At 40.1% G+C, this 60948-nt stretch overlaps 5 protein-coding genes across 5 annotated transcripts; 1 reads left to right on the forward strand and 4 right to left on the reverse strand.

Annotated features, from left to right (window-relative positions):
* Positions 1-960: 960 nt before the first annotated feature.
* Positions 961-14586, reverse strand: rragca (Ras-related GTP binding Ca). Its single transcript, XM_080425674.1, has 7 exons — positions 14206-14586; positions 12499-12702; positions 10939-11138; positions 7078-7192; positions 6127-6269; positions 5018-5166; positions 961-3536 (listed from the first exon to the last, which is right to left on the reverse strand). The coding sequence occupies exons 1-7, from the start codon at positions 14389-14391 to the stop codon at positions 3382-3384; spliced, it is 1152 nt and encodes a 383-aa protein (XP_080281800.1). The 5' UTR covers positions 14392-14586; the 3' UTR covers positions 961-3381.
* Positions 14587-16065: 1479 nt separating this feature from the next.
* On the forward strand, positions 16066-19125 carry LOC308084014 (c-Myc-binding protein-like). The gene is made up of 5 exons (XM_080426478.1): positions 16066-16238; positions 17285-17357; positions 18100-18148; positions 18373-18502; positions 18934-19125. The coding sequence occupies exons 1-5, from the start codon at positions 16224-16226 to the stop codon at positions 18976-18978; spliced, it is 312 nt and encodes a 103-aa protein (XP_080282604.1). The 5' UTR covers positions 16066-16223; the 3' UTR covers positions 18979-19125.
* A 1112-nt stretch (positions 19126-20237) lies between these two features.
* Positions 20238-22446, reverse strand: gja9a (gap junction protein alpha 9a; the record flags this gene model as incomplete). The annotated part of the gene is made up of 2 exons (XM_080426746.1): positions 20238-21868; positions 22400-22446. 2 exons carry the CDS (start codon positions 22444-22446, stop codon positions 20338-20340), a joined length of 1578 nt encoding a protein of 525 aa, XP_080282872.1. The 3' UTR covers positions 20238-20337.
* Positions 22447-30975: 8529 nt separating this feature from the next.
* rhbdl2 (rhomboid, veinlet-like 2) lies at positions 30976-41238 on the reverse strand. The gene is made up of 8 exons (XM_080426084.1): positions 40855-41238; positions 39495-39771; positions 37088-37236; positions 36842-36954; positions 35611-35711; positions 35231-35291; positions 35059-35120; positions 30976-33429 (listed from the first exon to the last, which is right to left on the reverse strand). Exons 2-8 carry the CDS (start codon positions 39756-39758, stop codon positions 33250-33252), a joined length of 930 nt encoding a protein of 309 aa, XP_080282210.1. The 5' UTR covers positions 39759-39771; positions 40855-41238; the 3' UTR covers positions 30976-33249.
* A 2654-nt stretch (positions 41239-43892) lies between these two features.
* Positions 43893-58836, reverse strand: akirin1 (akirin 1). The gene is made up of 5 exons (XM_080426458.1): positions 58429-58836; positions 48532-48678; positions 46084-46212; positions 45553-45624; positions 43893-44426 (listed from the first exon to the last, which is right to left on the reverse strand). Exons 1-5 carry the CDS (start codon positions 58646-58648, stop codon positions 44416-44418), a joined length of 579 nt encoding a protein of 192 aa, XP_080282584.1. The 5' UTR covers positions 58649-58836; the 3' UTR covers positions 43893-44415.
* Positions 58837-60948: the final 2112 nt, after the last annotated feature.

Genomic DNA, 60948 nt, shown 5'->3' on the forward strand with positions numbered 1-60948 from the left:
GCTGTGAGGCTTATTTAACTTAACTGGTGAATAACTTGCATGCCGAAGCTATTCAGTAGGGTTTTTTTTTTCTGTGCACTAAACCGGTGAGGGTTTTTTTTTTCTCGCTCTCTCCTGAATGTTTCCCCTCCCTGCTCGCTCATTATAATGACACATGAGCCACAACAAACTCTAGACAATTGGCAATTAAGAGTGCGTGTGGTTTCATATTGTAGCATTGTTGAAAATAGTGTTTTATGGCAAATTAGTAACGGCTAAACATGAAACCAAGACGGTGTTCCATATATTAAGTCATAGAAAACAACAGGGAGCTGTTATCATTGACTTCTTTGCAGATGAGCCAAACCCTCTGTTTTGTCACTACTGAGCAATCCATTGTTATCCTGAGTTTGTGGGTCTAATACATCAAAGATCACATCTACTCCTGTGTATGGCAGCTAGCTGTTGGCATTTATAGGCCAACATTAACAGGCTGTAACAAGCTCTATAAAAGGTTCATCAAATATCACATGCTTACCGTGAATTTAACAAGTATTAAAACAGTAATGGAGGTTAGAGAGGTAAAGATGTACGCCACATTATGAAGAAAACATTGTTATAGTCCTATGGCACCATCTAGTGTTTATTCTAAGGCTTGCAACAGATAAGTGAAAGAATCTTCTAAAGTGCCGCCAATTATTTTTAAAACCCTTCTCATTGCTCATTAACTTAACATGCAGGTAATTTTACTCTTAATCATATGCAACAAATTAAAGTTACGGCATGCATGTACATTTATAAACAAGCACTTTGCACTCTCAATGAGCTTTAGCCCTTAAATTCTGAAGTAAATTATTTGAAAACAAAACAGTTTGGGAAGTTTCAAATACTGTAGCTAATTTTTGGTCTCTTAAATCTTGTGCCAATCAATTGATGAAAGGCAGACAGGTCTGGCATGCTGTCACTACAATCATTAACCAGTCAAAATTAAAATGTTCCTTTATTTCACACAGTATAGCGTCATAATACATCAATCAACCAATCAATCAACCAACCAACCAACCACCCACCATGGTTTTGATGTGCAAGTGTTACATTGTCCCATGTTACTGACAGTAAGTCTCAGATTAAACCAGCCTGAGTCCCCGGATATGCATCATGATCCAAATCAAACCAGACCAGAACTACAGGCATGGGAATATGACATTATTGTAATGGCAATCGTAATTAAATTTGGTCTCTCGCCTCTCTTTTCTCCTGCTTTCTTCAAAGTACAATCCAAAGTGTAGAATTAACTCAGGAGCCTTTACGGGTCCATTTGTACACTCTCAAGAGTCAACCCCTTACCAGCACCACTTTTTTAAATTGAAAATAGCTGATCTACAATAGACCTCTGAGTCTTGGACTGGTGTTGGGGGGCCAATCAGATGTTGGCAAGTTACATGGTTTACAAGTATATATATTGTATTAATGTCTTTTGTTGCTGCATGCATTTGAATTTAATTCAGTTTGGGACCATGCAAGCATCTGTATTTGTACTATTTTTAGGGGACATTTTATTTGGTTTCTTTCCCTTAGTTTTGTCCTTAAATCAACAAGGTTGTAGAGCTGTAGATCTTTTGCTGTGCCGTCTTTTAATACATTGAACAAAGTGTGTTGTGTTTGAGAGCGATAGAGCTGGATGACGTGTGCATGCTTGGAATGGGTACTGGACACTGCTGTGCGCTGTCAATTCTTGTGAATCCCTGTGATTAGAGCAACGCAAGTTAAGAATTAAATGAATGCCTCTGGGCACAACTGAGATAGTGCGCTGAAGATGTGTGCTTCATTCATATCATCATCATCATCATCCCTCTTCAATGGCGCTTAACCAAGTAGGAATGTAGGCCCTTGTAGTATCCCAAATTCTAATGCATCATTTATACTGTCATACAACAGTGTCACGCTCCCAACACAACGTGTCACATTGTGGCGCGCTGTGAACTTGTAGATCGGCTATTTTCGGCATGTGGCACCGTCACAGACGACCGTCATCGGTCTTCAGTCCAACAAATGGAGTGAACCCATTTCCCTCATGACTAGGAAACTATTGTAAGCTGGCAGGAAATAAGCCTTCACTCATCAGATGACAATTATTCTTTTTCTTACCCACTTGCTGCATTTTAACTTACAAATGTCTCCCTTTAAGATTCTAAATGTTGTAGTTTTTCTTTGTTCATTACCTAAAAAAACGTTTTTAATATTTATTTGCTATGCTTCAGCATCATACAAAGTTTCAACACACATCCTTTGCCGGTGGATACAGATGAATTCATAGTTTTTTTTACTGTCCACTCAACTATTGCCAACACTTTTGCTCTCTTTTCTGCCACTGGAAAGTAAAAAGAATGGTTTGACATTAGTTTGTTTAATTGATTTGAGTGTATAACATTGAGGAAAGAATCACTGCAGTACTAATGTAGCATAAATGCATGAAGTGAGACCTCTGTAATGGTTACCACTTTTCTATGGAGCTCATTATGAAAACCTTTCCTTCCCTTAACAGATGTGCACACGCACACACACACACACACGCACGCACGCACGCACGCGCACGCACGCACGCACGCACGCACACACGTACGTACGCGCGCACACACACACACACATCAAGAAGAACCGGTGGACACTGTAATTCCCTCTTCACTCCATTTTAGGAACCGGTGTTTCCCTTTAGAGGTGAGTTTTGGGCAGCATTCAGGTGAGGTGAGTAGTAGTGAGAAAAAGCTTGCGCATCAATCAAGCTTTATCTACATAAGGCCATCTCTGAACTGTGGGGGCTTGGACTAGCATTTCTCATCCACCATCTTTGCACAGAGTGGGGGTGGTTACATGACTATACTGAGCCCCCAAACAGGCAGCTTGTCCAAAGTACAGGGTTTACAATAAAAAGTTCTCTTTTTTTCCCCATTTTCATAATTCACAAATTAGGACCAGCAGTTAAAGGACATAGCCATCGTCACACTTCCTCTGGACGCTAATAGGAAAGCCAGGAAAAGGTCCTGAACACCTTATACCGTCTTTGTGGTGTATCTGGGTCAAGGTGCACTTTCACTTTGTCTTTGCAGCGAACGGTGTGCCTCAATGCCTTGCATTCGCCCAAAACAAGCGTTTTGAGTTTCCCTTCCATCCTAGCTCGAGAGGACTGCCGCCTCATGTGCTCCAGTACTGCTCCTACTCTCAGCTCTAGTCATCTTTCAGTGATTTTTAAGGTGCTGGGAGCAAGGGAATGTGATTGGCGCGCTGCTGAGCCCCAATCCATTAGTCTCTCAACCGCAGGCTCCCTAGCCCCTGTCTTCCATCTATCTTTTCCACAAACCACTCTCAGTCTCTCTCTCTCTCCCTTTATTCTCCCCAGTGTGTCTAGACAGTGTTGCGCGGCGTGCCGTTCAGTGCCACAGCCTTGGTGCAGGGCGTGCCAGGTGGCTGTGGGCCCGCCAGGCGCTGCGTGGAGACGCCCACTTCGAACACTTCGTGTATGGCCTTCCGGAAACAGTGGAAGTTGTAGTCTATCAAGCCTGAGGCAGGGTGGGGTCACGGATGCAGGCAAGGAAGACAAATAGGTTAGTTTTCAGATCCACTAAATATTTTGTCTGACGTAAGTTTTGTTTTGTTTCCAAATAGGCAACCCATGTCCATGAAAACATTTATACTACACTAATCATGAAGAGGCAATAGAATAGAATAATATACAAATATTTAATGCGTATATGACTGAGTACAGTGGTTCTCAAACCTTTGCCACCAGCCTCTGACTTTGATGAAGTCAAAACATGGTCAATTTGAATGAAATTCTCACTTGAATTGCTATTGTTTGAAGCCAAGTTATTACACAAATACCTAATATACAATTTTATTAAAAAATAAATATGATTGTTAATTTCAGTAACTGAATTATTTTCTTTTGCTTTTAAATCATTAAAGTCTACCATACCAGCCTTGACAAAAAAGGATAGTCATTTTGTATTTTAAAACAAAATGTGGACACCAAAGAGTTAATACAAAATATGGCTGCTGCAGTCAACCAATTAATTGTCAATTCATTATCATGAATAAACTCTACATTGAGTTTGATTGCAACAAACATGGATGAACAATTCTGGGCCATTGTAGAAAATGGTCATGCACCCCTGCCTAAAACATAAAATTCCCCTGTCATTGTCATGAGATTTGAGTGAACACATTGAAAAAAAAAAATAATAATAGAATTTGTAGTGCCCCTAATCTCAAAGTGATTTGGCACAAAGTCCCAAACATTGTTTTCACACGTAAAGTATTTCAAGACAACTGTACAAACCAAAGTGGAATTGGTTAACTTTGTGAATGGCCAGACTCAGAGACAATGGGTAAGTCATGTTGTTCAGAATTTCAGATCATGGCCATTTACATTATTATGTTTGGTAATAAGAGGAGCTTCAATGGGAACCAGGCACACATGACCAACAACCCAGGCACTTTTCTAAAAAATATAGTTTGTTTATAAAATAACAACATACAGAATAAATATGTTATTAACAGTTTGACTTTTTTCCATCACTAGTTAACTCTTTAAAATGTGTATACAGTACTTATTTGATAGGCAGTATTCAGCCTGACCTACTACTTAAAACACAGGCCTACCTGCACTCTACAAGGAGCATCTCTCTCAGCTTGCTCTTCTCATTATAGAAAGATAACGGAAAATATTGATTTTGTTGCGGACTGTGTCTTCTGCATTGCCTCCCAAGTGGTTTTTAATTGTGTGAACCAGCAATTACAGTATATCATGGTTGGGTATATGATTTCAGTTTAACTTGCACCCATATGCTGAAAAGGAAAGTTCCTGTTCTAGCCCTACAGGTAAAAGTAATGTATAATAATAGGGTTATAAATGTATAATAATATAATAATAATAATAATAATAATAATAATAATAATAATAATAATAATAATAATAATAATAATAATAATAATAATAATAATAATAAAAGAGAAGAAAAATAAATAATATACAACTCACCTTTGCGCTCAAAGCTTTCTTCTCGGAGGATGCAAACGAGGGCCAAGAACTTGGTGACCTCTTTCAGGTACAGCACAGTGGTGTTGTTGAGCTTGATGATGGCCATGGACTCCTTGTCATAGGCACTGCCACTGCCATCCTCCTTCAGACTGAGATGGCATGACACAAACATACAACAGACACCACATAATGTTCATTTGTTAAGGTTCGGCATGCGCTTTCTGATGTATTCCAGGGCAATCGATTTGCTTTCAAACTGATTCTGGGATTAACATGAATTATTAATATTATAAAGGATGGGCAGACAAGTCAACTACCATTACATCCAGGTGCAAATTTATAAAGCTCTATAGAATGTAAAGGTCGCATGCACAGCCAAGTCATACGACCGAATACCTTCAGTGATTTTGCTAGCTTCCTACGTCAGACATGTATTTTATTCCAAAAGGACATATTAAACACACTATCGTCAGAAATAAACTCAATACTCTATCGGGGAAGAATCAACATTTGTTTTACTGTCTGTGCATCGACAAGGTTTGAGTCTGAACTGATTAACAAGTAATTTGCTATGCATCTACATTTCCAACCTCTAACCTCCACTTGACCCGTCCCGACCTCTGACCTGCTGTAGTCTGTACAGTGTGTAGTCTGTGCGTGTGTGTGTGTGTGTGTGTGTGTGTGTGTGTGTGTGTGTGTGTGTGTGTGTGTGTGTGTCTTTGTGTGTGTCTGTGAGCGCACACGCATGTGTGCTCAGCTGAGAGGTTGAACCGAGAGAACTCAGTAGTTTTACAACAGAGTATAAATTAAGCAAAAATAATTGCATTGATTGCATAGACACGGGAAGTCGTGACGTAAGAAAACACCTGTGGCAGCAACTTGACAATTTGTGCAGTAAGTATTAAAAATAACTCATAGTAGAGTGTGAAAATGTGTATGTCACATAATCAAAGACATCTGAATTGTGATATATTCATACTTTAGGTGTTTCAATAAAATTTGTTTTCTCATGAGGCAAATCCATCACTGGCTGCTTTGCTCATATTGGTCCCCATAAGAAAATGTAATATAATGAAATAAAAAGAAAGTAGACAGAGGAACAGACTCACCCATAGATACAGGACACGTCAATGACCACGTCGATCATGTCGCAGCAGAGTTCATAGGACTGCATGTCTACAGGAGAGCTGTCTGTTGCAATGTATATCTTACTGACTACATCAAACAGAAAAGCCTTCTCTATCCCCGAATTCTAGGATGGAGAGATTAAAAGAGGAGACCAGAGAGGACAGATATGATACAGAAAGAGGAGAGGTGAGACAAGGAAAGAGGGATTTGGTTTTAAAAGAGTATGTATGTATGATACAATCTGCATTTGGACACAATAAGCCTGATAAGCATCTGCAAATAATTTTCAGATTAGTTTTAACTTGCTTGGAGGAGTTACCTGATAGGTAGGGTTACACAATAATAGATGCCAGAAAATGAGGGCAAGGAAGTATTTCAAAGTCAGCTTAGCGTTACACGTCAGTGACTAGAATGTAGCTATGTCTATCTGTTCACCAAACTCCACGGTACACCAGGAAACATAAAGCCAAGACGGAGTGATTTGTAACTGTAAGTACTGTTTTGCCAAGATCTGCTTGAGAAAAACCTTTCCTATGTTTTGGGTCCTATTAACAGTGGCGGACGGTTTTAAAAATGAATTGTTTTGTCTGTGTGTGTATGTTAGAAATTCTGTACAGATTCATCCAAAACACCATGTTTTATTTACAAAAGCTCATGCATTATTAAATGATTGTTATACAACTACTATCACATTAAAATCCTTTGTGTTCATTTAACTCTGAAGAGAAACCACATACACCCTTAAGGGTACACTATTCAGTTAAATTAAGACAAAATTATCACATTACTGTGTGATGCCTATTCAAAAAACAGAAGGGAAGCTGTTCAAGGTTAATGATGAATGATAAGCTGTGTCGCAACAGAAGTAAAAGAAAGGAAAAGTTATTCAACTTAATGTCATTACAAAAATGAAGAAGGTGAATTTTACTCACAGAGATGAAGATGTTTAGGAGGTTCTCCAGTGTGGGAAGCTGAGGGATGAGTTTCTGGACCACTTTGCTGAAGGCCTCAAAAATGGAGTGGTCATAGATACTTGTTAAGTAGAAGCTGAATGGGAGCAGAGAGCAGAAGGAAGTAAACAGACATTGAATCATCTGATAGTGGAAATCCAGTCATAAGACCCTTTGCAGTTCCTCAAATATTCGTATCTAAAAGAAACTGATAAAACGGACGTCACATGACTGGCAGCAACTTCATTGTAGTCCAGAGGTTCTCCAGTCAGCATTTCAGCACATTTCTTTTTCACGTGGATAAGGCTTTAACCACGTAAGCCCTATGTACTTTGCCCTACAACGAATAGCGAAAATAGCCCATCTACAAGCTCATAAGCTTGTGAGCTTGTAGATCTGCTAGTCTATTTTCACAATTTCTGACAATATTTGGTCACTTTTGACAAGTTTGACATGCCCAAAATATGGACGTCCTGTTACGAGAAGTGTCAGTTTTTGTTTTGGGTTGTTGTTTTTGTCAAAAGCGTGAAGCAAAACTCCATATTGTACATGGTATGGCTATATTGCTTTTGTTCTTTGGACAGACACATTATATGAAAGAGATGAAACACAAGGGGAGACAGCAACTTTAGCAAAATGGACTTCCAGAGCACAGATGGCAGGGACACAACTTTGCAGCAAAGAAGGCCCATAAGAGCAATACATCAGAGGAACAAGTCTCTCTCTCCAAGCGCCACTATAAATCTGGGATTGATCTGGCTGTCTGGCCAGAAAAAACTGCAATCCCACCTCGCATAAAACATAATGCTGGGAGATGTCAGCACAGCTCTCTAATCCTCTACAGTAAGCCACCAGCAGAGGACAACAACTGTGTACAGTTTAGGAATAGGTAGTCTACCCCAATGTCTTTTACTCGTTCTACAACTGGGCCAACCGAATAACAGTCAGTCTATCGCAGGGTTGATTTGTTTATTATTGGAACACGGTTCTTATTAGGGCTGTCACGATTACAAATTTAAGTTGACGATTAATTATCACTCAAATAATTGCGATTAACGATTTAATTGTGTTTCTGTCGTTGAAAATTAATGGAACATTATGAATAAAAAATACATTTCTGTTTGGCTTTTAGCTTTCGTAAACAAGTTGCACAGGGCAGATATGACAAATAACACATATTTAATTACTTTATACTTCAAAATAAACATTAATAGTGGAAATAGCCGATCTATAAGCTTCGCAACACGACGCGTTTTGAGCTTATAGATCTGCTATTTCCACTATTTTTGGAAAATATATGACATTTTTGGGCGGTGAAACCGCCCCTATAAGTGAGATTTGGAAAAATGTACATTTTCCTGCGCTGTGATCTGGGCCCAGGAAATTAGTAGAATTATCCTGCGCTGTGATTGGCCAATCACAGCCTATTCAGGACTGTGATTGGCCAGTGTCACATGACACATGTGCATAGCCCTATATAAGCAACCATAACTTGAAAAAAACCAAAATTTGGTTTTTTTCAAGTTATGGTTTTGTCCATCATAAAGAGTGTTTCAATAAATGTATTTATCCTTTGTACATGATTGATCGACTCCATTCAGTATTGTGATTAGCTAGCAAGACACCGCCCACTTCACACAGGGTGTGATTTTTGGGCGGTGAAACCGCCCCTATAAGTGAGATTTGGAAAAATGTACAAATATCTTGGGCAGTGAAACCGCCCCTAAAAGTGAGGTTTGTAAATTTGTACAATTATCCTGCGCTGTGATTGGCCAATCACAATCTATTCAGGACTGTGATTGGCCAGTGTCACATGACACATGTGCATAGCCCTATATAAGCAACCATAACTTGAAATAAAACCATAAATTGGTTTTTTTCAAGTTATGGTTTTGTCCATCATAAAGAGTGTTTCAATAAATGTATTTATCTTTTGTACATGATTGATCGACTCCATTCAGTATTGTGATTAGCTAGCAAGACACCGCCCACTTCACACAGGGTGTGATTTTTTAACATGTAATTGATTATGACGATTATGTGAAAATAATTGTGATTATATAAAATAATTGTGATTAGACGATAATGTAATAATTGTGACAGGCCTATTTCTTATATGATGCAATCTACTGGATTTTCAATAGAAAAAATGACTGTGACCCAGGGGAATCGCGGCCTCTAGCTATCCCCAGTGATGTCAGACTTTGGTTCTCCATAACATGCCCACCCCGTTACGACACTAGAGTTTTTAGTTTTTTTGGGGAATATATTTTGCCTACAGCACAATAGACGATAGGTGGCAAAATTGATGAATGCCTGAACAACTAAGTCCTAATCACATTCACAACAAGCCTGGTTTCTGGAGCACATGGCATGGGGAATCTTCATTAGGAACGCAATGAGGAATCTCACAGCAAGTCCTTAAGAGTACTCCAACCATGTGGTGGACCCCAGTCACCCCACAGAGCAATGCAACATGTCTCACACACATTGACAGTGCAAGTTATTAAAGGACCATGCCAGCCTCAATGCATTCCATACTGTTTATTCACAGCTTTGGCCAAATACCATACATACACGAGACAATGTCTCCATGAATGGGAAATAGTGCCGATTGTGAACCTGAATCCCATTGTTCTGATGAGAAGTGATAAACAGGTAGTGTGACAAGAAAAAAAAACACCCTATGTCTACTGTGTATTTCTCCTGCAAAATGCTGCACACCCGTGATGTCAAACACGTTATCGGGCACATTGTCTCGCATCATCGGACACACATGATTTGTGAAACGACGCGTTTCACATCATGGATATACGTTAACGCATTTCGTTAATAATACACATAGGGTATTTTTACCACAGTATATAAAGTTATGTTTGAATTTTGTTTAATACCAACCCTTCTCAGTGGCTTCCTTCAAAAATAAAAAATGCTTTGGAAAATGGTTGCCAATAAAGTCAAATAGATTGTGCGTCATGGTCAACTGGCTAGACGTGCAATACCACAGGTATGGTTCTTTAATGGTATTATGGCTACACTCACAGGCATATGTTAGAGCAAAACAAATGTGTTGCGTATGAACCGCAAGCACTAATGAGTGGGTCTCATTTTAGTGGTTGCCTTTCTTACAGGAGAAGAGGAAGTCAACTTTGCGGTATCAATATCATTTCACATCTTTTACAGGAAATGTAAAAGAAACCTGCACTTGGTGTTACATTCAGCACAGTACTTGCGTAATAAAAGTGATATTTAGTATTTACAGTATTTCAAACAAAATAAGCAGAAGCCACTAAACCAAGTTAGAGGTTAGTAGAGGATGTTTACGTTTACTCATATTTTGGATATGTATGTAATGATCAGTGACTGGGAGAATACCGGTAGACCTAAACAAGCAAAACGATAAAGAACTCAAGCAGCTATGTCTAAAAGTGGTATGCATATCAGTCACCATATTCTACTATGTGCAGCATGACAATGACATTGTGCGTGTATGGAACTTTTTCTGGTGGGTGGAGTGGACATGACTAAATGATTTAAGTGTGTGTATTTGTGTAATAATCAGTGGAAATCAAGGTCAGTTGCAGCTGTCTGAGGGAAAATAAACCATCTGCAAACTTGCTGGTCATTATTTTTCCTTTGGATTAAGAGGGATTCAACATAAGTCAACTTAAATATACAAAGAAATGACTGACAAATTTTTAAAAAATAGTGGAAATAGCCAATCTACATCGTGACACGTTGTGAGCTTGTAGATCTGCTATTGCCGCAAAATAATTGCGATTATCTCGAATAATTGTGATTAGGCAATCATGTAATAATTGTGACAGGTCTACTTAGATGTACCTGAGGTGTAGCTTCTCTAAGGTAGCGTCTGCCAGATCGTCGTTGGCTCTCTGATGGATGTCTCTCTGTGTCTCTATCTTGTGGTCATCTGAGAGGCCATCCACTTTGTGAATGAATACCTCAAAGTTGATTTCTGGGTTCACCCTGTAGGCCCGGGACACAGTGAGGTGGAGCCTGCCCAACGCCTCCACGTAGTCATCCTGGGAGAGGAAATGGCATTTAGCCGATTAGCCATCATAAACACAAGTTTTCATCAGTGAAACAAGGATAACCTCTACTGAGATAATAATAACATTGGGTTGCAAATCAAAAGTCTTTCATATCTTTTTTTCTTTTTTTCTTTCTTGTTTGCCAATAAAATATATTGTAAGAACTACAAATATGTAGTATTATTAATAAGAACTTTTTGTTCTAACAAGTGATGTTTCATCCTGAAGCATTGAGCTATTGACACCTACTCTTATCTTATGTATGGTGGCGTTGTGGTGATGGTTTTCTAGACAAAAACTGCCAACCTAATTCAATTAATATTTGAAATTATGCAAAAGAAGAAAATGGGTTTCTAAAAGGTCACTTTCATATAATCATTCTACAACCTTGTGGTCATTTACACACTTTAGTTCTGCTGTAGTGTCCATAATGTTTACAATCAGGCAGTTTTATATATGAATAGCAATCAAACTGTTACAAACTGCTGCGGCCATCCACAATCTGTGACCTGGTGCTCAAGGAGATTGGAGAACTCCTCCTTAACACTTATTTGAAAACAGCCAACATTCTAGACAGAATTGCTCCACCACAGCACAAACCATGCCAAAGTGAGCAGAACAATCCAGACTATTTCTCATGAGGCTTGTGCACAATAACTGCAACAGGCTTAACATTCACATCCGTGGTTATGTCAAACCAGTTATGAGGAAATCCATTACTCCACTATCACCCACAATGTCACAGCAAGAAAAGAAAAGAAAAAAGAAATGCAGAGGCTGAAACAAAAACAGAATAACAGCCTGTGACCTATGACTGCAACACATTGACACGGTCAATCTCTGATCACTAATAAGCCTTCCAATCACATCAGCTCTTTATTATATTATGGCCACGGCCGCTACGGTTGCAGACGTTTACATTTCAAGTAATGCATGTGGTCTCTGTAGAATATCTGTGACACCTCATACTCGTGTGGTATAAGGTCAGTCCAGTTAACTTTAGCTCTTCATCAACACTAGTGGGTTAGTTGAGGCCAGGGTTATGAAAGGACCACTACAGAGCTTAGTGAATGCCGCCTAATGTAAGAGTGATTCTTAGCATTAATGATTTAGCCACTTTCACCATTTAGTGTGTTGACACTGACAACAAGTAAGACATATAAACATCAATATGGCTACATTATGACATGGAAATTGGCAAACATGACATACCACAAAGAAATACAAATTAGATAAACAAAATCTTAATATATGTGGTTTGAACAGAAATCTAGGTGATAGGGACAGGTAGTGCGCTAGCTTGTGAGCGAGTCTCTCTCCATAGGCTATAACAATTGGGTTCTTCCTTCACCTGAGCATCGATGACAAATATCAAGGCCCCCGTCCCTCTGAAGATCATCTCATAGTCGAATGTGGGATCAAAGAAGTCCACCTGGCCAGGGAAGTCCCAGATTTGGAAGTTGACGAAGGAGCTGCTGGAGATGTCGTCCTTGTAGATCTTGTTTGTGCTCTCCAGGAACAAGGTCTCGTTGGGAGACATTTTGTGGAACACCACCTACAATAAGAATAAGCAATTCTTACAGAGAATTTCAGTGATTTTCTTGGTCAAAATGTTGGCGTGGAAATAGCAACTGTATCGACAAAATGTTCAGTTTGAGTGGCAGTGCATACTGACACATGAATTAAGACCTCACATACAGAACTTAGGGAATGTACTGTATGTTGAAACGACTACGCATATCATTCTCTACAGTATACACGGTATATACAACTTCTATAACTATGTATTTTCAAGCAGTGTGGTGCACAGCATGATTGCATATTGTATATTTACTGACCAAAATGAAATTGAATTAATTTGGTGTTAAACAAAACCGGAGTGCTAGATTGTTGTTTGAAGCAGCAAGGCAGGCACTTCCATTTATAGTTGTCATTTGGCCCACTGGGATCACCATCGACTGAAACAGCAAAAAGCCAAGTCACATGTTTCGCAGTCCATTCTTGAAGCTTACAGGAGAACTGGACTAAAGGACCAATGGATTTACACATTTTGCTGTGTGTGTGTGTGAGCATCTACCAGCCTGTATTGCCTGTTCTATTACTAGACAATATTTGCAGGACAGGCCTTTGTTGTTGTCAGCCTATGTGCCACCTTACCATTTCCTTCTTGTATCTCAAGGTGAAACACTGTCCTCTGTTAAGTCTAACATGAATAATAAAATATCTCCCATAATAACACACGACTGCTGCTCATGATCAATTATTCAACTACAGTGCCAGTCTAAAAGTGGCCAACCTGAGGATATAAATACCAGTTTTGAGCAGACTAACCTTTTACGAGTAATAAAGGTAACCAAAAACAATGACATGGGGCTGTAAATAGCGTCCAAATAGCTGTAGTAGTAGTTTATAGTGACCATGGCATATATCCTAAATATTATTACTATATTATGACTTGCAGAATGAGAAGGCGTGGTGGGCTTGTGATGAGAGAGCAATAATTTTAGAGTTGTTGTATTATGTAAAATGCCTTCGTTGCTTTTAAGAAACAGCAGGCAAGTTATTCTCCACACAGCTAGGTGCCATAATATGCCCACCTAGGAAATCACTAAGATGCACTGGAGCATCTGTCACCTAGTTAATCATTGTTCGATGAATTGAATACACAGGACCCCAATGGAAACAAGCCATAGTGCTTTCTTGGGTTTAATCCTTTTAGCAATCCTTCTGTATTGAACTGTAGTTTCTGTGCTTTTTGGGGGCAAACTGTTAATAAAGTATTCAATCAATCAATCCAAATTCATGATTATCAAGAGCTTAAGTTGCGCCACGTTAACTACCCAACTACGAACGTACACAGTATATATTATAAGTTTGAAGCTACAGGCCAGGTTAACAACATACATATACCACGTTTTCTGTTCTAATATGACTAAACTTTGCTAGATAAAATGACAAAAGTAGCAGCTTTAGCCAGCTAGCTAACATCACTTGCATGAACCTGACCAGAGGAAGGCGCAGCTACTGTAAATGTACAGCTGGTCCCCCCCCCCACTACCTTCTGTATGGACGACTTGCCACTTCTCCGCAGACCCATCAGCAGGATCCTCGGCTTGCTGTCAGAGGGCGACGGGTTGTCTTCTATGTCGTCGGCCTCTTCTTCTCCGTAGCCGAAATCTTTGGGGAACGAGTCCGCCACCCCGTAGCTGTCAGCCAGCGGTTCCACCTCGTACTGAATCGACATTTTGACCTAAACTAAACGACACCCCCTGGTCGCTTCCTAACCCCTCTGTCCCCACCTACACTGGTCTTGTTGTTTCACACTGCTGTGCTTTTATGCCAAAACACAAGTTTGGCAACAGGAATTCAACGAATAATCCAGTTAATATCAGTAATATATCTGTCTTGTCTAAGCTAGTCGCAGAAACAGAGCGTAGTGGTCCCCGGTCACACGTTTCCTTTGGGCTTCGTGAAAAAAAAGAAAAAAAACCGTGTGAACCCACCCTCTGGCATTGACTGGACGTCCTGATTACACTGCGTGTAATGATTGGACGGTTTGGCTGTCAATCTACTCGGGCTTTTCGCTGTCACCAGCGTTGCCATGTCCGCTTATTATAAGCGACTTTGGGCTTGTTTTTCTGTAAAGTTGCTTGTAAATATTGGTAGTTGCGTTTTTTTGGGCTTGTTTCTAAAGTGTATTTGCTTATTTCCCGATGTTGTTTAAACCAGTGTTTCTCAAACATTTTCAAGTCAAGGACCAAATTAATATGTAATTGTCTGCGGACCCCCATCTGAGAATATTTTGTTCCAGGGACCCCCGTACCAGATTTGTGTTGTTAGAATATAAATTCTAACAACAATTCCACATTTTGCAATTTTTTTTCAAGATTCTGTTGAAAATAGCAGATCTACAAGCTTGTAGCTTGTAGATAGTCTATTTTCAAACAGCCATGTATCTATATATAGTTTTAAAGTGCTCGTGTGGCCCATACTTGCTTCTTTTGGGCTTGTTTTCATAGACCTGGTTGCTTATTTCTCTCACAAGATCTGGCAACATTGGTTGTCACCTGACTAGTACTCAGACTTGTTTTGCATGTTTTGATCGAAGGAGGGGGGGGGGAGTCACCTGAGTAACAAACACAGTGATAATAGTCAGATTAATGAACTTGTTCCAAGTTTTCCCAACTCATTTCATTTGTGACTAGAACTAAAAGTCAATAGAATAGAGTGACCTACGTTGCTCAAAGCCAGCTATGTGTTTCAAAATAAGATACAGTTCCACTGGAAATTGATTGATTTTGCTTTCAAAATAAAAGTTTCCCACTTCCTTACATAATGTAATACCGAAGCGACGGATTTCTACGGTGATTTTATTTTTGAAAACACAGACTGTCTATTTCCGGTGCGATGGTAGCTTATTATTCAAGACTTGATGCAGCTGGGAGGGCATCATGGTTGCCATATCAGCTTATTATAAGCGACATTGTGCTTGTTTTTCTGTAAAGTTGCTTGTGAATATTGGTAATTGCGACTTGCGTTTTTTGGGCTTGTTTCTAAAGTGTAGTTGCTTATTTGGGCTTGTTTCCTAATGTTGTTAAAACCAGTGGTTCTCAAACATTTTCATGTCAAGGACCCCCATATTAATATGTATTTGAGCCATAGACCCCCACCATTCAAGATTTGAGTTGTTAAAATGTTTCAAAAAATATTCCACATTTTTCAAAATGTCATATTTTGAAAAATAGCAGATCTACAAGCTCACAACTTGTCGCATCGTGAGGCGTTGTGAGCTTGTAGATCGGCTGTTTTCAATTAGCAAGGGCTCATGTAGCCTAACTGTGTTTCTCTTGGGCTTGTTTTCATAGACCTAGTTGCTTACTTCTCTCGCACAACCTGGCAACACTGCTGGAAGGGACGAAGGAGGAAGAGACAATAAATAAACTACAACTACATGCATCTGGCGACAGTTTGTCTCAATTTATACGTTTAGACGCAGCTGTTGAGCGTTGCTAGTAGTGAGTTAGTTTTGAACCGTAACTATTGCTGTGGCAACAAAGAAGTAAGCTCGACACCATCATGGCACATTACAGAGTAAGTACTTTTCTGTTTCGCCGATAACGTAACTATTTCCAACTAAACTCAAATCACATGTTAAAATCTCACATGTTAAGCTAAGCTAACGTTCCCTAATTGCAACCTGTCACCTGTATCACCTGCAGCCTCGTGGCTTAAATGCCTAGCAATGTGTTTTTCTTAATAACTCAGGTTGCTGGAAATGTTTTAGTTGGTTTTCAGTGCCAATTGGCACTGAAAACCAACAAACAATTCCAACAAACTATCAACTTTGTGCATCTGGCTTGTTTAGTTGTTTGCTTATGTTTTTAATAAATATTATCCAGCACAAGATTCAACACGTTGTAAAGTGGAGTTTTACTAGTTGTGTAAAGTCACTATAAGTACATTTACTGCTTGAGTACAATTGAGTATTTACAATTTTCAGTACTTTTACTTCTACTCCACTACATCTAAGAGGCAAATATTGTACTTTTACTCTACTATTATGTGAAAACTTTAGTTACTTTGTAGATTTTGATTATTATTACAAAACACACATTACCCACTTCAGCCCTATATATTTGGGCCATTTGAAAATAGCCGATCTACAAGCTCACAGACAGTGCGCATTGTGAGCTTGTAGATCAGCTATTTTCAAAACATCCTTCATTTTATACATTTGAAAACTTGCATAATGACTACTTTTACTTTTGTACTTAAGTACACTGCTCAAAATAATTAAGGGAACACTTTGATCCCTTAATTCTTTTGAGCAGTTTTTGTTAGCAGTATGCACACAGTTCATGAAAACTCAAAATAATTAAGGGATCAAAGTGTTCCCTACATTTCTTTGAGCAGTATATATTTTGATACCAATACTTTTGTACTGCTACTTACTCAAGGACATTTTGAATTCCGGACATTTACTTGTAACAAAGTATTTCTGCATTGCAGCATTGATACTTTTACAAAAGTAAAAACCACCACTTGAGTTTTACTGCACAGAGTATTTCTTTGAAGTAGTAAGTAAACTTTGTTACAGTTGGTGGTTGTATCACCGGTTTTGTTTTCTTCCCACACAGGCTTCAGACTCGAAAAGGGAACAGTTCCGGAGGTATTTGGAGAAAGCAGGCGTTATGGATACTCTTACTAGTGGTATGTATGGTCCATTTAGTTTGCAAAGTATCTACCATTTTGGCCATGCTCTATGAATTGCAATCTGCAGTAAAAGAAAAGGCTGAATGAGTAGTCTGAACTTGCATTGTAGTCTGCAGTTCAAGTTCAGGCTACTCATTCTGCTTTTTCTTGTAGACAACAATTACAATACCGGTAAAAAACAGAGGTGGAAAGTAACTAAGTACATGTACTCAAGTACTGTACTTTTCTATACTTTTACTTCTACTCCACTACATCTCAGAGACAAATATTGTACTTTCTCCACTACAATTATTTGAAAACTTCATTTACTAGTTCCTTTGAAGATTTTGATTACCATTACAAAACATACATTAACCACTTCAGCCCTATTTAAACTTTGGCTATTTGGCTATCAAATCTACAAGCTTGCAATGCGACAAATTGTGAGCTTGTAGATCTGCTATTTTCAAAAGATTTCAATACATTTTAGAGATATGATAACTTGTGAAAGGGGACATTCTGCACAATGAGTACTTTTACTTTTAGTACTTTCAGTTTATTTTGATGCCAATGCTTTTGTACTTTTACTCAAGTAAATTTTGATTACCAAACTTTTACTTGTAACAGAGTGTCTCTACATTGCAGTATTGATACTTTTACCTAAGTAAACAATGCGAGTACCTTTTCCACCACTGGGTGGACTAAATGTTTTTAAACTTTGTGTCTTGACTGTTGTTGTTTTCTTTTCCTGCTCCTTCAGTGATGGTGTCGCTGTATGAACAGAACGAGAAGCCAAGCAATGCAATGGAGTATCCTTTTCTAAAGCTAGGAAACAAACCTTGCCTCCCCCACCTCCCATCCAATGCCCGTTAGAGCAGAAAGTGTCTTGCCCGATACACCACAATAAGAGGGAGGTCTTGTAAAAATTTTGCATTCTAGCTAAGGCCTGTCATTGTACATTCATATTCAGTTTGTGGTAGGAATGGTTATTGCAAATTGCCTTTTGTAGATTCCTTAACCAACTCCCGCCCAGGTTTCTGAAGCAGCGCCTCGGTGTAGCCGGTCAGGATTGTGAAGACACCGAAGCTCTTCAGCAGGAAGTACATGAGTTGAGGCAGAGGTGTGCACTTCTGGTAGAGGAGAACAAAGACCTCAAGACAAGGGTACAACTTCTCCTTATTTCATAAAGATATCATTGCTGTCGGGTGGAAAGAAACCTCATATCTCCAAAAGCATTACTTTTCAGGAAATGGATAAAAAAAAGAACCTGTGTTCCAACTTAGTTATTTAGTCACAAGACTAAAACTCGGACAGATCCTCTAACTTTAAAAATGTTTCAAAAATAGCTGATCTACAAGCTCACAAGAACACGTCGCAACTCGTGAGCTTGTTTTTGCTAATTTTGTGACACTGGACTGTAGTATGATGAAGTAGGGCATTAATTTACGGAAAAACATATAAAGTTGAAATTCGGAGATACAAGGTTTCTACCTATCCGCAGCTATATGGTGCTGTATCTTTACAAGTTGTACATAATTTCAAGTGACATCTCAATACCTGGTCCTGACATTTGACTTTATTCCCATTTCCCTAGCTTCAGCGCTACGAACCAAAATCTGAGGATGGAGCCGCAGAATGAGCGCAGACAGTGGTCGCTTTATCGTAATATTTGGTCATGTTCCTCTGTTTAGTTTCATGCTGAATGCTATGGGTTTTTTATATACCTCTTCTTAGGATTTAACTTATTTTGTATATAATTTATATAAAAAATATATTGTTTTCCTTATGTTTGTGTTTTGAGGCTTTTCTTTGCATGACGAACCCTGTTTAAGACGGATACTATGGTTTAGACATAGTACATGGGGCTGAATCAAAACATTCATGTCTGATATTGCCAAGAAAATAAATGGGTAACAATTTTGTTTAAGCTATCCTTTCTCAGTAGAATTTGTAATAATCCCTCCTTGACAACATTTCTCATTGGAATTAGAAAGGGTAAATATGAGAAGCTTATCATAATTGGGCAAACATTCTTGTGATGTTGAGAGAACAGTTGTTAATTGACAATGGCTTTCTAGAGGTCTAATAGCAGCCAGTACTGTCAGCACTTGTCACATTTGTAGATAATATTGCTGTCAGACTACACTTTGCATGAATGAAAAAGGAGAACCATTTTAAACCTTACCTTCATATAATTGGTCCTCACTGATGCTCATAAGATGGCACAATTGCTGTCTACTCTTGTCATTGTTGGGCTGCGGACAGTTCAGAAACCTGCCTACCAATGACATCGATGGAATTCCAAGCTATTAACTACAGCCTTTTTCTTTCTGGAAAGTTGACTCATTGAAATCGAAGCCCTTATTTGTTATATTAATTTTAAATTGTTTGAAATGAACTTACTGAATTGCCCATAGCCCTCTGAGAGAGAGCGCAAGTACAAAATGGTACTATTTTATGAGCATTAGTGAAGACCAAATATGAAGTTAAGGTTGAAAATGGGTGAAGTGGTTTTTAAAGCAAAAAGCGAGGGAAACCACTTCAATGTAATCATGTTCAACAGAATGGGGTGATGACTTGCTTTGACCATGCTTTTTTTCATAATGTATGTAGTCGGTCACAATACAAAAGAGGTTTATTAGAAAAGACATTAGTTTAAAAGCATACAAAATATACATGGTTCACTGCAGTTGTGGGAAGAGACCTCCATTGTCCCTCATTTATACTAAATGTCACAGGTTTGCATTGCTGTATGCAATAAAAACATCCAGTAAACTGCTATGCTTTAATTAGTTGTATCTGTAACGATGAGTGTACTGTACCCCAAATGTCTGAACTCGTGACCTGTCACCATGAGGGGAAGTGAAGCTTCTAAGTGCTGTTGAACTGAAAAGTGAAACTCGTAATCTAGTAATAGCCATTTAAACTACCAGTCCTGTTGCATATGTTTCTGTGAAGCAACTGTAATCCTATAAGTCAAAAGATCTGCCATCAGTATTCAAATTTGCAAATCTGTGGGTCGCCTGCTGCTTGAGAGACTTGCCATGGATGTTTCGCAGTTGGAAGAGGGTGGTCTAGGGCTATGCCTTGATCCTGAGCTAGAGTCCAGTGGCTCTGGGGAGGAGGGCTCACTTTGATGTTTGGCATCTGGTTTGGACTGGGTGCGACCAGCAGGACATCCACCACTAGCCTTTATGCACCCATATGAATCTGTGTCAGAGCTCTTGCCCTCCAATACTGTGGAGCAGTTGGAAGAGGCGTGTCCCCTCCATGGTCTCCTCACCGCACATACCGGCAGTGTAGGATAAGCAGAGGCATAAGATTTTGGAGGTTTTGGTGAGTCTAGGCTCACTCTGTCATCCACCTTGTTACCCTCCTCACTGCGCAGGGGAAGGTGTGGGAAGTCTTCTGCCTCCAACTGCTTGGGAGGGCTCTTTGAGTCACAAGGAGGTGAGCGGGGCTCACTACTACTAGTGTTGTTTGAGTTGCAGTTAAGCTCCATGGGACTGTGAGCTCCATCCAAAGCATCATCTAAGATCTGTTGATTGGCCAGCTCACCCTGCAGAGGTAAAAAAGCTGAGGGATTGATAATATTTGGGTACACATTCACTTCAGGCGCCCTCTCCATCAAGAGGTTGTAACCACTGGGTGCGGAGGCAATCGTTGCCTTCCGAGTTGTGCCGCTGCCCAGTTGCACCACAGATTCTTTTTTGCACTTGTTGGCATAGTAGTCGTCAAGCTCATCTCTTTCCTCTCGTAGGTGGGGGTAATAGTCCAAGATGCCCTTTTTAATCTTCTTGTAGCCCAGGTGCGTGATCTCCAAGATGTTTAGGAAGAGGGAAACCCCAGCGATGCACTGCATGAACACCATGAAAACACTTTTTTCCGTGGGCCTGGAGATGTAGCAGTCCACCGCATTGGGGCAGGGCTCCCGCTCACACTTGAAGAGCGGGTAGAGTTGGAAGCCATAGAGGAGGTACTGGCCCGTCATGAATGCCACTTCCACTGCAGAGCGTGTGAAGATGTGAGCCACATAGGTCCTCAGCAGGGAGCCCCTTAGGGGAGCTTTGTTCAGCTTAGCCTGGTCAACCTGCTTCATTTCCCGCTCAATCCTCCTCCTCGCCTCAACCAGCTCAACGTGCACCAGCTCCAGCTCTCGCCGCAGAAGCACCTTCTTCTTCTGCCGCTCCTTCTCCATGGCCCGGAGCCGGTACAGTGCATGGCCCATATAAACCAGCGAGGGAGAGGACACAAAGATGACCTGCAGCACCCAGAAGCGGATGAGCGAGATGGGGAAAGCCAGGTCATAGCACACATTGCGGCAACCGGGCTGCTCTGTGTTGCAGATGAAGTCGGCCTGTTCATCATTCCACACGTCCTCTGCGGCCACCCCCAGGACCAGCATGCGGAAGATGAAGAGTATTGTTAACCATATTTTACCCACCATGGTGGAGTGGATGTGCACCTCCTCTAATATCCCCCCGAGGAAGTTCCAGTCACCCATCTTCACTCGGCCATTGTTACAGTGGCTGGCAGAAAGGAAAATAAATTAGTCGCAAGTTATTAATGCGATATCAAGAAACATATTGTCTCCATAATGCTGAGTTTTGTCAAGCAGGTGGCTAAAACATGCAAGCATATTTTTTCATGTATGAAAGCTTGATATTAAGAAGTCTGTTGATCTTTTATGTAGAAAACTTGGAGTTGAAAAAAGCAAGTACAAAATAAAGGTAACAAAAATAGACTATGAAATAAAAATCCATAAACATGCAGCTTTTATGTAAATATTGAATGTATCTAACTTACCACTCATCAGGAATAATAAAACATTAGTGAGGACACTTAATGTAAATGTTCTCTGCGTCCTCAGCATATTTTCAAATAAAGTATGAAGATGTAAGCAACGGCCACATCACAGCCATGGTTTAAATCCTGTGTTGGCCAGTGGTTCCCCATGAACACCTCGTCACTGCCCCTGCTTTGCCCTAATAAAGCCATGGCCCTGGCAGGCAACATTTATATTAATGGCAGAGATCAATGAAGTAGTCATTTCCATTTACCTTGCAGCGTGGATAGACTGCCGGTGATTCAAATCCCCTTTGGTCATACAGCCGTGACGTGATCACCAAATTGTTCCGAAATCGTTGCCGCCCTCCAACTTTTGTCCCTGCACATCACCTGAACCTCGATGAACCCGCCTCTGTCAGCTGTTGCCAGAAACAGAATGGGGACAACTGAGCTGTAGAGGGAAGAGTGCCAACACTACACTGACAAGAGACAGTCAATACCCGCAGCACCATCAATACATTTAAATCATAGCCTCATGGTTATTAGGTTGTAATGTGGACTTCCACCTCAAGCATGCATGGCACAGTCAAAGTCCTGTATAGCTTATACAGTATGTGTAGGATTTTCCAACTGACAGGAATGTCAGACAAAATGCTTGCCTTGACATACTTGCACTGAATTGTATCTGGTGGGCCACTAGCCCCGTTTGGAACCAAGTGAGGTTCCAAGCGGGGCTAGTGGGCCACCAGAGTGTTTGCATTTGTTGTGGATGTAAGCAAACATTACAGTTTCCAGATGTTCAATTCAATGGTGTTTTAAAAAATTATAATCTTTGTCTACCCTACAAGATAAAGATGCTGCTGATCTAATGAGTTACCTCTTTTACTGTATACAGATGTGGGGGATTGAAAACAGATACCATGGTTAGAATCTCCCCATCACTGGTGCTATGATAGCCACTCATCCCACAGGCCTTTTGTGATCAATAGTTTTCTTGTGTGGCAATCGATGAGTCATGTCCCATTTCATACTCTGCTGCTCCTCTGTAGATTTAACTACACTGTCTCGTCCAGTTGACACAATATCTTATCCCATTTACAAGAAATAAATCCCCTTTGCTTGGCATTGTTGCTAACAGCTTGTTGGCATCTACAGAATCAGAATACAGATGCCACCATATCTACAGTAGGCCTACATGTCATGGTATGAAAGCCTGGTGATAGTTGATTCAATCAAGGCTGCGTATTTATGTCAGACATCCGTTGGCAACCCTTCTATTGTCTTTTGCTCGGGAGCAAAGAGGAAAAATGTATTTACATCGCATCGCATTATTATTATTATTATCATAAATATTTTTATTATTGCGTCCCTTTAGTTGTTGTTGGTGTATCATGTGCCAAGTACATTTGCACATATCTGGAATTTATCGACTGCATTTCCCAATCCTAACTATTAGGAGCAGTGGGCTACTATTTTTAACAGCGCCCGGGGACGGACACTTCGACACGTGCACGAAGCATTATACACAGAGTACAATGCTAGCAGTCTATGAATAGCCTAGATTATACATGACATTAGAGATATAGAGCGTGACAAATCACAGCAAAGTGTAATGTTGGTTTGCAGTGGTGTGCAGGGGGGGCTTGGGGAGTTAGAGGGGTCAAGCGTCCCTGCCACCCAGTCTCTGGGTCACGAGTGCCCTTTTCAGGTTTTGAAATGTTTAATTAAATGTACAAAAAAAAAAGTGTTTCCTGTTAAAGTAGCCTACAAATAGGTGGCCTGGAGAACCTTTGGGATTTGTTAAGTAAATAGTGAATAAGATTCAGCCTCTCTCCTATACATTTGGATAGGGGAGGTAGGATTATGCTGAAACTGTTGCCCCCGCGACCGACTCGGGATAAACTGTGGAAGATGGATGGATGGATGAATAATCCATGTTGGAGCTGATTTTCACCTTATGACCCACACAAAGTACAGATACTTGTAGCACGGAGACAATAAGGAAAGACCAGACTCAGACAGGCAGCGAAGGGTGTAAGGAAACATGTTTAGTATTCAGATCAGAGAGACAATAGAAGGTTTACAGTATATCACAGGTGTCCGCAACATCGGCCGTCCGTCTCTCCGTAGTGTAACAGAGCAAGCACGAGCTTTTAACATTGTCCAGTAACATAAACATATGACATCATAGGATGTGACATCGATGAGGTTCCGTGTGAAGGTGGACTTCTCGGATTGGATGAGAGTCATAGGATGACAGATCAATCGTCCAGCCGTCGGAGGTGTAATCCTGCCATTGGTGGAGAGCGATTAGGTTCCGTCGTCATCTGATGATGGTAGATGATGGTAGATGATGATTGTGTGACAGTTTATCTCTGGACAACAGCGTCCCCATGTCTGGGTCAAACACGTTTGACATCTCTGACCTGTCACTGGTCAGTGAAGATTTGGTGACACTAAGGGAGACAGCTGTAGAAGAGAAGAGAACACCCAGATACCGTGTTCCCAAAACAAGATTGCCACAGAAAAGGCCTGCTTGAGTTCGACCTTGGCTTGCAGACAGAGAGACTAAGAGTACAGAGTACTTTTACCATGACTGAGGTACAGGCCCATATGGGACCATTAATAGGACATTTTAACCAGGTTAAGGACCCTAGACACATTATGATAATTAAGATAAGGGATCAAATGAAATGACTCTATCAAGCCTACATCTTATCATGATTTGGATAGGGTCAAAGGTCAAGCTGATTGTACCTTGTGACATTATTCAAAACCAAATCAGACAGGCAAAGATTTAAAGGACTTAAAGCCAAAAATAAATGGTTATGATAACATACACATTTATACTTCTTCAAGAGGACTGTATAATTTATTTATTCAAATAGGAAGCAAAACAGGGTTTATAGTTCATGAATTTCCAAGACACTCCACACGTGTCCAAGTTTTCCCTTTGCAACAAATAGGAAGCAAATAACTTTATTATAATTCAAAAAAATCTCAGCTAATGTCACCGTCCCAAACAAATCTTTTCAACATGTTTGGTTTAACTAAGACTTTTAATTTTAGCACAGTTTAATGACCATGGCAGCAGAGAGATTGTAGGGAGGGACAACTCACCAGTCTGTAAGTTTTCATATTGAAATCTGACAAGAGACCTACGTCTCGGGTCATTGATTGTTTCTGTACACGTTCAGAAATAGAAAAGTTACCTTCCTCCTTGTGGAGCTGCAGTCCTTGTGCTTTATCAAGATACAAGTATTTAAAATGGAACGGGACACTTCTGTACTATGTAAATTTGTACATCACTTTACACTTTATTTTGGGAAAAAACTTACGTGATATCATCTTAAAACTCAAGAAATACTTCCTGATTGCATGTAGGCATGTGGGCCTCAAACATCTGTCTATCCAAGACATGAGTTGAAATCTGTAGGATGAATGGAAATCAAATTTACTGTTGGGCAGAGTTTAAAACAGTTTGTAACCAGATATAAAATTAAAGTTTAGTCCTGTATGTACAATTGTATGTACAATTGGCAGGTAATGTGACCTTATAGTTGTCCAGGAATTGGATTTATGGGGGGTGGATTACATTCTCATTCTAAAATGAAACAAACACAAAATGAAAATGAAACACAAAACACAGCATTTAAACATTAAATCATATCATATTTAAATCAAATATTCATCAAACTCCCCTCTATTTGACACCCATATATCTATAATATAGTGTGTGTCAGATGATTTGTTGATGAGAAAGGGGATGAGAAAAATAATAATAATTAAATTAATTTAAAATTACAAAGTTATAATTAAAACTTTTAAAATTAAAATATAACAATGAAAAATAAGGAATAAACATCTTTGTTCTGAAGAGTATATTGAAATGAGATAAGTACAGAAAAATCGCTTCTGAAAATTAGCAAATCTACAAGCTCATAAAAAATCTTAAATTAAAATGATAAAATATTTTCAAAACTTTTAAAAAGAAATCAAAATTACTTTATAATAAACTTAATATTATAGTTAATGTTTCCCAATATTGATATGGAACAAATTGAATCTTATTAGGGTTAATTTAAAAGATCTATGTTTTAAATGGAATTCAATAGTGACTCTACAGGATGACGTTGCCATGGAAACGTGTCTAACATACCACTAACACTTCCTGCTGAAGGAATTATGGGAAATGGAGTCTCAGACCAGAAGGAATTATGGGAAATGGAGTTTTAAGAGACCAGAGTGACTTTGTTCTAACTGACTGGAGAATGACAAACATTTTGACTAAAATGGTTAGAACTAGGGACACAGACACACGCATTCATTCACGCATGCATATCACTCATACATAGATAGCAGGGAGAAAAAGATAAAGAGAGAAACTTTCCCTCCTTAGCTCCCTCGCTCGCCCGGACACACACACCGTACGACAGCTTGCTGACCCATAGAGAGAGAGAGAGAGAGAGATAGAGAGAGAAACCGTTCATTAATATATACACAGACATACAAACATACCGAACATAGATATCTTCCAGCAACAAACTAATTTTGGAATGAAAAAGATTTTAACCTGATTGGTTTACTTATTATTTTAATTATATTCAAAATATTTTAAATAAACTAAAACTTATTTTTAAGGCAAATATAATTATACTGATGGTTCAATGAATTTAGAACAGATAAAAATATATATATTTTAAACTTTTAAAACAAGCCTTCATAGTTATAGTGTGTGAATGTATTCTTCTGTGGGCATAGCCTTGTTATGATACCAGCTCGGAACAAGAGAATGTAAACAGATAAGACATGGGAGAAGTGAGAGGCTGTAGGGAAGAGGGATTTAAAAGTTATTGTTAAAGCTCAATATATTAAATGGATGGATGATTTAACTACAGTGGTCAAAATAAAACAAACATATAAGACAAAACAAAAAAATGTACTGACACAATGTACTAAAGTTTCAAGGGTGACAACCTAGCAATTGTCGTCTGGGTCGAACATGTTAGTAATGTTCGGTATGCAGCTGGCTGGTAATATTTCGTACTAAGAGGGATGGTAAGGGTGGTACTGACATTGAAAACACAGATCTGCATACATGGTGTTACCTGTAGCAAGCAGGTAAATATAGCCAGGATCTTGGAGAGCAACACTGAAATACTCTCTTATGGGTTGATATGAGACCCGATGTGTAACATTAACCCACATATAGCAATAGGCAGTGTAAAAGGATGGCTATATCTGACTGGGTTAATCTTAGGTCAAATATCAGTATAGAAGGAAAATTAGTACATTATGACAATTGTAAGGATATATTCATGCAGGCACACAGACAAACCCCCTACATCTGATAGTCAAACATCAGTGTACGGGGTGTCTCCGGTGGTCTCATAAACATATACAGAGACAAAGACAAACTATATAATGACCCAGGTAGATAAGAGAATTTATGAGACATTCAGGAATGTCCTCCCAGGAATATAAGGTGATAAAACATTTTTACTTGACAGGCTCCCTGGCGGAGCTTTGTTAAACAGTCATTTACAAACAGGCTGATAATTATGAGACACATGGTTCGGTAAATACAATACATATAATAAAGAAAAAGGTATACTCATCAGAAGGTTCACAGGGAGTTACATGGAGGTCCCAATCACTGGACCATGGTACAATAAAAATAAAAATATATACTCATCAAATCTGATGTTGGTTCAGGGATCCCGACCCCGATGGCTGGACCATGTGGAATTTGAGACATGTCGAGGGTCCAGTCCAAAGGTCCAGCGATCGCGTCCAGGTCCAAAACAAAAATAAATTGTGATACTGTTCAAAGTTAACCTTCATCTGAATAGAAGTGATAAGTCGTTACACCCAAGGCTGGTTAGTTTGATACGTATTAAAATATGGTCTGCCGGGGAAAGAGAGTCTGATAATAGCTCAGTTCCCCCCCCGTACACCATATTTCAAACATATCCAGCTCGATAAGGACCAATTGTTGGAGCTGATTTTCACCTTATGACCCACACAAAGTACAGATACTTGTAGCACGGAGACAATAAGGAAAGACCAGACTCAGACAGGCAGCGAAGGGTGTAAGGAAACATGTTTAGTATTCAGATCAGAGAGACAATAGAAGGTTTACAGTATATCACAGGTGTCCGCAACATCGGCCGTCCGTCTCTCCGTAGTGTAACAGAGCAAGCACGAGCTTTTAACATTGTCCAGTAACATAAACATATGACATCATAGGATGTGACATCGATGAGGTTCCGTGTGAAGGTGGACTTCTCGGATTGGATGAGAGTCATAGGATGACAGATCAATCGTCCAGCCGTCGGAGGTGTAATCCTGCCATTGGTGGAGAGCGATTAGGTTCCGTCGTCATCTGATGATGGTAGATGATGGTAGATGATGATTGTGTGACAGTTTATCTCTGGACAACAGCGTCCCCATGTCTGGGTCAAACACGTTTGACATCTCTGACCTGTCACTGGTCAGTGAAGATTTGGTGACACTAAGGGAGACAGCTGTAGAAGAGAAGAGAACACCCAGATACCGTGTTCCCAAAACAAGATTGCCACAGAAAAGGCCTGCTTGAGTTCGACCTTGGCTTGCAGACAGAGAGACTAAGAGTACAGAGTACTTTTACCATGACTGAGGTACAGGCCCATGTGGGACCATTAATAGGACATTTTAACCAGGTTAAGGACCCTAGACACATTATGATAATTAAGATAAGGGATCAAATGAAATGACTCTATCAATCCATAACTCTATGCTGGGGATACAAATAGCTTCATCCACCATTCGATTCTATACCTGTTTGTGTTGGGGTTGGAGGTTATTCTTTGGCCTACTGAGAGTCAGAGTATGCATGCAAAGGTTCATGCCAATCAGTCCAGCGGTGTCCAAGATTAGGTGTACAGACACAGAGATCGACAAACACACTGCATAATATTTGCAAATGATGTGTGGATGTACTCATTACACAAAGAGCAGTTTTAATTAATGCAAATAAATTGCACAAAAATAAACACATCCGGTGTGTAAGAACCTTATAGACCTTTTTCTCTGAAGAACTGGGGTCAGTGTACAATTTTACATTGTTGTCTTTGACATTGTTGACAATTCCTTGGATCATGACACAACACCCCATTGGCCATGCTTATATATGCCATATATAATATATTTGGCCATATGCTAAACTAGATTTTAACAGCCATTTAGCATTTTCTTCTAACACACACTTTTTATCATTCAGATTTCATATATTCCATTCTGATTGCCGATGATTGCCTTCCAAGATTTGCCTATTTTACAAAAAATGCCCAAAATCATGAAAGCAGTGTCTGATTTACCCCAATAACACACTGAGGGGCCTCTAAACAAGACAAAGGCTATTTCAACTACACCCACAGGGGCACCATGCATACTACAAATGTCACTGTTTGTTTGTTTTCCCCACCAAATTGGGTACAAATGATCTTGTGAATGATATGACAATGACCACCAAATGGGGGTTTTCATATTCCATACTATTTGCCTGTAAATTGCTTCCATAGTTTGTGGTTGTGACTGACACAGACCTGGGTATGCCACTCATCCTGACAAAAACCTCAGAGCAGAGGAGTGCTCTTTTCTTAGTGAGTAAGTGTTTCTATTTGAAATAGGTCCCCACCAGTGCATTAGTAAGTGTTTCTAATTGAAATAGGTCCCCACCAGTGCACTAGGGCTATATTGATGCATTCATTTTGGAAATGACGCGATGCCCCACATGAACTGTTTACAGTGGTGGCAGTAGGGGCACAATCAATGCCGTTAACACCATGGCACGCGAGGCTGGTGCCCTGTCTTCCCCGAGGCTATACGTCAATCTACAGAAAAAATAAAGACAGGGCAACATATAATAAAAAATGTACCGATGTTATATTTTGCCATTCTTATAAATAATAAATATTATATTCATTTTGGAAACCAGTGTTTGAAAAGCTAAATCCACGCACCCAATATTGACCATATTCAAGGCTGTGATGTCAGGAGTGGAAGAAGACTGACCTGGCAAACTCACCCAGTCTGTACAGGGACAGCATTTAATTTAACAGATAAAGGCTTCCAGACCATTGCATATGTAGATGTTTTTTTAAAGCAAGACATTTACAATGTAAATATTTCGCCCCAAATTGTATCAAGTACTGAATTTACAATATGTATAACTAACCACTTCCTCCACACATGGTGTAATTACTGTGCAATTCCATTCAGCTCCCTAACAGTCACCTTTTCGAACTTATACGTCATTTCCATATACCGGTATATATTTTTTTAATCAACAGATATTTTTTATTTTTTAATTTAACAGATAAAGGCTTCCAGACCATTGCATATGTAGATGTTTTTTTAAAGCAAGACATTTACAATGTAAATATTTCGCCCCAAATTGTATCAAGTACTGAATTTACAATATGTATAACTAACCACTTCCTCCACACATGGTGTAATTACTGTGCAATTCCATTCAGCTCCCTAACAGTCACCTTTTCGAACTTATACGTCATTTCCATATACCGGTATATATTTTTTTAATCAACAGATATTTTTGTCTAGATATGGACTGGTATGTAAATATCTAAAGTTGTCCCTTACCTTTAAAGGCCAAATTAAATGACTTAGCTAGCCTTGTCATGGAATGTTAGAATTACAGCGGATGCCAGATAAATATATTCAAATATATTATTGATCAATATCAATGGCCTTGACCCATATTTACAGGATTAGCAAAAATAACATGAGAGATTGGAAAGAAATCATACAAGATTTTACAAAATATTTCAAACTTTTAGTAGGAACACGGTCTCAGAACAGAACATTCAAAATTGATGAGGCAAAATACGATTTTCACCACTGGAACATGAGTCATACAATTTAACTGTGACCACACAACATTTCAAATAGGTAGTTTGATCAAACTTCATACCCTGTACTCCTTTGGTTTCATATGTTGTTAGTCACAACAAATGTATATAAGTAGGTCTTATACTTCTCAACCTATACCATACCGAATATAGACGGTCTGTAGTTAACACTAGACTACAGTTATAGTAGAAATAGTAATGATAAAACAGCAGAAAATGAGAACCGCACCTCTCAGAAGACGAGGTCTTATCAAAATATGAGGTTGGCTTCTACTAACTGGAGCCGCAACTGGGCATTTCCTCTCATTTTGCTGAAAATTCAAATATTTTGTATACCAACCCAAATATAAATGCATAAAATAGCTAACACATACCAAAACCAAAAGGTAACAAATGTTATCTGTATCAAAAAGGTGTAAAAATTGCATTTCTGTGCTGAATTCTTACACACATAACTTACAACAGAAAATCATTGAAATGTTTCATGAATTGACACCATGTTTTCTTTAGCTGTCTGCTCAACAACAGAATACAGAATACAGGTAATTGAAAAGGCACACAGACTACTGCAATGAAGTAGTGGGGGGTATACAAAGGTAGCTATCCACTTCTTCAGTGGGTATTGTGTATACTCAAAACTTTTTAGTGTTGTCACAAAATAACAAAAAGAACATATTGATTCTGAACGGTTTCAATACTCCTTTGCCACACTATGATACTAGCCACACGTTATCTAGACTAGAGACTTCGTCTCATATTTATTTTTCTCGCTCCATAGCAACACAAGCACACCGTTGCCCACATGGAGCAGCCCCACCTCTCTACAGAACCTCCATGAATGGTGTTAACTTGAGTGACAAATATGAGGCACTCTGGACAAAAGTGGCCAACATTGTGCTCCTTCTTTCTATCTCTGCCTAGTTAGATTTGGCTTGACTTTTGTCCAGAGCGGCCAGAATACAGCATACGTTCTGTTCTGAAACACGTTGCATTTGAGGGGAATTAACAGGGACAAGCAAGAGCTACCAGCATGCCCTTATGCAAGCAATGCTACAGAGACAGTGACAATAAGATAGCAAAGAATGCAAACATAACTAAATGTGCACATTTGTTGCACTACTTTGACCCAGGAATATAAAGCGCTTATAAGAAACCCGCTTATTTTTGTGTAAACTATCATGGCAGAATTCATAGTACATGTCACTGTTTCTGAGAATTATTTACATGGGGCACTGTTCCTCTTTACGATGGCACGGGCCACCGTTAAATAATTTAGGCAAAATTACAGCATACCCAGTTCTCCAGACACCACTACATCAGTGATGTAGTGATGTTTATAACATTTAAGTGAATCGACAGTTTTACATCTTAATGAATCCAAAACATTGTCACATCATTGGTTACACCCAGTCAACAGGATGTGGCCAATGAACAATAACAAGACATTCAGCCAAGGCCTGATGGTAAACGGTCAGACAACGTAATAGCAACGATTTTCTATTTTTACATAGATTGAAAGTGAGGAGGCTGCTATGGGTTTTAATCAGCAAAAGTTATTTGTTTACGATATTTGCCGTTTTATTTTTATTCATTTATTTTGGAAAAAACTATGGTAGTTTGAAAACAGCAACAATTGGGAACCACACCTCTCAGAAGAAGTATGAGGTAGGCTTCTATTAAGTAATTACGGTCAAACAACACGAGCCACGACTGGAACTTCCCTATAATTATGCTGATAATCCAACAATTTTTAAAACCCACCCAAATATGGATAAAATAGCCTTACACAAACCACAAAGTAACAAAAAGAAATAGAAAAACCTTTATATATGTACCAAAAAGGCGTAAAAATACGATTTCTGTATTGAATTCTTACTCATAAAAGCACTTTTATATTGCAGTGTCCCGCATAAACACAAGGAGTTCCTGTTTTAGTCTCAAGTAAAAACAAACCCTGAGTATTGTTCCAAAATCCCTGAAAAGTAACTTTAAGGCTTTTTAGTGTCATTTAAAAAAAGGATAAGGTGATAGACCAGTGGTTCTTCAAGTGAGGTCCAGGGACCCTCAGGGTTCCTTGAGGGGGCTCCAAATGGACCCTTACAGGTCTGTAACTCTGAGAGTGTACAAATGGTACCATTTGTACACGCTCACAGTTATGGGGGCCCTTGAAATTAAACATTTTGAAAAACACTGAGGTAGACCATACTTGATTATGACGCTGGGGAAAGGAAAATGTTGAACAGCACAGCAAACAGCAGGAAGACCACATAACCCACAATGCAGAGCCAGAAGCGTGCGTCCTTGAGGAGTTTCTTGTTGTAAGCGCTGAAGAAGACGTAGCCAATGGTCATTCCAGCCACCCCTCCTCCGATATGGGCCACAAAGGACACCTAAAATGGAAGGGTTAAAGGGCGGGGTCAGTTACAGAATGGAGAGAATTACCCCTAGGCTTAATGCCTCACGTATACCTTGACACACGACGGTGGGAAAGGTTTTGTTTTGTCTTTTTGAAAATTTAAAGTGACAAAGTATAAATTAGACTTCAGTGTTTCCGGTTCAAATCTGCTGCCGCACCAATTAACCAATTAAACCCCAGCATCCGTTTTCTGGTAAAATCTTCGCAGAAAACAGCAGATCTACAAGTAGGGCTGTCACGATTACAAATCTAAGTTGACGATTAATTGTCACACAAATAATTGCGATTAACAATTAGATTATTTTTTTCACATGATTTTGTAGATTGGCTATTTTCAGCGAAGACATTTAACGTAGCGCAACACAGAAAAGTCACTAGTTTAGAGACCTGAGGGACTCTGGTCAACCAAGTATAGGGTTTAAACTGAAACAGGAACCTTTAGGAAACCTGGGACTACAGTTACTGTATGCACAGAGCCTATTTGGTCATAAGGGACGTCACCTCATCCTTTAATTTTCAGCATACTAACCGCAGACCTGTAATTACTAGCTTATAGTTACTCAACAATGACAAACACATGCAAACGTAGTGTGAACTGTTTAAAATTAACTAGCAAAACAAAGCTGAGGGACAGTAAAATCATGGAAGACGACATTTAGACCTTTATTGGTCTTTATTGGAAGCAGATGGCTGTGAGGATCTACAATAGTTGATGACAAACAAGGAAGCAGGGTGTGTTCAGCCTCCAAACGTTACAACATGTATTCCATAATACCAGTCTTGTTGGTCAGATCTTAATGAAATTCACCGCCTGGTCCTTTAGGACCAAATTAATTCTCCCTACTTGTAACAAGTAAGCATAATAGTACGCTCCAAAAAGCCACAGTGTCTGTCAAAAAGGACTCATTATTATGTTCTTTATTATTCCATAGTTTTCCATAGAGAGATTTGAATCATGCCGGAAGCATTAATCTTACCCCAAAAAACAACAAAATGACCAGACTGGTCTTTGTCTTGGTCGATGTCAACCATGTGGTCTCCCTGTGGTTTCATTGGTTGACACTGACCGTGTGGTTGGCAAAAGATTAATGTTGTTTCTTGGGGGAAAGATGATTGCTCTGACATGATTAAAATAGCTATATATATATAGGAGAAATATGGAATAATAAAGAACACCATGAGTCCTGTTCAACATCAACAACAGTGGCTTTGGGGAGAGTACTACTGTATACGCTTAACTGTTAAGTAGGGAGAAGTAATTTGGTCCGAAAGGGGCTGTGCAGTGAATTTTGGCAGGATCTGACCGAGACTGATACAGAATACCTTTAATGAGGCTATGTATGTGTGTGGTGATGACATACTTAATCCAGACGAGAGGCTTGTGTTTAAATTGTACAAGAAGGCTGCATGATACAACTAATGGAGAGCTACTTTTCTGCAGCTGTAACCACATTGAAAACAGGGTTTATCTTAGGGTGGGGTTGGCCGGAATTCTTCATAAGGTCTTTCCCAAGTGTCAACAGGTCTAGGAAAGCCTTTGTTATGCTGAAACTAATTTGTGTGTGTGGGGGAAGGGAGCTCTCCAAATCCATTGCTTTCCTACCGGCATTCCAACTTCTTCACTGAGAAATCTTCTGTAGATGGCAAAGCCAACATCTGTCCCGACTAGAGAGGAAGGAAACGTCATTGACTTTTGATCTTTATCATTTATATTGATCACAGCAATAAAAGTTTAAACTTAATGGGACGGCAAAGCAAAGTGAAGGGAAGCTTACCAATTGCCAATATCGCCACGATACGAAATACTCCCAGAAGAGGGATCATCTCTCGGAAGTTCTGTGGAATGAACACACCAGAAACGAAATAATAACAATAATAATTTGTATGCCACATTCTTTTCTTAAAGTTAAGGAGTGTGTATCTATTATCAATATCATTAAAACACATTAAAAACTAAAATACAACAGGCATGAAAATCAATTTTGACCATTCAGTGACCGCCCACAGAATCGGCAATCGTATCATGTCTGATACGACTGACATTTATCTAATGTGTTTAAAATGTCTTAAGTAGTGAAAGAAAGGTTCGTTTTACATGTAAATTAGCTAATTTATATGGAGATACATATTAACAACAAATTGTATGCAAACTCACCACCACAGCATTCATGAAGTAGCCTCCAATCAGAGCATACACCCCACCCGAGGCCCCCACCAAGGCACTCAGTGGATCAAAGATGGAGCTAGCCAGGGAGCCTGAGGAACAGGCAACAAAAATAATCAGCTCTCTGAGCAGTGGCATTTCTGAGCCCCACAGCTTACTCTATCACAAACAGGAAAATCAGCTTGATGTTTGGCAAATGTCAGAGTGCATGCCGTACATAACCCTAACCTGCTGTTGACTGATCAGTATATCACAGGAATTTGAGGGCTGATTATCGACAAATAGAGTGTAGTACTAGTGACTGTCGCTTGCTTAGAGAAAGATAAGCCCCTTTTACACAGCCTTCAAGGTGGGAAAGTATGTTGCACCGTTATTCTGCCTAACTGTTCGGTACAGAGACAGAATCTTTGAGACAGCAGTGGAGGTGGTCACAGAGCCAGATAGTTCTCTGCTTCTCTTATGTTTCTCCTCCAATGTACGTCTGATCGCGAAAACACATTGCTCACACATATCTGCTTGCATCTATTTTCACAAGCCGACTCAACGTCAAGAAAAGACAGACAGTATTTTCAATGGAAAAATATAAAGAAGATATTTTGCGAGAAAGTGGACGAGATGAACTTACGGTGGCAACAACAACAGTTCAATTGTCCTACCCTAAAAATATATTGTGTCCATAATTTGTGAAATGTGTAGGCTATCATTGTAAAAGTATAAAGTCTACCGACAGCTAACTCATGTTGTGTGTGTATGCGAGAGAGAGAGAAATAGATTGAGCAAACAAGAGAAAGGGAGAAATTACATGAAAGTGTATGTGATGAGAGTTTTGAAACTTTGAAATTATCTTTTTGACCACAGCTGAGTGGGTTATACAACTTAGCATTCTCTTCTTATTTAGGAAAAACAGCCTTTATGACGCTCGGTGAAGGAACATGCTTCAATAGGAAAGCTTCAGTGACTGCAGTCTACTATGTCGTCCGTCCAATTTGTTGCTATTTTGTTATGCATAGTAAATATATAGAATTTACCAACAGCAGCAGCTGTCAACTTAAACAGCATGTAACACTAGACTCTGATGCTGTTGTGTTACACGTCAAGCCTTAGATACAGCAAAGCCAGCATGTCATGTAAAATCAGTAAAGCGCACACACAGGTGGCATTATAAAAGTTAATGATCTCTGTATAAAAGTGTTTTTTAGAAAGAGACAGAAATAGAAATCACCTGCCAGGACCCCTGCCATGTAGACCATTCCCACTTCAAAGCCTTTATGGACTAGTTCAAGAGGGATGCCCAGTATCAGCTGCATCAACAGATTTCCCAGGATGTGTTCCACACTAAAAAGGAAACATGAACAAACATGGAGACAAAGAGATAAATTCATATTAATGGAGGTAAAAACATAAAAACATTAAAAAGTATAATTATTATAAAAATATTCTTGTATTCAGTTCTATGTCAGATGCTTACCCAGCATGGACGAACATGTAGGAGAAGAAGCGCCAGGCCTCCTGCCTACGGTCAGCTCTGTAGGTTAAGGGGCTGTTCCAGATGCCCTCATCCAGAGTCACCCACTGCTTCTGTGGCTTCCATGCTGCATAGTAGATAAACACTGCCAGCTGAAAGGAAAACAACAGGGTTCACACACTCCAGGTTATTCATAAATATGAGAGATAAATAAATATGTTTAGTGCTGAGCTGCACACTGAATGCAATTTAATCAGTTTATCTTCACAACATATTGTAAATATTGAAGTGTTTGCATATAAACATCCAGCCTGTAGCAGTCACTTTAAGAAGAAATTAAGGGCTGGCCATTTCTCTTGAAAAACATAAATAATTAAATGCACATCCCTTGAAAAGCAAAACAAAACAAGATATATTGTATACTTCCCTGTCCGACCTTTATCTGAGCAGTTTGTGAACGAAGCTACAGAAAACTCAATGTGGTCTTCAGTAGCAAAGCCACACTGTACAGAAAAGATCTGAATGGCATTGTTCCCACATTGACAAACCGGCTGCTTGTGGGCAGGTCAACTAGTGAGGTGTGTGTCTCTTTTGGTCAAATGGAAAAAGCAATATTTATAAATACTCCACCTGCTAGTACAATCATGCTTCAAAAGAACAATGTGGTCCTAAGAGAGTCTCCCTCTAACTAAGGGGGGTGAGTGATGGTTCAGCTGAGTGAGGAGCTCAGAGAACAAGATGACACCAGGCAGTATCACACGACAAGTTCTAAAGTTTATCACACACCTAGAGAATGTATACAGTACTGGACATATGACAGGACCGGAAAATATGAGACATGGTAAAGTAAATGAGTAGGAACACAACACATGCATCTCATATCATTGTGCACAGACGTCAGTCTATCTCTGATGAAGTACCGTAGTTGATGGCCATGGTATATGAGTGTGTGCTTACTCAGATGAGAGTGATTCAACACATGTATTTACTAGGTCAAGCAAATAAATGTCAGTCATCCTGTATTCACACCAGAAGCAGAGCACATTTTTCCTCGTGGGACGATTACATACAAAATCAATGCAAAGATGTACATTTACACAGGGCAACACAGAGGATTTGCGTCATCACAAAAAACGTGCACGGGTATCGCACGTGAGTGAAGCGGGGCAAAAAGAGATATACTGATATACTGAGATATACTGGGAAGAAAATTATAATAATCATAATCATGGATGGATTATGCATGGATTATCAATGATGATCCAACTTTTGCACTTTTCGTGAGTTTCACTTTCAGTTTACCAGGCATTTCCTGTTCACCGGCCGTAACTGGTCTTTCATGGCCGTAACTGGTCTTTCATGGCCGTAACTGGTCTTTCATGGCCGTAACTGGTCTTCAAGAATGCAGCATTGTTGTTTTCTGTTTGTGCTATGCTGAAAAAGCATCTCTGAGGCCTATGCTTAAATGTTAGCTGGAACTAAACTAATATGGTCTCAAGCCCAAACCACAATTTTTATTGAAACCATGCCTGCTTCAGGGGATTACACTAAAATAATTCAGACATTCACACGGATAAATGGGGCTTAAACTGGCTACAGTTGAGGCAGGGACGTTATGGTGAAAGACTGTCTATTGATACAGGGGCTTCTCAGTTCAGACCGTTTCTGCATCCAAACTGAAAGCTGTTCTTTAATTAAACAAGTAAAACAGGGCTACACTTGGTGCCAAGACCAAAATATATTTCTGCCAGGCCATGACAAACAAGTCCATCACATGTTTTGCTGCCCTAAATACAATCAAAGAAAATCAATAATGTCATTACCATGGTGACCGTGTCTAAGAAAAATGTAGGCTGCACATGCTGTAGAATTAGAACACAGAATCAATCCATAATGGCTGGCACAGTGCCCATGTGTGTGCCACATATTTATAGCCAGGGAGTAAAGTGCATTGTTTTTGTCCATTGGTCAGTGTCTTCTATCGTTTAAAATTCCCCAGACATTTTAGGTATCACTATTAGCATGTTATAATACAACAGGTAGTGAAAGTGGCCGGAGGCGTATGCTAACCATAGTCAAAATTGACCACTAAACTATTTGACTAGTGGTAATTTCCCACTCTGCTTATGAGGAAGCATTGACCATAATATGGTCAAAGCTTGTTAATATTATTAACATGCTGGCTCTTACGTCATACTGTATGTAAGAGGCCAATTATGACGTTAGAGCAAAATGGCTGGTTTATGAATACACACTTACACATTAAAGTCCAGTGTTCATTTATCCATTTGAAATTCTGAGAGTGTACAAATTGTCTTATGGGTCCATTTAGTTCCATTTGTACCGTCTCAGGTAAATTAACCTTTTTACTGTGCCTGGTCAATTGCCCATGCATCTCTCAAAGCCTTACCTCTGCAATGCTGATTAAAATGATGAAGATTGGGGGCGGGCAGCAGTTGGTACGCTCCAGGTAGGTGTTGCGGGCATCTTCTGGAAGCATCCATCTCGCCAAAGAGTTCTGGAACCTCACACAGCACCCATCATCATCATCACCCAGCATCCCATCTACCTGGTCTCCTCCTTGCCCATCTACCTGGTCTCCTCCTTGCTTCAATTGTCTCTCATCCCTCTCCACAGGAAGCGGCTCCTGCGCTTCCATGTCGAGCTCCTCCATCACTTTTACTGGCCTTCACAGAGGAGATTCCACATTACATACTAACACTATGTTGCATGCATATCCTGGGCACTTAGAAATGATTAGTTCTTTGCAACAACAATCAAACACAGGTAAATTGGTTTTCATACGTTTGGACCATTCAGCATTGATTTGTAGGATTTGTGAATCAGGCCGAACATTATTTACTTTTATGATTAAAATAAATGTTTCTACTTTCTATATTAAAAGACTGACTGCAAACCCAGGAACAATACGTTTTGATTCCCCGGTGTGCAGTTGATTATACTAATGGCTCTTAGTGTGAGGCCCATGAAACGGTAACAGGATAGGTGGGCACCCAGGAAGAGTGGGCACCTCTGTGTTAAATTGGCTATTTCTTCCAAAATGTTTATTAAAAAAAAAGAAAGAAAAAGAAAAAAAGGAAAAGGTTTTTAAGTAAAGTATACATGATTAGAACATGCTTAAACATTCGACAATTAAGGTTAATATTTCTACAATTGCTAGTGTTGTTATAACACCTGTATATTTTGGGGCATAAACAAGAAGTTGAAGGATATAATTAAGTCTGATAATGATGTACCCTGCATGTTCACATCATGTATACTGTATGTATACTTCAAAATATATATTATTTTTTACATTTTGGACAAAATAGCCAATTTTACATAGAGGGCCCAGATGTCCCTAGTGCCCACCTATCCTGTATCCCATGAAACCACTGGTATGGCTGTAGTACTCCAGTCCAGTCTCATGACAACCTTTTCCGTCTCGCCTGCACTTTTTCTTTCCGGTCATCTCTCCAAAGGCTATTCAGGTTTTGGTTCGTTTTCAGATGTATTCTTGACTGGATTATACCGAATATTTATTTGAATAATGACTTGCTTTACAAGATGGATAGAAAGTCAATCGGCCAATGAATAGCCTGCCCTGTACTATATAGTAGGCTAGTTAAAGTGATAAAGTTCTTTATTATGTAGTGAGTCTAACCGTCATTATCAGAAATTATACAAATAAAAATCTCCATCTAACGTTTGGAGAAAGCAGGCTGGTAACGACAAATGTAAATTGAGATGGTTTAGGAATTTGGACTCACCTAATAACCTGTTTAGAAGGGGGTCCGCGGACTTCCAACGCATAAAAATCACAAATTCTATTCAAAATAACCGTTTAAGAGGCCAGAAAATGCTAAAGATGGCAGATTATTTGACCACAGTTCAACTAACATCCATAGTCTTACAAAACGACTCAACCAAGTTCCTTTCCTTCTCAGAATGACTCTGAAAGCTGAAGCTCGAGGGGGAAACTTTGCTCGAGATAATTATAGGTCTTTCCTGCAAGACTTCCTTCCTTGGAGAAAACAAACAACTGATTCTTCCCTGCTAAATGTACATTACTAAAATAAACGCTCTCATAGACGGTAGTGCCTTTATTATCCGTTAGCACCACAACTATAGCAACTACCTGGCTGGGACTGAGACTACCTGTGTGGAGCGTTGCCAGATTTTCCGAGAGATACAAGCAGCCAGGTCTGGGGAAAACTAGCCCAAAAGAAGCAAACCCAAACACTGGGTCGGGACCCGTCGGTGGGTCGTGGACACATTTTTATGGGTCGCGAATACATACCCCTTTATTTTTGTTTCAACTTGCTTTCTTTTTTATTATTACTATGTATTTATTGTTCAAAGTAATTATTACTATTATTACTAAATAATCCAAGGAATTACATAATTTTTTTTTTTTTGTAAAGTAAGAAGTAGTGAAAATAGTAGATCTACAACCTCACAACACTGACGTGTTGTGTGCTTGTTGATCTGCTATTTTCACTAGTTTGTCTTTTGGGTTTCGAGCTAAAAAGCTTGGGAACCAGTGGGCTAGGCCACATGAGCACTTTAAACGTATGTGCATCGGCTATTTCTATTTGAAAATAGCAGATCTATAAGCTCACAACGCATTACGATGCGACGCATTGAGAGCTTGCAGATCATCTCTATTTTCAAAACTTATCTGATTTTTTCTCCCCCATACACAAATCGTGTATTTGTGCCAGGGGTCCCTGGCACAAATATATATTAATTTGGGGGTCCTTGTTATGAAAATGTTTGAGAACCACTAGTTTAAACATTTGGAGACAAATCTAAAATAAGCACTTTGGAAACCAGCTCCAAAAACGGCAACCCGCAACTGACAATATTTACAAGCAACTTAACAGAAAAACAAGCCCAAAGTCGCTTATAATAAGCGGACATGGCAACACTGTACCTGTGTTTCCCAGTGAAACGCCCATAGAAACGCCATACCTGGGATCAGTGACGTCACCTGCAAATAAACATGATGCAAATCCAGAGCCATTGCGCTGTACAATAAACCAGAACTACCAGCAGTGGTGGAAAAAGTAGTCAATTGTTTTACTTACTAAGTAAAAGTATCAATACTACAATGTAGAAATACTCTGTTACAAGTAATAGTCCGAGATTCTAAATTTACTTGAGTAAAAGTACAAAAATATTGGTATTTGGCATCAAAATGTACTTAAATGACCCAAAGTAGAAAGTACCCATTATGCAGAATGTCCCATTTCACAAGTTTTCAAATGTGTAAAATGTATAAAAAATCTTTTGAAAATTGCAGATCTACAAGCTCACAATGACTCGCATTGTGAGCTTGTAGATCGGCTATTTTCAAATGGCCGAAATGGTTAAGGTATGTTTTGTAATAATAATCCAAATCTACAAAAGTAACTAGTAACTAAATGTTTTCAATAATAGTAGAGTGAAAGTATAATATTTGCCTCTGAGATGTAGTGGAGTAGAAGTAAAAGTATTGAAAATTGTAAATACACCAGTAAAGTAAAAATCACACCCTGTGTGAAGTGGGCGGTGTCTTGCTAGCTAATCACAATACTGAATGGAGTCGATCAATCATGTACAAAGGATAAATACATTTATTGAAACACTCTTTATGATGGACAAAACCATAACTTGAAAAAAACAAAATTTGGTTTTTTTCAAGTTATGGTTGCTTATATAGGGCTATGCACATGTGTCATGTGACACTGGCCAATCACAGTCCTGAATAGGCTGTGATTGGCCAATCACAGCGCAGGATAATTCTACTAATTTCCTGGGCCCAGATCACAGCGCAGGAGTTAGTACATTTTTCCAAATCTCACTTATAGGGGCGGTTTCACCGCCCAAAAAATACCTCAAAATTGTACTTGAGTACATGTACTTAGTTACTTTCCACCACTGACTACCAGCCCCCCATGCCCAAGCCACACGAAAATGTCCTAAAATCGCTGTTTGATACATAAAGGGATTTCCTTCTTAAAATGAACGCTATAATAGTGGTTTAGCTACAAATGGTTGCAACTATCTTACATAGTTCACTTTTAACACCACAAGATTGCACTAGAGGGCTGAATTAAGGACACAATGGCAGTATGAAACTTTTAAAGATAAATTCGTTTATAGAAACCATTAACTGGTACAGTAAATTAATTATAAATAAATAAAAAATTGATAATACTGTTATTACCATCCAATGATGAAACCATAGACTGTAAAATACAACACATTCAGTTAATCTTTCAGTTGACCTCTCGGATGCCTTTTAAGGTCTTACCAGCAGATGGTGCCATAACACCACATCTCTTAAAACATTGACCAAAGCCAATGAATAGACATTTTTATAAAACCATTTTCATGAAAGGGACTTTAAATGTATAACAAGATGACCCATGTAAAAATATGTTTACTGTAAAATAACTATTAGTAGTCCAAATATGTGGAGGAGAGAAAGTTAAAACTAATTTTATTCTATAAAAATGGCAACATGTTTCGACCGGTCTTCATCAGGGCGAGAAGAGAACTGGTCCAGTTCTCACCCTCATGAAGACCGCGGCGCAACCGGTTGAAACATGTTGGCATTTTTAAAGAATCAAATTCGTTTTAACTTTACTTTCCTCTCCTGCAAATTTTTTGAGTGCTCCTCATCCTTCTACATTCCTCCATTTCTCCAGTGAGCACCCGGTTGGCCTCGGTGTTTTTCTCTCTAACTATTAGTTGTGTTCTAATGCACAAGCAGCCATTATATTATTACAATATTGTTCATATAAACTGACGACAACGGGGATTTAATCACATAACTTTTATTTTTTCAAAAGGGAAAAAAAATCCACATTCTCAGGTAAAGAGTTGGGGGGGAAAAGGAAAAATAAAAGTGGGAGAATGTGAAAAGCAGGAGCTATCAATACAGCTGCTGCAGAGGGGCAGTGCTGGAAGGTAATACGGAACGATCACATTAGCCAAGCTTTTTCTACAGCACCGGCAAGAGATTGACACAAATCTGCTTTATGTTCAAGATTTCCAGAGAGAGCCTATCAAGAAGAGGAAAGAGGTGGGGCTTTTTACATTATTTCTTCTTAAATCTTTCAGATTCTTCTAAGTTTTGGCCAGCAGCAACAGTTTTGAAGTAAGAAATCAGTTTTGGATTAAAAAAATGTGGATAAACCATGGCACCCAAACGGCTTGAGAGGGGAAGAAAAAAATAACAATAAAAAGGGAGATAAAACTAAAGTGAAAATTGAGTGGAGGATGAGGGCAGTAGAAGAGAAGCCATCTTGTGAGAGACAAGCTGGGACCTCATCGATGGGAGTTCAAGAGACATCTGAAACAGAGGAATTGAATAATGGATGAGTGCTGCAGTCTGGAATAAAACAAGACACAGAGAAGATCATAGGCCTGGCCAATATGTACAAAATCAGATATGTATTTTTGACCAAATACCTCAATATCGATTCGACCATAATATTTTTTAACACTCATGCATTATGATATCCAAAATCCCAGGTGGCATCTAGTCTTGTATCACAATATTGATATAATACAGATATATTGTCCAGCCCTATAAGATTACACATCTCAACTTTGAACATTTAATGCAAAATCTATCCAGTTCAGTGTTTCCCCTAGGATGAAGTTGTAGCAGCGGCGGTGAATTTTTATATTTTTTTGCCCTCAAAATAAGACGTCAGGTGTCTTTGAGATTGACAGGTGTCACAGTGGCCCTGTGGACCGCCTACAGGCAAAACACTTGTGCATGGGAAATACAGAGGCTTCTATCTTTTAGTATGCAAGATCATTATGGATCTTCCTAATGTTTATTTCAGTGGTTTCCTTGCACATTCCAATATAATGGTTACATTTGTTGTAACGTTAAGCTTAATCTATATTCCATCGCCCAACTGTGTTTTTAATCAAGTTGTAACTTGATTTAATATGCTGAGATGATCAGGAAAGCACAATGAATTGACCTGAATATGAAGAGATACGCCGTTCTGTAAATAGACGGATCCCGATCTATCGAGAGTATGCCTAGTAGGACCCATAGTTTTCACATAATGTTCAAACATTTATTGTCATAACCAAATTACAGTTGATTTAGAGAAAAAAATAAGAAGAAAACTGCTAATGTAACATCAACGCGTCAGAAGATCAAAGAGTCTCTCTTTCAATTGGTCTGGACAGCCGGTCCTCTCCATCTCTTACAAGTGTGTAAACTGGACATGAAGCATCCATAATGATGGCGCAAAATAATATCTTAAGTCTATAAAGACATAAGACGGAGCAGTCTTCCATCGTTAAAAAATATACAATAATAATTTACATAAAAATGTAGTAGTGGCACAGTGCCACTATTGAATGCATATAGGGGAAACACTGCAATTCTTCTGCAGGATTTGAAGGTTACTTATTTACCAAAGCGAGACAAAAAAGCTGCTTGCAATACTTACAACTAGCAGGCCGGGCACCATATCTTCGCATGATCTGGTCTTGTGTGAATTTCACAAAAGATTCATATTGTTCTGAAAGAGAACAGTCAAGGGAGTTAGTAGTGTAAAACAGTACCACAGAATCAAGTACCACCACAGAATCGAATGGCAGATGGGACAGAGGAATTAATTAGGAATGAGTCTTGCATCAGTTACTAAACACAATTACACACTTTTATCACACTTGCTTGTTTCAAGAACCATGCCACAATTTCATTTATGACCTTGGCATTCAGAAGCTTCTACCACAACAGTTTGAAGCAACTGAAGGAAAGGCATTGCTAATTGCACAGATAATATCAAGCAGGTTTCCTGTTGGTGGAGCAGAATCAACTTCACTGTTTAACATCTTACAGTGGGGTGCTTTCAATTCAGAGGAAAAGTGCTGTTCTAATAATAATAAGAGCAATAACTTGAGTTTGTTTGGTTTTGTGTGTTTAGTTTTCTCAGCTAGTTAGCATACAGTACAGATATAAATTTCACATATTGTACCTGCAAGTTTTGTGTTGAGGATCTGTTCGTACTCCTCCCGGATCTTTTCCTCGTGGTCTTTGAGCAGACGCTCACACAGGTAGCTCACCTGCTTCAGCGTGAATGACGGCTGGTCCTTCCTTGAGGCACCTGGTGATAATGGAAAAAAAAAGAACAGCCCATAAGCTTTTCAAATAAGGCTGACACCCCCATGGCCATTTACACAGTGATAGGTCACAGAGTCTGCAATGTCCTCTCTCCAAAAATAGAGAGGGCATAGCATACTCTGAATGCAGTCCAAACACAATGTACAGATATTGCTTTTTGTCTCTTTATCCCCAGCAGCAGCAGTAAGGCTCATGTGGCACTAATGAAGGCCCTTTTTCCCTAAGTCCCCTTCAGTGTCTCCTTCACAGAGCAACTAGATCCTGCTTTGGCTGGGTGATTCATTGCCCCCGGGCCCTGTGAGGTCTGCTATGACCCGTTTGCACTGAGAATGTTTGTTTATAAATCACAAGCAGGGATGGCAGGACATGTATAAGAGGCTAACCTAGTAGGTCTCAGAAAAAGAGACAGAAAGAGGCCAGGTTAGTGCTAGTATTGGAGCCAATGTGACATAAGCTGGGAGTATTAAGGCTCTGGTTTGGGTTACACACACACACACACACACACACACACACACACACACAGGTTTATCAAAAACAACTTGAATGATTTAGAAATCACAGCCATGGAAACTAGCTTTTAAACCAATCTAAAGCTGTAAAAAGTATCTATGATCAAATCATTTCAGAAATATGAGTGTCTTAGCTTGTTATGCCTAAGGCCCTCCCTCTGTCACTGTGCCCGACTGAAATTATCTACTAGTCTAGTAATAACTGAGAGGGCATTGTTTCGTTATCATTGGTATGACGATGATGTAACAGGAGTGAGGGATAGCCAAGTACTGTCAGCACCACCAAATAATCCCATAATCACAGCAAAGAACATCCTCAAGGGTATTGTGGCCTTTATACAACCCACGCACCTGTACAGGCTGAAAAGTTGCCTTCAAAGCAGCACAGACACAGAAGAATAACAAAGAAAGTAAAAAGAAGCAAAGATCACTCGCTAGCGCCCTCCCTGTTCCCTGTAAGCGAAGGCATGGAAATTGACTGAAAGCTGCTTTATGGGGAATTGAAGGGATATTTCACTTTCAAACATGTTTGGGGTAATTTTAACGTCTATTCAGGCTTTTGTGAGCACACCAGACAGTTTTTCAGTTGCTTGATTCAATATGGAGATATTCGATATTAATTTTATCAGACACACTCCATTTTAACCATGATGGATTCATCGGAAACACCCGTCCTTGGTTCTGGTGACGGATATTGTCTTTCTAATACGTGAAGGGGCCGTGGTTTTTCAATTACTTTTTATAACAAATTTATGAAAAAAATAATTGAAAAAACACAGCCCCCTTACGCATTGTCACCAGAACCAAGGACGTGTCATGTCGTCTCATCTCTGTTTATTGTCAGCACGCAGTCAAGTTACTATAGTAACGCATGCGTTACAGCCGAATGTATACTTTGCTGTACGACAGCTCGTGCACCAAAAATAGCAGATCTACAAGCTCACAATGCATCGCGGAAGCAGCTCATTGTGAGCTTGTAGATCTGCCATTTCCGACATGTGACGCATGTGATACAAATTGAGCTGAAAAGGACCGGGGAGCCGTTCTCACATTAATTGACTTTTCTGCGAGAATATATCGGCAAATAACGATTTATGGGCTGTGATAATGGCCAATAATCTGCTCCATAGTAGGCTATTCAGCGAAGCCTTTTTTTGTACTGAACCATACCTTAATGGTATAAATGTATAAAGCCTACAACTTCTTATTTATAATTTATTCATCTACCAAAAATATTATATACACAAGCTAAAGCCTGATTTATACTTCATCATATGACAGTGTCACACACAGAGCGAAAATAGACGATCTACAAGCTCACAATGTGTCGCAGAAAAAACATGTTGTGGGCTTGTAGATCAGCTATTTTCGCGCGGCTCAGTGTGTCACCATCATACACCGGAGCATGAATTAAGCATAAGAACCTATGATAAGAATAGGTACTGTTGACGTGATTAAGAATGCACTCGAGCAGTGCTGACTATTCAAATGCCTTTAGAGGTGCTAATTACTCTAGGTACCTGCACCTACAGAGGTGCTCTGTATTCAGCACCTTGTTAAATCATAAGGCATTTAAATTGCAGCTGTATGGTGGAACCCAACCCTCCCCGTCTTCGAAAAAGTCATCGACAGAATAATCGCTAAGAAGATAATCGAATCTCGATAGTTGCAGCCCTAGTCCTGGCTGTAAATCCAGAACCTATAGTTGGTTGTGGACTTGTTTCATTTCACAGAATGCATTAGTTTTTCGCATTTTTTCTACTTTAGAAAAACAGTAGAGTGTTGTTTCCTACCTGGTGGGGAGCTGGGGGCTGCGAGGGCGGAGGAGGGGCTGGGCGCATCGCTCGAGGTACCGGCCTCACTTTGGTTGAAGGCCCCCTCCAACTGCCGCCGCCTCTGGATTCGGCTGTACTCCTGACGGAGGTTCTGGAAGATCTGCTCTGTTGGGGGGGATGGGCAAGAGTCAGAACATCATACAAAGACACCAAGATGATTCAGAAGAGTTTGAACTGTGCAGGGGGACTGCTTTGGGTGATGGTTACGGGAAAATGCCAGGGCAGCCGTGCAGATGGAAACTATCAGACCGGTTCATTCCAGGCCAGGGTGGATACAAAAATGGAAAGAGTCATCCTTGAGGCTCAAACCTTTCTTGTCTTCGTGTACTTAAACCATGAAAGACAAGTTTTTGCAACGTGAGATATTGTTGGAATATCCTAGTTGCTTTGTAATGACCACGGTTAAATAAATAGAAAAAGACAAATCACAAAATAGGGAACAGTGCATTAGCACAATGTATTCCAGTGTATTCGTGGTTTAATGAGGGGCCCCTTACAGTTCATCTATAATCATGCATGTAACCAATGATGTGTTCCTTGAACATATCCTACAGCTTTGCACACTTCCTCTGTGCAACTTTTCAAAAAAATCTAAACAAAGATTCAAACAAGCAGATGAACACAGGAAGTTGAGCTTTAAAGTTGTACTCAAGACCGACACCACCATTTATCTACCACAGCTATGTGACACAACAAAGTGAACACACATATTGGTCCTTAAGAGATACACTGATTGGAAAATTCTTGGCCGATTCAGATTTTGCCAATACAGTTTTTTCCAATTCTCTTTAATAACTATAATTGATGTACATATCTAACTTGTCTTCTTACTATGAATGCGCAAAATATCTGCGTATGCATTGCACGTGCATGCAAGTGTATCGCCATGGAGTGCGGTGCCTGGCGTCAAGTCGGTGGGATAGGCGGTTGTCCAGAACTGCTGAGTGGACCGATATGCTATGCCATATTTTGGCCTATTACCAACTCTTTCACTGCCAGATATTATTCTTATTTCTGGCTGTGTTTGCCCAGTGCCAGCGTCAAACGCGTCCATGGCACTGTGGACCAAGTACCAACGGACACGTTAACGCTTCCAATGGCAGTAAAAGAGTTAAACACAACTCATTATTATTACAGAATGTTTTTAGTCTTCTTTATGTTTCAGTACGTATTTTGTCTGACGTTACTGTCATGGAGGTATAATGTCTACACTGTCACTTTTAAGATTCCCCTACCGGTCAGAGATTTGACAATATAATTTGATGAAGTCATTGCTGAGGTCATTAATGGGTTGCACCATGGCACATTCTTAGCTTGTCGCTTCTTTTTGACTCAGTCTCAACACCCTACAAAGATTATAGAAGCCAAGGGATGAAACTCTGGTGCTTTGAACAAATTAAATGCAGCGAACACATGCAAGGTAATAAAATACATATTTTAGCTGTGATTGCCAAGCAATTCAGCGATCTGTTCAACTTTTCTGCTCACTGAGCAAAACGTCCACGTCATAATGTTCTTGTTGCAGTGTGCACAACTTGACCATCGTGCTAGGCATGCATGTAAGTATGACCGGCACCAAATCTGATTTATGAGACTGACTGGCCGGTCACCAATCATGGCCAAGCGACAGACAACCAGCCAATTCCTATCACCGGCAGATTGCTAGGTGCAACTCTACTGGTCCTGTATCAGCTTCACTTCTGCTCTGTAATATTTTATGATGTTGTGTAGATTATTCCAATGTTATGGCGGTTGGAAATACGCATGTCTATGCCATGAAATATAGCACTTTATCAGGGATGCAGCACTGACTGCCATAATATGTCATACTATTGAAGGCCTACTTAGCAGTCGTGCAGATGTATGATGCTTCCTCAGGCGCAAAGGGCTGATTGATTAGTGTGGATAGATCTGGGTGATATTGTGCTGCAATGCGGAAGGGGACAGTGTGAAACAGGGCACCCCGTGCTTCAGTCCAGCTGTCTGAGAATACTGGGTTGGTCCTGCCTCCATTGATTTTGAGAACTGCTGCAAAGCTGCACTCTTAACACTAGGAGCGCTGATCATCCAGGCATTCCAAATACCTATGACCGCCACCTCTCCTGTGACACAAGAGCACTTAGTTTACCGACCGTGATCAAGTGCTGATGTGCATCAGATGGCACTTCTTAAGCTGCTTTCCTACCGAAAGATAAAATATCTTTCTAATAACTACCGTAAATTTCGGACTATAAGCCGCGACTTTTTTCCCATTTTTCGACCCTGCGGCTTATATAACGGTGCGGCTTATCTATGGATTTTACAGCTAACGGCCACTAGGGGACCTCCTAAATCTATGGATTTTACACCCGCGGCTTATAGTCCAGTGCGGCTTATATATGTTCCAAACATTCAATTTAGCTGCTGCGGCTTATAGTCAGGTGCGCCTTATAGTGCGAAAATTACGGTAGAATTGTTTCACTTTGGTTGCCGTTTGTGTTCATTCGCATATTCAAATAATTGCCTCTTCATACCGTCAATCAATCACTGCACACATACTATGGAAACACCCTGTACCGGATTCTAATAACGTTTTAATCTAGCGGTTGTATGTATGAACATAAATATTGAACAACTATATGTTCCATCATGTAAAAAATATATGAATCGTTTTACAATCAAGCTGTCAAAAACACACACCAAGCATGTTTTCCTCCTTCCCAGCCGGCAGCTGTAGCCTACTGCCGGGGACGACCGAGCATGGACCTCCCGCTCCGCAAGGCCATCACATCAGGGTATGCCAATACTCTGATTTTTGGATACACACTGATCTGACGACTTCCCACTCATCGCAACACTGATCACTCCCTCGGGGCCTCTGCGATACACACTTAACAGTCTCCTGGGACAGCTACACAACTAATCGTGAATACATTTAAAGGATCTACACCATGAATTAAAATAATAATAATAATATTTAATATCATATTGTTTATGTCCCTCAAACGTTTTTCAAAAGGTTTGAGCCTAAATCAAGCCTCAGATATACTCATTCCAACTAACTTCTCTCTGGCTTATAAAGCACTTTCACCTGCAATACCACATTGTCCTGTTTGGCATGGGGCGCTATTGAGCCAGTTTGTATGCATGTATGCATGTTATGTATGCATGTTTTTTTGGAACTGAAAAACGGGAGGTATTGTACCGTGACGTCACGTCACGTCACGTCACGTCACGTCACGGTGAAAATCAGTTTGGCCTGTTTTGAGACCAATTTACAGAAAACCCCAGATTTGCTGTGAAAGCCTGAGTGTTCAAACTGGGGTAATTTTGGGGATAGAAGAGAGGTAGGGGAGACCAAAAACACACAAAAAGGAAGAAAAAGTTTAAATGCATGGTGTAGTCCTTTTAACAATTGTTCACAGTAAATCATGGTATGGTCCCCAGTATAAGAATTTAGAACCCCTGCGCAACTGAAAATAGTTAAGAGCAACGTTAAGCACACGGTGCAATGAAAGAACTGCGCAATTAAAACATGACATCAGCAACATGACTGAGATACCCCCTCCACACCCCTTTCCCATTTACCCACCCATACAAAATAGGCCCTTCGGGTCCTGATAAACCATATGCTTTCCTGCCGTTCTTAGTCAGCTCAGGTTAAACATAGCTAGCAAAACAACCCTCTCTCATTCCCTGACTCACTCAGCATCTAATCAGAAGGCTAAAGTTCAGCATTATCCTGGGAAAAACAACAGAAAAACACCATGGCCTACTGCCGTTTTAGCTCAACTGGCTCTGATAACCATGCGCACGAAGAAGAACTTATCTCTACTCCATTTCAGGGAGGGAGTGAAAGGCCTGTTGCGTATGGAGCACCTCTATCTGAGGAGCCCTGCCTCATTTATCTTGGGTGGAGGAGAGAGAGCCTGCAGGCAAGGCTGCTAGTTCAGTCTGTTCAGCAACAAGCCTCTCTGGACGGGAATAAAAGCAGAACCTTCTCCACACACAGAGGCCATTTTGAGAAAAGAGCCATGTTATGTGGTCCCTGCACTATAGAAACTGGAGGCTTCATTGAGCATTTAGCACAACGAGCAGGGGATACAGGCTATGGAAGCCTTCCTGTGCTTAACAATACAGAACGCTAATCTGACAGGCTCAGTTTGTTTAGTCCCAGCAATAGCTTTTCACACTTAATAGAGCCATGTCACTGGGGGCTGAATGACATCCCTCGACTCATTCTTCTCCCATAGAGACAGCTGAGTATTACCATGGCCTTGGAATGGACTTTTTCTACCATTGTAGCAGCAAAGTGTAGGGAAGAACCTGAAACAAATGGGCTATAACTGTATAAACTTCTGTCAATCCGTTTAGTTTACTTGATTATAAATTTAAAAAAGTATATACATTGGCCTGTGTGGGAACAAAAACATACAGTAAGCCTTTACTGCATCTACGTAAGCCAAATGGGAGTTCCTACTTTCTGTGTGTAGGGTTACATTTCGATTTTCTATTCTGCAGTGTTGTTGCTAGACATGTTAAAGTGATCTTGGCACTCCAGGGTACCTTAATAGACAAGTAAAAAAGCCCCCCTTGTTGCCAGTCCACTCCCAGCACTGCCAACTATTAAGAATCCTAATCGTGGGTGTTGCCAGGCAACAATGACCCTGCTATGACTAGGCTGAGCAATCAATCACAGAGACTTCCGGGCATGAGGGCAAGGCAAGCGGAGAAAGCCTCAGCTAAAAAGGCTTAGCCTAGGCAGAGGCCAAACAAAAACAGTGAATACGACAGGAGATTGGCCAGCTAGATTGGTTGTGGGGGTAAAGGCCCAGCAGAGAGAAAACGGTCCGACTCATTTAATTTCACCCTCAACTGCTGAAGGATAGCAAAATCACCAGGAAGTTGCTCATGGGGAATTGTATTGAGTTTTAGTTTAAAACTGTGCTGGTAAGAGAGCATAGTAGATCATCAGTGGTTGCAGGGCACAAACAAAAGGAGTGGGAACTGACCTGCTGAGTATCAGGAAGTTGAGCACTAAAACATCTCAATCATCTTGAACAGAAACCACAATACAACAATAAGGACGTTGGTGCGGACAGACAAAGCTAGTTTAACACTGTAGCAGTATCAAGACAAATTAATTAATCCAGGCCTGAGCCAATAATTAATTTAACTCAAAAGTTCAAATAAAATCACAATAAGCAGTAGTCAGGGCTAAAGTGACAATGCAATCTGGGCTGAAGTAACCAAACCACATCATCTTGGGGAAGTCCTGCAGTGCCGTACTAGGCCTTTAAAAATAAAGTGATGAGGCACATTTGGTCGGTGGTGACCGCTAAATGGCACAATCCTATTGGCACACCACCAAGTTATTTTCTATAGAAATAGAAATGAAACGTATCTTCTGATTTGGTGAGCATGGCAATTGGCAATCTGAATCTGGCATCCAACGTGGTCACTGGCCAGCAGATGAGACGGATATTCTACCCCTATAAAGCATTGGATCACATCAGATATCCTATGGGATATAGACCAAGTTAATTATGTGTGATCTATATGACCTGTGCACTTTTCCACCCACTCCCTCGGTTTACGATGACTTAGTGGGAATTAAAAACCAGTTCCCCACTGCAGGCCCTGGTTCATCTATCATCTCTAGGCACTCTAACCGAAGTACATGCCCTAACTGGCAGCACCAGGCAGGGGGATGGGGAGAGGCAATGTAGATGGGTGATCCCATCTAGGTCTAGATTATGAAATGATAACCAGAAGGCTGGGTCGTAATGATTCACCAAGCTTAGCATACATTTTCCTGGCTTGCACAACCACAAATCAACACAGCCGTCACCACAAAGAAAAACCTGACTGGCTGGAAAGCATGTGTGGGTCCTGGGTCAGGAGGGGTGGGGGGCTGACAGCTGACCTTTAGCTAAATACAAAACTGCTTTCACTTGGCAAACCCCAGCTGAGGCAGGCTTGCCACACCAGTCGCATGAGGGGCCACATTCTGGGTGAAGGTGAGGATAATACCTGGTATCCAGACCTCATATCTGCAGCACACACGCTCAAGCACACAGACTTCTACATTCCTTCACCCTCTGCAGCTGCCGTGCTGTAATTTAGCAAGCCAAAATGGGGAGTACACGAGTCCTGCCAACTGCTTAACAGTAAATACATCACGCCAAGGCCAAGCAATGGCAGCTAAGTGATCTTTGACATTTGTTGTTACTGTTGTACTACTGCAACATTGCATATTGTATATTAGTACCATGTACAAATGTTATGTCGTGGTTACACTACATACAGAAACCAGAAGCTGTAAACAATACATTTCATTATGTGTGCTCCCAGTTTCAACAAATTCAAATAAGTTTACAATGTTACACTGGCCCTCACTAGCATAACCCCAGACTGTAAACATTTTCTAGGCTGTGGCTAATCAGGGAAGTGAAAAAGCTGAACAGCATGACCCACTACATCACAAACGGAAACATGTGTTTCACAGGAAGTCAGCCATGACGACAATTCTTCCTCCTATCTGGTTGTCACAAAAACCTTGTGCTTCTGTTGACACCTGCATGTGTGAAAGAATACCCACAGCAACTAATCTCTTGGAGCCTAGCTTTTCTCGTTTCCCACACTCAAAAGCATATTTCACTCACCGCAAAAAGCACATAAACTTGCACCTTGTCCAAACGACTAAATCCTGCCCCAATGAGGGCTGTACAGATTAGACAAAGTTATCCAGTGTAGGCCCTTCATTCATTACTCACAATCAGCTGAATTATCACATCGTGGCCATTTTGAACTTACATCGGGGGGGGGGGGGGGGGGTGATTGGGATGGGGACGCACCGCCCTCCACTCACACGAATGATGACATAAAAGCCTGTTGCCTCTGGTCAATTATTTCCTTTTTGCTCAACAATAGTTTTGGAATTTGACTTGAATCAAAACCTAAAGGCTGTCAACCTCCCCATGTCCTTTAAAAAAAAATTGTATGCAATTACACTTCTGGAGAACAAAGGGGGATGCTAAGCAGTAAGCATTCGCTGTGGTTATTAAATTAGGTGAATTCCTAGGAAGTAGACATTCCCCTCTTCCGCAGGTGGATGAGCTCCATCAAAAAGTGCTGACAAACCCCACACGGGAAAAAAGCTTCATTGTCAAAGAGCACTGTGAAGAGAGAGCGGGTTGCTGGCTGAAAGCCATGTTGCAAATATGTATAATGTGCAACAGCCATGGTTAGTTAGAATTAAATCATCTAAGAGAGACAGATAAGACAAACAGCAAAACAGAGGATGGTTTAGCCAGCTGAATGGAAGATGCAAGTACCTCAAGACATAGCCCATGGATAATGATTAGGGCTGGGAGTGCCACTAAAACAAAAGACTTCTTGTGCAGGGGGGTGCTCTAGCAACACAAACTGGTGGCCTGCCAGGCAGTCCCACACACCCGTATTAGATTTCTGAGTCATTGACATTCTTCAGTTATTTTGTGGTAAGAGGAGAGAAAGCCACATATTTTACAGCAAAAGGAAATAATCAGTTTGGACTAAGACTAGCCTTTCTTTCTTAAGGCTGTTACAATCATGAAATTTGTGTTGACAATTCTGCTAAATAATTGTGATTAGGCGATTATGTAGTAATTATACTAGACAGGCCTAGCCTTACTCTTCTTGATGCAAGCTAGACAGAAGACGATGTTTTTTAGCCACTGAAGTGATATAAGCCTTCTGGGGGCTAAAGAGTTGATCTTCTCTACACGTCTCACTGATGGAATGATCACACAATTCCATGGAGGGTCAGAGGATTTTTTAATTCGTTTTTTTTCCTTCTTTTTTTTTAGATTAAAGTCTGTCCGCTGTCAAACTGTCCAGCCCCAGTGGTGATAGACACATACAATAATAAGCCTTCAGTGAGCCTTCAGTGAATTGCTGCCGAGATATCCAGGTAATTATCTTGCTTCCCTCTTGTGCCCCCACACACACCCAGTTGATGCTCACATGGGAGCTGCTTTCTCAAGTGAAAGGGGAGGGAACAGTACAGGCATAAAGGAGAAGAACAATGCCTTGCCAGCCAAAGCTGACAGTGTTTTGGTATAGAAAGCCGCTCCATACATACAATGAACCACATGAGGAAAAACTGGCAGCCAAGACAAGGAACGCTACCCTAGGGCAGTGGTTCTCAACCTGTGGGTCGAGACCCCCAGGGGAGTCCCCACATGATTTTGGGGGGGTCCCCAGATGACAGTGAAATGACAATTTAAGGACTTTTAATACCTAAAAAAAAGGGTGAAGAAAGAAAGAAAAACACTGCATCAAAAGTAATCAACAAACTATAATATAAAGACTGGTCAAACATCAGCCAAATTGTCAAAATATATAAGTTAGAGGCCAACATTTTGAAAATAGCCAATCTACAAGCTCAAAACGCCTGGCAAAGAGAGGCATTGTGAGCTTGTAGATCGGCTATTTTCACATTATTTATCTGTGTAACCGAAAATCGAATGCCTCAACTCCTACAATTCCAAGTGCTTGTCAGGGTAGGGGGTACCCAGGTCAAATAGGATTATTTTGAGGCGTCACAGCCTGAAAAGGTTCAGAACCACTGCCCCTAGGCAGCTCCTAATTATCAGCTTGCCATGATTTGCCAAAAGGCTGATGTGACGCCATTTGTCTGTTTGGGAAATGGATGGAATGAGCAGCATGCACTGCTGGCTAGTCAGTCCCAGTGTACATGCAGGAAGGATGGCCGACTATGACGCCATTGTTTTCTGGGCCATTGTGTTTCATATCAAAGTTATGACACGGCGTATTGTTTTAACGCACACAGCAAAAGCACAATATCCATAGACAGACTTGAAATCAGGAAAAGAAGGCCGGTTTTGCTGTCATGTTTCTCTCTCTATGGAAATAGTCAACATTGTTTGTTCGTGTACTGCAGCTCATGAAAGTGAAGCAGTGATTTCCTGTTGGTGGAAGAATCCTAAACAGAACTTTCAACTGAATATTTTCGTTACAAACAGGGTTATTATAGCCAAACTGCGCTTCCTTCGACTACTAACTTGGTCAGCAAAAATGTTCGCTGGATATGGCGCACTAATTAGTTAATAAAAAAAAGGTTATATAACGTGACTACGTGTTATTGATTGTGTTCTGATAAAACAATGTTCCCTGTCGGATATCATCGGCGACGTGCACCTTGCTAATGTTAGCAGTGTTGCCAGGTTTTGTGAGAGGAATAAGCAACCGGCTCTAGGAAAACAAACCCGAAAACAAGCCCAAAAGAAGCGACTAGGCCCACATGAATACTTTAAACCTATATACACTACATCGGCTATTTGAAAATAGCAGGTCTACCAGTTCGTAACGCGTCACGATGCAACGCGTTGTGAACTTGTAGATAAGCTATTTTCAAAAACTCAAATAAAATGTGGAATAAAAACACAAATCTGGCACAAAACCTTTTCAGATGCGGGTCAGGGGACAAATACATAATTACATTTGGGGGTCTATCATGGCATGAAAATATTTGAGAACCACTGGTTTAAACATCCCAAATAAGCAACTATACTTTAGAAACAAGTCCACATAAGAAACTATACTTTAGAAACAAGCCCAAAAAAAACGCAACCACCAATATTAACAAGCAACTTTACAGAAAAAGAAGCCCAAAGTCGCTTTAATAAGCCAACATGGCAACGCTGCTAATGTTAGCTTAGCTAGGCTGATGTTTCCTTCCAACCCCCATCCATACCGATTCTCTCTCCACAAGCTATCCATTCCACTCCACCCAAACCCCCTCCCCCCATGTCAGCCACCCCACCACACAAATGCAACCAAAATCCTCCTAATGTCGACATGATTCCATACCTGGGGTGAGCCTGTGTTCACCCCCGATCGCCGAGGGAGACATCATCGAGTGCGATGATGATGGGCTGCTGTCCATCGGCGGACGGAGGTTGTTGCATCTCTGCGGGGACGGAGTGCCTGGATTCCCCGGTAGCGGGTTGCACCTTCTCCGCTTGGGAGACTGAGGACTGAGGAGGGCCTCAAACTCCATCGACCGCTTTAACGTAGCTCCACAAGCCATGATGTCGGCGAAACTAAAACCAAACCAAACACCAAAAAAAACAAATAAAACGTGATCGGACAGAGGACCGAACCCACAAAACTAGGGTTTTATTTGAAGCCAACGCCGCTTAAAGATAATCTTTTCCTCTGGGGTTTCTTAACGGTTTCTTTCTCTCCTCACAACAACGGATTCTGAACACTGAACTGAAGTAGTAAAGCCAACTGCCGACCCAGCCTCAGTGTTGCCAGGTTTTGCGAGAGAAACAAGCAACCAGGTCTATGAAAACAAGCCCAAAAGAAGCGAGCCGCTTTGCCCTTTAAACATATACAAACATTGGTTTGCTATTTGAAAATAGACAGTATTTTATCAGTAGTAATTATCAGTATTTGAAAATAGTAGATCTACAAGTTCACAACGCGTCGCATCAGCTTGTAGATCTGCTATTTTCAACAACAAAAATAAATCTTGAAGAAAATTTTTAAAAATGCAGAATATTTTTTGAAACATTTCAACAACACAAATCTTGTATGGGGGTCCCTGGTATAAAATAATTTCAGATGGGGGTCTGCAGACAAATATAAACATTTGGGGGACCTTGACAAGAAAAAAATTGAGAACCACTGGTTTTTAAACAACATTTATGAAGCAAGACCAAAATAAGCAACTACACTTTAGAAACAAGCCCAAAAAACTGCAACCCACGACTACCAATAATTATTTACAAGCAACTTACCAGAAAAACAAGCCCAAAGTCGCTTATAATAAGCCAACATGGCAACACTGCACGGCCTGCTGAATTCTTACGACGTCACAATGGCGGAGCATACCATTGTGCAAAAGAGGGGAGATCGACAATTATGCACAATACATGTGCTTGCTTCTATGTTCACTCAACCAGTATATTCATGTCATAACCCCCCAAATGGAAGATAGTCGTGTGTAGTACGTTGCGTGCACTGTTATATTTGTATTTTGTCCTCTGATGTCCTTTGATGATGTATCTTACCCCCTGTTTGTTGCTATGGACTGTCTTTAGTTGAACTCAAACTGAAGGTTCACGAGACGTCTAGGGTGCGTTCGGAAATACAGCACTGAGCGCACTGGCCAATACAAACTAATAGGCGAGTGCGCTCCGGTGTGCAATATCCGAACGCACCCTATGTATCAGGTAGAGATAGGTATATAATCATTGAACTCTAGAACCAGATTAGTTTTGCCCAGTGCTGGTATAAGTACTCACATGGAAAATGTACTTAAAGTACCAGAAGTAGAAAGTACTCATTATGCATAATGTCCCATTTCACAAGTTTTCAAATGTATAAACATCTTTTGAAAATAGTAGATCTACAAGCTCACAATGCATCACATGTGAGGCATTGTGAGCTTGTAGATTGGCTATTTTCAAATGGCCTATATGTATATAGGGCTAAAGTGGTTAATGTGTGTTTTGTAATAATCAAAATCTACAAAGTTACTTGTAACTAAAGTTTTCAAATAATTGTTTGTTTGATTGATTGATTGAATACTTTATTAACAGTACAAAGACAAGCACAGGGAAGTACAGTTCAATACAAGGTCTGTTAAGAGGATTTTAAACCCAAGAAAGCACTATGGCTTGGTCCTTTGTACACAATTGTATTCATTGTAGTGGAGTAAAAGTACAATATTTGCCTCTGAGATGTAGTGGAGTAGAAGTCATGTCCTGAAAATTGGAAATACTCCAGTAAAGTAAAAAATCACACCCAGTGTGAAGTGGGCGGTGTGGTCACAGTGGTCATCACAGTGGTCATCACAGTGATGGAAGAAGTGATGGAAGAAAAGTAATATTGTGGACCAACCATTGGACCAACCATTGTACACTAACTTAAAAAAAAACATAAATGTGTTTTTTTTAAGTGCATAGTCCTATTTATAGGGCTATGCACATGTGTCATGTTTCACTAGCCAATCACAGTCCTGAATAGACTGTGATTGGCCAATCACGGTGCAGGGTTAGGGAGGGGGGTACACTGGTGGCCAATCACAGCGCAGGATTGGGAGGTGCAAATATCCAAACCTCACATATAGGGGCGGTTTCACCGCCCAAAAATACCTCCAAATTGTACTCAAGTACAGAACTTGAGTAAATGTACACCACTGGATACCGTATGTATATAATCATTGAACTCTAGAACCAGATTAGTTTTGCCTCTTCGGCCTTACAAAGGCGGGATTGTTCGCAATATCATAAACACCCCTAAAAGTTCTCACGTAGAATGACCCATTCCACTATATCATCATGTGTTTATAAGGCTATTGCAGCTGTGGAACTGATTTGA

The sequence above is a fragment of the Gymnoscopelus braueri genome, assembly GCF_963280865.1.
Source record: "Gymnoscopelus braueri genome assembly, chromosome: 4".
Taxonomy (NCBI): Eukaryota; Metazoa; Chordata; class Actinopteri; order Myctophiformes; family Myctophidae; genus Gymnoscopelus; species Gymnoscopelus braueri.

Bases quoted from the DNA above. Each gene is read 5' to 3' on its own strand.
- akirin1 (XM_080426458.1), bottom strand. From the start codon at position 58,648: ATGGCTTGTGGAGCTACGTTAAAGCGGTCGATGGAGTTTGAGGCCCTC. The intron at 46,213-48,531 runs GTAGGAAACAAC...CATTATCACCAG, and splicing joins AGCCCCCAGCTCCCCACCAG to GTGCCTCAAGGAAGGACCAG. The intron at 45,625-46,083 runs GTACAATATGTG...GTTCTCTTTCAG, and splicing joins CCTCAACACAAAACTTGCAG to AACAATATGAATCTTTTGTG.
- rhbdl2 (XM_080426084.1), bottom strand. From the start codon at position 39,758: ATGGAGGAGCTCGACATGGAAGCGCAGGAGCCGCTTCCTGTGGAGAGG. The intron at 36,955-37,087 runs GTAAGCATCTGA...TTTCCTTTTTAG, and splicing joins TACATGTTCGTCCATGCTGG to TGTGGAACACATCCTGGGAA. The intron at 35,712-36,841 runs GTGATTTCTATT...CCTGTTCCTCAG, and splicing joins CATGGCAGGGGTCCTGGCAG to GCTCCCTGGCTAGCTCCATC.
- LOC308084014 (XM_080426478.1), top strand. The intron at 18,149-18,372 runs GTATCCTTTTCT...ACTCCCGCCCAG, and splicing joins AAGCCAAGCAATGCAATGGA to GTTTCTGAAGCAGCGCCTCG. The intron at 18,503-18,933 runs GTACAACTTCTC...CCATTTCCCTAG, and splicing joins ACAAAGACCTCAAGACAAGG to CTTCAGCGCTACGAACCAAA.
- rragca (XM_080425674.1), bottom strand. From the start codon at position 14,391: ATGTCGATTCAGTACGAGGTGGAACCGCTGGCTGACAGCTACGGGGTG. The intron at 12,703-14,205 runs GTAGTGGGGGGG...TTCTTATTGTAG, and splicing joins GCAAGTCGTCCATACAGAAG to GTGGTGTTCCACAAAATGTC. The intron at 5,167-6,126 runs GTGAGTCTGTTC...ATGCCATCTCAG, and splicing joins GACGTGTCCTGTATCTATGG to TCTGAAGGAGGATGGCAGTG.